We start from the raw sequence: 72,089 nt of genomic DNA, 5'->3' as shown, positions 1-72,089 counted from the left end.
CCCTCAGTGGAAGGACGAGAGTGCTATGACCGCAAGGCCCTCTGCAGGTACAATCCACTGAGTGCTGCTTCCCAGAAACTCACACACAGCCAGGTCGCAGCCACCTCAGTTTGTGACCCCCAACCCATCTCTCTCTCTCTTCCTTCCTGTACTCTGTTTCCTTCAGTACAGCCCTTCGGGTACAATTTCTGTAGTTACACAGGCATTATAAGCATATTCTGCCCTCAATTTCATGTAAAAAATAGTCATGAATCACCCGCACCAAATGTATAATAGTACTCAACACGAAGACCATAAGCTAAAGTATGAAAAAATACTAATGTGACTGACAATGTCGTTAAAGTGAGAGAGTGCCATGCCACCACTCAGAACTAAACCTCCACTAGTGATCCGAATCAGTCTCTGTGGTTAGCACACTGGACTCGCATTCGGGAGGACGATGGTTCAATCCCGTCTCCGGCCATCCTGATTTAGGTTTTCCGTGATTTCCCTAAATCGCTTTAGGCAAATGCCGGGATGGTTCCTTTGAAAGGGCACGGCCGATTTCCTTCCCCATCCTTCCCTCACCCGAGCTTGCGCTCCGTCTCTAATGACCTCGTTGTCGATGGGACGTTAAACACTAATCTCCTCCTCCTCCCTCAGTCTCTGTGACGTGTGAGGCTCGCGTTGATGCCGTTCATAGCTTGGCATCTTGTAATAGTGATAGTGGTGTGTCGTTTTCTTACTGTGTTCACTGCCGCCACCACGTTTGATCGCCTTGTCGCTCCGTGAGTGACAGCAGCAGCGCCTATCGATAGCGTATACTGAGGTACCATCTTTGGAGCACACTCTAGTATCTCCGGGTCGTGCGTCGAGTGAGGGGAGTTGGGACGGAGCAGCAGTGAGGTCTGGACAGCCAGTAGTCGCCCGACCACTGGCGACACACATGCACTGTCCGACAGAAGCACGTGGTCATGAGAGTGCACGACCATGTCAAGGACCAGATTCAGTGAGTTTTAATTGAATGGACCGTGATATTCGTGTAGTGCAATTTTCACCTGTGTGTGTGTGGGGGGGGGGGGTGGTCTTTGTGTGTGTCCGCCCGTCGAAGTGCCCTTATGACAATAATTTATCAGTCGACGACTTATACTGGGATCTTTCCCGTGCCTGACTTGAGTGGGGACGACCGTTGGTTGGTCGTTCGGTCGGTCTTCACAGCGGACGACGTTCATTTGGTCTTCCACCTGCTTCTCGCTTCTGTGTGTTTGTGCCGACTTACAAGCCATCCGTGTTGTTTCACAGTGACTGGTTTTAGTATTGTGAGTTGTTGGTGAAATTGTTTTCCCAGATCCTTGTGTATCTTGTGGTTTTGAATGATCAGTTATTTCAATGCTGTTTGCATACTGGAATTGGTAAGAGTGTCGAACACACATCTGTTCGGCTGGGGTGCAGCAGCGAGCAGTTCCGTGCAGCGTGAGGGAAAGCCAGGACCGCTGGCGGCGTGCCGCCACTACCGAATCGAGGAGGGCTAGGTGCGAGACGATGACTTTGTGGCATACCGAACCCTGGACGTTTAAGTTGAGAGAAGAGTTAACTGCTAATGCAACCTCGACTATTCTGAGATCTCGCCTTCGGTCGGCGGGTTGTGGCCCCCTAAGGACCGCAGATCCTGGCGGCAACGAGTGAAGTGTTTCGACGCAGTGAAATATTACAGCCATCTTTCACTGTGTGTTACGCATCATTGAATTTAGTATAATTCATATTAGTGAAGTGCCACCAGCGGTATTTTCTGCCTTGTGGCCGCTAACGCCCCAGTTACCTGCCCTGGAGGTTGGCGTACTTTTCCGGCAGTGTACCTTTCCTCGTCATGTTCATGCTGTCTTACATAGAGTGTAGTTCGAATGCCTCTTTTATTGTACTGGACATATATTTTCTGAGGTCTACCTTGGTTCTTGTGTTCCCTTTGTTCTTGATGTTTTCTGAAGACGTAGGGCTGTCTGTCTCTCCGCCATTGCCTAAAAAATATTCCAATATTTGTACCAGTGATCGGACTTTAGGGGCATTCGTTAGTTGGTCGACCGGTGCCTAAGCTGCCCCTAGTTTGGGTTGCCATCCTGATACGTGAATACAACTCTTGGTTGGCTGTCTCACCTTACCTTATGTTTGAGTTACCTTTCCATGCCGGACCTTGGAACACTTGCTGAAAACCATTTGTCCTGATTCCTTAGACTGCGATATTTGTTTTAAGGATATTTGTAATTTTCTAACTATCGTTAGTGTGGCCTTCAGCCGAGCAATAATTTCACTTCTTTCGTGATAAGGCCTTCAGTCATTTTACACTAAGTTTCTTAAGCAAACTTGTTTTAGAGATAAGGTATTTGAAGGTGTTGTTTGGAATTGTTTTCCTGACTTCTAATTCAGGCCTTCAACCGTTTGTTATTTGAAATTGTTTGTGGCCTTCAGCCGAGTAATAATTTCACTTCTTTTATAATAAGGATTTCAGCAGTGTTACAGTTTGTCGTAAAACGAAGTATTTATCTTAATATGTACTATTTGTAGTTGTTCTTCTGACTTCTAATTCAGACCTATCAGCCGTTTTTTGTTTGAGGTACTTTTGGTGGCCTTTGGCCCCAAAACTGTGGAATTTTTTTTCCCTGTGATAAGGCCTTCAGCCGTCACACAGTCAACTGTGTTTTTTTAAAGAGATTGTTTCAAAATTTTAATTTCTTTAAATAAAGTTTACGTATTTGTTGTGCAACCGAGAGTAACTGATTACGGCCCGGTCCACAATCGTAACCTTATCCCGCCCCATCCTGAGAACCCAGCTCCCACTCTTGGTTTCAGGAGTTTTCTGACAACTGGATGCCCAGAAAACCCCTAATTTCCCATTCTGACCAAGTCGCGCACGTACAAAGTGGTGTCAGTTGAAGTGGGTTCAGCTCATCATTACGATTAGCTAACACATTTCATTTGTGGATTGTTCCTGCTTATATCTCATGGATATGAGCTGGCAGAACCTATTGGCCAGGTAGTTAACTTGTCACATGCCCATTGGTACGTAACACTGTCGTCCTTTTGCACTTGGACCGCAACACTGTGCACTCGCCACTTGCTGTACATGCATTAGGTCATAGATTGCTGCGTGGGCGCGCTCTCCTGGACCACAGAATGCTCCTGTCGCAGTCTTCGCGTTGGTGCGTTCGCTATGTGACCCCACGCCGGCGACCATTCCATGCCACCGTGGCTGCGTCGTCTTTCCGTCGCGACACTGAGGGTCCATGCTGACCTGCTGCTGCCTCCAATGCTGCCTTCATCTTCTCAACGTTCAGTGCCACCCAACGCTGGTCCTTCGACGCCGCCATCTTCACCTCTGCTTGCGTCAACACGGGATGTTGATGTAAGTGTCGCTGCAGTACCTCCTCTTTTGCGTCCACCTTCTATTCTGCGAGCTTCTGCCACGGTAACTCGTGACTGCTCAATTTAGTATGGCTTACTGGTGTGATAGTTCCTTTGTAACGTTATTGGTCTACACAAAATTTGACTCTAATACTGTAACCTCACATAATATGCGTTCGCGTACATTACCAGAGTGGCCAGAAATAGCGTCTGTTTCGAATGATGAGGTACACTGCCTTGTGCTTCTGCCAGATGCGACTAATCAAAAGTCCCTTGAAACATTAGAGCTACATAGACACTTGACGAAGCTCTGTGTGTGCCCCACCGTGAAACATGGCAGGCGTCAATCCAGACAATTGGAAGCTCCTCCAGAGCCTCTGCAGTGGCCTCCACCAAGTACACACTTAACGTTGCCAGTACTCTCCGTGCAGTTACTTTTGTAGTTCTATTTGCTGGGCACCCACATTTCTCAAATATGTCCGTGATGTAGGACAAGAATGTTCTTGGCCCAACAGCTTTCTCCTGAATGTAACTAAATTAAAGCTTTCTGGGGATGCATGGAGATATATTGTCAGGTGATGTGTTCTGTGATGTAGTCGCTCTTGATGTCGTGGCGAAGGTGTTAGGGGAGATACTCCACCAAACAACGTGCCCTCTATTACGGAGATTAGTTATCGACATTCTGGAAGAAAAGCGTAGTGGACTTGGAGGCATTCACTGATCACATCAGAATAGTATCTTACCATACGTATGCTTTAATAGCGAATCAAACTCGCAATGAGGTACTAATTGAAGAGGCAGGAGCCAGAGCAATTCATGTGTTCATATGGGAAATCGATGCATAGATCGGAAGTGAATTAAAAATTCTTAAATGAAGTAAGAACAGCTTCCCTCACCTCTCTGCATGAGGCAGTTAGGCTAGTGTTATTACGCGAAGAACGAGGACAGTTCTCTCCCAGCCCTGTGGATAGTAAAGAATCGCATCGTGCTTTTGTCAATGATACCAACTATCAGTGGTGTGGAAAGCATAGCATTGTTGCCCTCCCTGTTACACAGAATGCTGTACGATGGCGTATAAAAGTGACAAGTGTCCGTAACACTACAGACGAAGTTTTCCACAAAGGGATCTCCACAAACTGATAGGAGAAATACAAGGTCCTACTGAAACAACACGCAATCGGGAAAAGAGCTTGGGGCAAGTCTCTCCATCCTCCCTCGCCCCAGCCAGAACTATGAACACATTTGACAGATATAGGAGCTAAAACTAGAGTTTCATTTGTGCTACAAAACAACATGTGCTAAAGCCGCAGCGATACTACATAAGTTGCTTAGGTGGGGAGACAATAATATCATCTAGAAATTGTTTTGTCGATTTGGAAATCGATAGCAAAAAGTAAGGGTTTGGCGTGGAAGAGGTGAGATAACGTAGAAGAGATTTTTGTGTAACTTTATGGAACGATTTCCTGCACCGTTTCCAGACAGTGATTGATAATAAGGTGTAAACTGTTCAATTCGGTGTGCCAACTCAGTGTTTTATAAATAAGTGTGCGCCTCACGTTTTTTGAACTTGTGGTGCTGGGGCCTCTTCCGCAAGCTCCAATAGAACGGTGTACATCTGCCATACAATTTACCACTCCTGCCATGATTGTGCCATAGGGGAATCGCTGCCGCCATTGATTCTATTTCTAGTCGGGGAAGCAATTTAGGTTGTTGTGGCATAGGTGTTTCCTCCTTGCTTTTCCTCTTCTGACCGCTATTTAAGCACGCCACTCCCAGCGATGTGAGTCTTGGTTTTCCGCTCCGGGGCGATAGAGGTCATGCTTGCCCGTAGCATGGGCGTAGGTTGTGTTGTGGGATCTCGCAATGACTGTTACGCTTGAACGTTGGTTGCTCGCTTCGCCGTTTATGAATTGAGAAGTGTGTCGGCGCCGGACTGGTGGTGATGGCCTCTAATGTACTACCAATAGTGTATACGACCTGATGCAGGACGCCTATGTACGCTATGTGGAGTCCCGTCGCTTGCCGCTACTAACTGTGGGAACGCGCTTTTTTCTTTCGAGTGGCATTGGCCATCAATCCGATCGTAATTTGTGTTCACAGCAGGAAACAGTGTTTGATTCTGATTATCCCCGCTGAGGCGGAAATAACGAATTCACTCTTGGTTCTGGTAGTTATATACTGCATAGTGGTGTTCAGAATATAAAACATTGCCCTATGACGAGAGTACTAAGCGCGAGTAGTGTGAAACGTGCGTGAGCCATTCTAGCCCAATGCGCAGGCCATGTTTTGTATTACGACAGTGAGTTTCTAATGTAGTTACGTAACTTGTGATTCATACTGTGGTCTCCGTTTGAAGCGGCCGTGACCTTCATGTCTAGTATTATAGTTTAAATATTCTTGGTTTGACAGGCCGTAACTTCTCCTAACTTTATGCTCGTTAATGAGGGGACTGCCTATAAGAAGTTTGTATTATGAACTGTAAGAAGTGAATAATATTCTTGTCATTAATTTCAGGTATTCTTTCTGTTAAGTGTGATAAATTTAAAGGTGGCATAACCTTGAAGTCATAGCATTTTGTGTTGCCTCTTTTGGTTTGGTTGTCTGTTCTTGTTTTGGTGGACACAGCCAGATCCGGATTGACCGATACAGGGGGCGTCGCCTTGGGCGAAATGTGTTCGGACGCCGTTAGCGTCCCGGCGGAGGTTCGAGTCCTCCCTCGGGCATGGGTATGTGTGTTTGTCCTTAGGATAATTTAGGTTAAGTAGTGTGTAAGCTTAGGGACTGGTGACCTTAGCAGTTAAGTCCCATAAGATTTCACACACATTTGAACATTTGAAAGCCGTTAGCTCGGTCAGCTACTTTTTGGTGAGGCTCCACGTTACTTGGCTGTATCGTGTCAATGTCGCTGCTCGCCCCATTAGTTAACAGAAATTGAATATTTGTCTCTCGCTGTTATTTCGGGGTGTTCCAGTTGCACCAAGGTGCGTCTTCTGTTCCTAGTAATTGGTTTCTCTTGCATTTGTATGGGTCATTCGCCGGGATATGCCAGCTGTTTCAAGGAATTTCAAGTGACTATTAAAATATCTGTTTTGCACATATTTGGTGGTATACATGGAAGCAATTCCACGAGTGAGTTCTGTGGAATACTCATTATATTATTAGTGGAATTTCGTTGATCTGTGTAACGGACTAAGCTTCCACTGCTGAAATTCCTCTTTAACAAGTTATTATTAAATTTTATATACTGTTGCTTAATGCAATTGTGGGGATTTTGTCCTGGTAAATTCCTGTTACCTTTGTGGGGAATTACGATTGTCATTCATACTCGCTGAGGTCAGTTTATTTGTTTAATTAGAAAGTAAGGATTTTTACATAAATTGTATCATTCTGTGTACTCATGTAAAGATTATATAAGGGATTTTATTATCCTTGTCATTGGTGACTACTGAAAAGCCGGTTTGTAAAAGATTTTGTATAGTATATATGTGTCATAAACCGTTTTGAAGTACCAGCCTGTGTTTGCGTTTTCTTGTGATTGCTCTTGGTGACTGTTGAAGAATTGTAAATTTCACTTCCAAGTGATCTTCAGAGGTGTGGGAAAAAGTTCTCTGGACTGATGTGAAAACTCGAATACGTCGACATCAGATTTTCTGGTCGATGCGCTGAACCCGAAATCCATGTTAAAACAACCATAAGAAGACAAGAACCCTTAGGAGGGAATCTTAGAATAGCTGTTTGTGTTTACAGCTTAGGTCAAAGAGAGTTCAAGACTGCATGTTGACAGGTAGAAACCAGATTACAGAAATAGAAATGCAATATGAGAAGCAGTTAAATCATAATAGGAGAAGGGAGTTGCCGTAAAAAGAGTTCACGCCACTTAGCCACTAGTGCGGAATCAGTTGCGGGAGAAGTTGGTACATTTGCCTAAGCCAAATCAGAATCGGTTGCATTCAGTTTTGGAAGACTATGTGTGGCTATTCGAAGAATGGCAGCATCAGCAAGCAACAGACGCACAGCACGAAAATCTATTGGCAGACGGTAGACCGATCGCACCATCTGTTGCTGAAGGTACTATTCAACAGCAAGTGGCTGCTGGGTAATTCAACCCTCTGCAAGACCATCGTTTTCACCAATAGTCATGGACCGAAATAAGATATTAAATGAAGAAAAATCCAATCATCTTTGTGTTGTCATGCATGTGGTCAGTATAATTACAATGCCTGATTCTTTTCCTCTGTCCTGTGTCGATGATGACAAGTTAGATAAGGAAATTGTAAGTACTTTACTGCCCTTGGCATGTGTTCTGGTTTCCAGCAAATCCCGATAACACTGCAGGATCGGCCCGAAACCAGCTTTTGAGGTTCAGTCCAGAATGTATTAGTTTTAATACGTGGCTTTTGGTTCCAGGAATTCACCTGCCATTATTGAAAGGTTCGCTGACTGACTGTTGAGAGGTAGGAAGAGGTTGAAAAATCAGCCAACCAGTTGCAAAAAAAGGTTTGTTAGTCCTTGACATAGGTTTCGATTTCTGAAAATATCTTCTTCAGAAGCAGATATTTTTCAGACATGAAAATCTCGATCAAGGGCTAATAAATCGTTATTTGCAACTGGTTGGCTGATCTTTCAAACTCTTCAGATTCACAAAGTTGCTGTTTCGCAACCATGTTTAAGATATGAGAGATATCTTCTGTATATGGAAGACATTATAATTTTTTGAAGGATAATTTAGGAACCCGCAGAGAGATTAAATAACTTGATGTACAGGTTACAAAGTGCACGCCTGAGTTTAAAGATAAAAAAAATGTTCATATGCTGAGACGTAGGTCCAGAACCTGGGCCATATTATTATTGCAGACAGGGTTGAGCGAGATCATGGCTGACAGAATCTGTACGCAATTTTCCAGTGCCTACAAATCTCAAAGAGATGCAATCGTTTTTGGTCCTAACAAATTGTTATCGCCTTTTTCTCAAGAATTATTCTATGATAGCCTTAGCCGTGAGGAAGTTGTTGAAGAAGGGTGTTGAATCTGAAGTGTGAGATGGCTGTGGGAGAAATTAAAGACGTTATGTGAGTTCAGTTTTGCTGATCTATTACGATTTTGGGAAACCATTTGTTCTTTTCAGGATGCATCCGATTATTCCGTGTGCTATGTTATTTCTCAAGAACAGAATGGTGTGGAAGGCCCGTAGTCTATACTTCTAGGGAAATGAATTCAGCTGAGATTAATTGCAGTATTACTGAGAAAGAGCCTTATCCGTTATGTTTGGAATTAATTACTTTAAAAGCTATCTGTATGAACGCAAGTTCACTGAGGTCACTGACCACGCCGCCCATCTATGGATATTAAGTTTAAAGAACCCAAATAGTCGTTTAACTCGGCGGACGTTGAGTTTAGCAGTACATGATTACCCAGCAGCACGTCACCAACCGGACTGTCTCCATTAAGATGCAGATGCATTGAGCCGCAAAATCAAAGTTGTTAGATAGATAACATTTCAATGGAAGAGCTAATGGAAGCACTAGAAAGAGTTGTCATCGGTATGCATCTCCCCCAGAGTTTGTCACTGAGGGAAGTACCCGATATCACAAGGCGTCCATGCCTAACAAAGTGGTAATATATTCCTTTACAGACCTTCCCAGAAGCTACAAAACATCTTCAGTCTGTCACTTTAGACAATGTTTGCCCTTTTCCATGCAGTACCCAAAATCGTATATCTTGTCTGTTCGAGACCACTCTTCCCGTTACTTAATGCTTGTACTTTTTGCAGACGTGACGGCTGAAACGGTCGCTTGCGCCTTCGTCGTCTCCCATTCAGAAGTCCTGATTTATATTAACTGATCAAGGATACAACTTAGTGTCTGCCCTGTCTGTACAAGTATGTCAACTTTTAAGAATCAAGGAATGGCGCACGACGCTCTCTCAACCTAAGTCTAATGACCACCTCTAAAGTGTCCATAAGACTATAGTTACGCTGTCTAATTATGAGGGGAAGTGCCATGCCAATTGGGATAGATATCTTACTTACGTGCCTTCGGCACGAATCAACTGGGTATCTTCCCTTTGAGATAGTTTAAGGAAGGTCCACGAATTCTGCAAATTCCCCATATGAATACAATAATTTTGCTCGTGGAGTAGAGATGAGTGGACTAAAGGGACTGGAACGATGCGTTAAATTAGTTTGGAAGCAGGTGAAGCAAAATAATGCTAAACTACCCAAACATATGATTCTTGAACTTTCCCTGGCTTACTGAATATTCAATGAGGTTTCGGAAGTGCTGCCGGATCATGTTGACTTCCTGCCACAATATTTTGGCTGGCAGTCATCCAGCCATCTTCAGGTGAGTGTCTGCCACTGCAGACTGCAAGTTTTTTTTTACTTTATTGTGATTTGATTCCCCTGCTCTATATGGGCAGGGGAGGGCTGACGGCGGCACAGTCCACTGCTCTTCAGCTGAGTGATACGTTTAATAAAATGATGAAAACAATGCAACAAAAGGTGATAACAAGGTGGACATACGAACATAATAAGGGGAGACACTGAGGGTTAAAATATACACTTACATGGAGACGTTCATGTGGAACAGTTAAAAAAAGTCCTCATAGAGAAAAAAAAATCACCGCTGACAATTAGTTGAGCACGTAAAATACACTGAAGTCACACGCACGGGTTAAAAGTTGGCCACAGTATTTAAACAAAGCAGAACGTCGACACTTTAAAACCACTGCACGAGACAGAAAACACACGAAAAAGAGTAAAAACTCCGGAGAGGGACCTGTGAAGGGAGGGGAGGCCTGAGAGGAGGAGAAAGAGGGGACAGTAGTTGGCAGTGGGGGCGGGGGGATGAGGCTGGAGAGGGTGGGAGACTGCAAGTTCCCGGCGTCAACTTTATAGCAATAATTGGCGCGGAAACGCATGCGCATTGGCAACCGTGTCAGGAGCGTCCTCTATCGTAGAGCACGCGGATCTCGATATACGACCCTCCTGTGACGGACGCCATAGCGAATGCGTTCCCGAACCAATTTTTGCTATGAAGCCGATGTCGGGAACTTGCAGTCTGTGAGATTCCGACCAGAGCTAACGATAGCCCTGTTGCGGCCACTAATGAAGTGTAGGTGTTGAACTGACCACTCGATAGGTGTCGACCATCGTAAACCACAAATGTTGGTACCTAATGTATATCCTAGTTACATTATCTGTTGCCCGCAACTTGAACTTCCATCGTCGAAGGCTGGTATGGGACTTCAAGTATCATCCCCACACCTTCAATGTGCACTCCAGTGATATCTTTGGAATGACATCATTGTAGAATGGAACGCTTTTACCAGCGGCCAAGACAGTAAGCTCGTGATCCAGCGGTGATGCTGTATTTCAAACTCCCCCTCACCCCCCCCCCCCAAAAAAAAACAAAAAAAAAAACAAGAAAAATCCCTCACCTGAATGTGGCTGGACGATTGCAAGCCGAAGTGTTGTGGCAAGAAGTCAACATGATCCGGCCGCAATATCGAAACCTCATCGAATACCCCCAAAGACATTTCTAGTGTATAGCAAAGGGGCTAAAATTTCCAAAGTGTAGATCTGGATAAAATGCATGTTTCACCATTAGACACTTTTATTTTAAACGCAAGTATCGACCGGTTTCAGTCATGGAACATCTTCACGGATAAAGGTTACAATGTTTTCAGCCTCAACGTTACATTTGTAATTACTTAAATAATTTGTCAAACATGTCATGAATATCAGTATACCAAACGGAACTTTTAGAAGCAGATTTAGTGACGTGAAGTGTACATAGAGCAATAGCCCTACACATGGTTTAAGTAATGCCAAATGTAAATGTTGTGACGTAAACCATTTTAACTGTTATCCTGAAGACGGTCCATGGCTGAAATCGGTCGATATTTTGGTTTGAAATGAAAGCAGCGGATGGTCAGACATGCATTTCATGCATTATAGGAAGGATGTTGATAGTCACCTCCCAAAAGCGTTTATAAAATGGTTAAAATGGCTCTGAGCACTATGGGACTTAACAGCTGTGGTCATCAGTCCCCTAGAACTTAGAACTACTTAAACCTAACTAACCTAAGGACATCACAGACATCCATACGCGAGGCAGGATTCGAACCTGCGACCGAAAAGCGTTTATAAACCTGGAGACATTGTGCTGCTCCGAAACCCAGGAGTAAAAATGGGAAGAACCAAAAGGCTCACTCTTTAGTATGAGGGCCCTTATCATGTTGTACGGAAGACCTGCCATGTAAAGGCACAGATTCAGTAGTCTGACCTTACAGTGTTACTACGCTATGCCCGGCTTTAGCCTATTACGACCCAGTTGTGCCACCGCCAGCTATACCACCTGGCCCTGCACCAACAATTACATTACCAAGCAAAGGTGATACTGCGAAGAAAGTAAAGAAAAAGAAAGACAACACACTGTATCGTGCCTTCGCTACACCTTAAGATATAGGCACCCATAAGCCCTAAGATCTAGGGACTAAGTTTATTCTGTAAACAATATAGGAGAATGCACTGTTAGATCTATGTTGGAGTGGAAAGAGTTAAGGAATGATATATGTGTAGGTACTAGGAAGTCTGAAATATCGGTTTACTTTGTCGTTTATATTGTACACGTGAAAATGCATCAGGCGGAAAGATTTAACTGCAAAAGCATAAACGATAGAAAAAGCTGCTAGTGCCAATTCATTACGTAGAAGTGCGCCATGCTACAGAATAAGATGCAGCGTTAACGATTAATAACCTGAGCAGTGGAAAATGAGAAGAGAGAGAGAAAACGTTCTAAATGGTGATACACTGATCAGTAGAAGCTGTTGCAATGTGGCGTTTGTGACAGTAGTCGAGGAAAAACTGTGAATGTACTAATAGGTCTAAGGGAACGCTAGCTATCAAGTGAAACGAAAAGCAAGTGTCAAGTAATTAATAATGTAGTAAAGCTTCGTACAAAGGAAGAGATTTGTTTGCAGGTTTCACTGCATTTTTCCGTTGGTTTTAATGAATTTGAACTTAACGGCTGAGCAGAACATGTGAAAACAGAATATAATTTTGTGGCAGACAAATACTAGATCTTGACGATCAGCTGAATATAAGTGAAACAGATAAATTGTTCAAATTTTACGCAGTGCCTCGGAAATGTGCATCAGCAATTAACTTCACAAAAACCCATACCTGCTATACAAGCCTCAGCCAAGGGCCAGTGTACACGCAATGAATATCAATTAGTTTTTGGTAGAGAGTCTACGAATTGTGTCTTTTCACAAAACTCTCAGTAACATTCAACGAACATATTACAGTGAGCTTGTTGAATGTGACTTATCTATAAAGATAAGGTACCGAGCTCTCACACACTACATCACAACACACTTCACTGTTCATTTTCAGTCAATTCACTGTACAGGTAAGGAATGATTTATTGGACACACAAAACTTCGAGGAAGTAAAATTACATTGATGAACTGATGGTTCAAATGGCTCTGAGCACTGTGGGACTTAACTGCTGTGGTCATCAGTCCCCTAGAACTTAGAACTACTTAAACCTAACTAACCTAAGGACATCCCAAGCATCCATGCCCGAGGCAAGAGTCGAACCTGCGACCGTAGCGGTCACGCGGTTCCAGACTGTAGCGCCTAGAACCGCTCGGCCACACCGGCCGGGTGATGAACTGAAACAGTTCATTAAATGAATATGAGGGCAGCCACACCCCTAAACGTCACTGTCAGTTAGAAACAAATACAATTAGTTTGAAGAACAACCACAGAAACATCTGATATTATGTAAAGTTAATGAACTTGTTCAAATCATTTAGGAAACCGATTCAGAAATAGGCAACATAATTGTCAACAATCTTACACTTCTTTAAGTAACTGTTTTGTAACAAATTAATCTTTATCAAATCTTTCACTCTCAGTAACCCATGTCTTCGTATTTCTTAACAGGAGAAGGAGGAGACTGGTGTTTAATGTCCCGTCGACAGCGAGGTCATTACTGACGGAGCACAGGCTCGATTTAGGACGGATGGAGGACAGCATCGGTGTCCATTCAAAGGGACCATCACGGCATTTGCCTTAAGCGATTTAGGGAAATCACAGGAAACCGAAATCAGAATGCGCAGATGCGGTTAGAACCGTCGTCCCCCCAAACGCAAGTCCACTGTTCTAACCATTGCGCTATCCCGCACTGTCATTTCTTAATACTGTACCATGACAGAAGTACAATTTTAGGCTCATTGCAGTTGGATCGTAGTGCTCTTTGAAACTAGCGAAAAATTTTAAAGATGAACTGCTTATTCATTTACATTAACTGCTGGCTGGCAGGGGTGGCCGAGCGGTTTTAGGCGCTACAGTCTGGAACGGTCGCAGGTTCAAATCCTGCCTCGGGCATGGATGTGTGTAATGTCCTTAGGTTAGTTAGGTTTAAGCAGTTCTAAGTTCTAGGGGACTGATGACCTCAGATGTTTAGTCCCATAGTCCTCAGAGCCATTTGAAGCATTTGAACCATTAACTGCTGACAAATAGGCTTCAGATTAATACCTTTTACTATTGCCGTTCATCGAATAACTTTTTGAGGGTGACGCTGTATTTGTCATCAGATGAGTCTGATATGTGCCCGATTGGAGACAGAACTGGTGATCGAACAGGCCAAGGCACCATGTCGACACTCTGTACAGCCCGTTAGGGTTACAACAGCAGTATAAAGGCGAGCATTATCTTGTCGGAAAACTACACCTGGAATGCTGTTCAGTATGGCTGCACAATAGATTGAATCAACAGACTGACCAACACTTTGCTTTTCTTGTCATACGAAATTGTACCCAGACATAACTCCAGATTTAGGTCCAGTGTGTCTAGCGTGGAGACAGGTAGGTAGCAGCCCTCAAGTGACCTCTTCCTAACCAGTACACGACCATCACTTGTACCGAGCCAGCTTTCATCAGAAAACACATCAGACCTACACCCTCCCCTCCAGTGAGCTCTCACTTGACTCCAATGAAGTCGCAAAAGGCTGTGGTTTGCGGTCAGTGGAATGCACGCTACAGGATACCTGGCTCGGAGCTGTCCTTGAAGTAATTGATCTGAAACAGTTCGTTGTGTCGCGCTGTGGTGCCAATTGCTGCTCAGATTGCTGCTGCAGATGCGCCAGAGCCATACACAGAGTACGGTGGTCGTCCATCTCGGTATGACCACGTGGCCGTCCAGAAATCGGTCTTCTTGCGACCCTATGTTCTCGTGACCACCGCTGCCAGCAATCAAGTATGGTGGATACATGCCTGCCAAGTCTTTCTGCAATATCGCAAAAGGAACATACAGCTTCTCGTGGCCCTATTACACGCCTCGTACAAACTTAGTGAGGTGTTGATAATGGCATCTTAAAGGGATTGTTGACTAACATCAACGTACCATGTCCATTTTCAAATGTAAGTAACACTTACGACCGTTGTAGCGCGTATGTAAAGCAAACCTTCCGTGAATCGTCATAGCGGCGCTGCCAGCGTCACTCTTACGCTACTGGCGCAATATTTGAATAATCATCTTTCAGATGTAGAAACACGCCTACCAATAGTCGTTTTTGTCACACAACTCTTTCATAGTGTTGCAAGTTTTTTATTCGCGTTAGTGTAGTTTCTGGGTTGGATCTGAAACAGAAGAAGCGCACACTGACGCGAGCTGCCACACTGTCTTTAAATTTGAGTTATGATAACAATTCTAATCAAGCACGAGGCAGAAATATGTTATTCCTTTAGGAACTGGCAGTAGTTAATTGTGACAGGAAATGTTTATGATGGCTGATCCCCTTAATAGCACCACAACAAGGCGCTAGAGGCATAGTTCGGTAAATAAAAACTTAATATGACGTCGTTTATTGACAATGACGCTAAATACTGAGGGAATGGTCAATTTTTTGCAACCCAGTTTTTACCAGTTGACATTCGAGTGAACGTTCGTTTGTTCCTGTAGTAGAGAGCTTAAACTGGAAAGAACTCTTGGTAAGGTGGTTCCTTAAGCTACTGATGGGAAACGGTGTATGTGCATCCGCTTTGCCAGTGATAGCCCGATGGCTGCCTGTAACTGCATGTCGCTGAAGTTATTTTGATCCAATCTCTGTATTTATTACTCCATTGTTAAGCTATCAACTCTGTTCTGCACTTCCTTCTCCTGTCGAGCAGAGGTCAGCCCAGATTAATCATAACTGAGTCGCTCCGACAGTATCAAACCTATGTCATCGTTGCCATCCAAAAAGAACTAGATATTGTTCCTCCCTTACCACAGTATTCCATATTTTGTTTTATGCTCGTCTGCCATGTGATTTAGATGGCGTATGAGACTGCTAACCAAGCAAAGAACCGATGTTTTGAAGAACGAAACAACATATCTATGGTTAATCAGTAAGTGTTTGGGCAATTCTATGAAGAACGTCCTTTCATCTTCATCAACACCGTGTTTCCGATACAGTTTTTCCTATCCTCCGTTCCCCGTAATTACACATGAACATCTTTCATATATCTCTGCTTTGCCCATTGGTCATTTTTATTTTGAGGGAAACTGAGTGACCCACTCATTTGTTATGGCTCGAGCAATGAGTAACGAGTGACAGTCTTCTGCTCGATTACTTACGCATGAAATTTTACATTCTAACCCTCGAGGGGTGTGTTTTGGCGTGGTGTGACCAGCAACCGCAGAGACCCTAAGTTGTTCGCAGCATTTCCTTATTTTTCGTCTTCCTTCTTCATACTGTAATCTATCTATCCACTGACACCTATCTATTCACACGGAATCACACACGCCCTCTGTGTATAATGAGTGCTGCACTACTAGTAGGCCATAGTGACTTCACTTATATCCAACACAAATATGAGCACCATACGTCTATTGTAAAACAAGACTCTCAGTAGCACATGTTGCCTAGCCGGTCACCCAGAAATACATCCTCTGGCACATGCGGAACGTCTGATCCTTAGTAAAGATCGTCAAGCACATGTGGCAAAAACCCTTAACGTTTTTCAGTCTTTTATACACACAAACTATAACATGTGACCTAAGCTATGACTTAATACTGGAATAAGGAACTCTGAAATCGCAATGTTCTTGGATGAGAATAAAACAACTCTTTGCCCTCGTACCCTCCTTGCGCTACACGAATCTTGGCTCATCCCTGTGAGAAATAGATTTTAAACTGTGTGTCACAACTTCTCTCAGTCAATTTGATTTGCTATCAGTATATGCTCAAGTGTCATCGTGTCGTCATGGCCAACACTGGACTCTTGTTTAAAATTTCTTCTTGCAACATAGTTACACGCACTGTTAAGCTCTGTGATCATTTAACCTACTCCCACAATACTAGTCTTAAGCGTTTTATGTTATACCTGCTTTAAGTACCCACAACATAAACACACCCAGACTGCCTGCCAGTGTCAGGTAATAACTCAATGACTAGAGACTCTATTAACAGGTTATTAGCTACAAAACACGGACAAATTACTCTTGATCGCATATCATTGAATGGAACGCCAAACATAACATGCACTGAGTGATTATTCCCAGCACTACATCTGTCTCTGTAATTATTGTTTCCCATATACTCATAGCTATCGTAACTGTTTTAAGCCACAATCGCACGCAATACCCGAGCAACAGCCATCGGCCGAATATCAAGCCCACCTTTATGTTAATATGCAGGATTAGTGGTTTGTATCACTGCATTCATGTTCCTTTTCAATGGTGAGATTTTGTGTTTCGTCACGGGGTCAGGTAAAGTCATTGTAGTGGATAACTGTGTATCAAGAATTATTTGTACGTGATCTTTAAAGTCCTGTAAATCAGATACAAAAGTTAGTTTGTAACTTTTGTTAAGATACATAAATGATATTTTTTAAATCACAGTTGTGTATGTTTCCCAGTTGTCTTTAACTGCTGAACAAGGCCAATTATGTGGCTTTTATGTTAATAACAATTGTGCTAGTGTTACGTGTAAACGGCTCTTGTGTATTGACGTCCTCTGTGAGCACCCCAACCCCACCTACCCTGCATCCGTGAGTATTACAGTCGTTGGAAATCTACGAGGTCCACTAACCAAGCCTGCTAATTACTCTACAGTAGCATCAACTCTGTCGGTTTTGACTGCGGTTCTGTGTCGAGGCGCCCAAGACCTGCCGTGTACTCGCTCAGCAGCTGTCCGCCTGACGCTGCGAACGTGCCCACATATCACCCACTGGCTTCTAGCACAGTCATCTTCCAGACATCATTCTCACTCTCCATCAGCAAGTCTACATAAAGACCAAATTCTCTGGGCCACTTCTCTTTAAGGTTGCTTAATTTTGTTCAGGTTTTTAATAAGCTGTACAAGGCCATTCTACATCTGTACAACATAAGAAATGTCAAAGCCCAGTTAATTAATGTGAACAGCTATTACAAACGATTTGGAAACCATGTCTCTTTTCACACTATCTGCCGTGTTTCAACCCCTCTCCCCCCCTCCAATATTTCTGAGGCCCCAAAGTATTATAAATGTTACAGGACTTTCTGCTAGACTCCTTTAAATTTGCATTCAGATTTATGATTTTTAACTCACGTTTACCGGAAGGGAGGGGGGGGGGGGGAGGAAATTTACAAGCTGAGCAGTTTTATTGAGAGGAAAAATGGTTTTTGAAAATTTTTTCGATGGGTTTCATTTCTAATTGTCTTTCATATAACCTATGGTAATGGCCATTTGGTGAGACAGTTGCTGCACCTGGGACGGCATACAAACAGATGATTTGCGTAGCACCCAAGCTCATTCCACATGATCAGTGTCCACATGAGCAAGGAACGCTGTGTTTCAATACTGATGATGGAGGTAAGCCTACTGAAGCACCCTCTGCCCGCCATTGGGAGGACTTGGAGCAGTCACCTGGGTCACTCGAGGTGAGCTGATGAGAGTGTGCCGCCATTCAGGTTGCTCTCTTCCTGCCAGTCCAATCCGCGACGTATGTCCACCATTTCCTCTCTGACAGCACAATGCCTCTCTCTGACAGCACAATGCCTCCCTAGTTAACAGTCGCAGCCTCCCATTGCTCTAGCAGATTTGAATTTGTTGTATCCAGTATGTGTCGGCCTCTGGAGAAATAAAATCTCCACTAGCGCCTGGAATCCGTCTCTTTCTTTCAATAATTTTCTCCTAACACAATCGGACGCTCCATTTCCCGCTCATTTCCCATCCTGACCAAGTCACGCACATACATTACTGTACCTCATCTTTAGGGCTTTATGTGGATATAACATCTTTCTAAATTCTCTCCTTTTGACCCTCTAGTGCACCATTCTCTAATCTCTTTCTTTACATTTCTGAGCTTCGTCCATGGAGTGGGGCAAACTAATGAACAGTAGATTTTGTGTTGAAGTATTTTCATATTGTATAGGTAACACTTAATGATCCTGGGTTTTTCAAGAAATTCATCTATGTATTTGATTAATAGCTTGGCCTGTTCAGCTTGCTGTGTACAATCGAGGCTTCACGACTGTGCTACTCTGGTCTGAATGTGGCCCATATTACATTCCACGTCCCTGTTACCAGTGCATGACTTCGATTTAACGGAACAGTGGCACTGCACTTTATTGATATACAATAATTCTTTCTGAATGGTCTTTACCCTGGTCGCATCTGCTATGATGTGCTTTCCTTGTCAATAGTTACACAATGACTTCCCCACCTTCCGCTGTCAAAGTCCATTTACTACATGAAAGGGCAATGACACTGTTCCTTTCATGCATAAATTATCCACGGATAAGGTGGGTATACTAAGTGTCCCATCGATTTTATAGAAAAAGTTACTAGCCATAACATTTATTGATACACCTGTGTCCATCACAACAATACTGGGAACGCTTTCCACTATCACACCAACAGCAGTCTAGACCAAATCTTCTGTCTGTTCCTTGCATGCTTCAGTATCATTACATAACTCATCAGGAATGTCCAAGTCATCGTTGCATCTTAACATAAGTATGCTGGATCGTATGTACTGTCCTCACTCCATCATGTGACATGCACCTGAGCTCTGATTGCAGTCATGTATAGTTTGTTGACAGCGTGATTAGCTGGCACCTACACTATTCTGACCACTGTTTTTGTAGGGGTGGCCAATTTTGGTTGCCTGGTTGCGACGAGTTTGTGTTGTTAGGCCTCCACCTGTCTCCTGTATCTGCATTGTTTACATGGGGGAGTCCCATACCACTAATGCTGTGATGCCCCAATGTGTTACTGTGCCTAATCATATATTTCAAACACTAATTTCCGTGTGGAAATTTATTGTACCCTGGTTTAAGCCAGTGATCATTCCTCCTCTTTTTATTATAACGTCGAGTACTGTTTTCGTTAGGGAATCTGTATAAATCCTCAGAATCGTTCTGTGTAGCTGAGGGCCGGCCGGAGGGGCCGTGTCGTTCTAGGCGCTACAGTCTAGAGCCGAGCGACCGCTACGGTCGCAGGTTCGAATCCTGCCTCGGGCATGGATGTGTGTGATGTCCTTAGGTTAGTTAGGTTTAATTGGTTCTAAGTTCTAGGCGACTGATGACCTCAGAAGTTAAGTCGCATAGTGCTCAGAGCCATTTTTTTGTAGCTGAGGGCAGTTGCCACTCAACCTACCACTCCCACTATGGTTGTTGTGGCCATTGCTGTCTGGTTCCTTCTAACCAGCACCTTTGCAGAATTGCCGTTTGAATCTTCATGTACACTATGTTATCAAAAGTATCCGGACAGCTGGCTGAAAATGACTTACAAGTTCGCGGCGCACTCCATCATTAGTGCTGGAATTCATTGTGGTGTTGGCTCACCCTTAGCCTTGATGACAGCTTCCACTCTTTTGTGCCGGAAGGTTTCTTGGGGAATGGCAGCTCATTCTTCACGGAGTACTACACAGAGGAGAGGTATCAATGTCTATCATGGAGGCCTGGCACAAAGTCGGCGTTCCAAAACAACCCAAAGGTTTTCTGTAGGATTCAGATCAGGACTCTGTGCAGGCCAGTCTATTACAAGGATGTTATTTTAGTGTAACCACACACTACAGGCAGTGCATTATGAACAGGTGCTCGATCCTGTTGAAAGATGCAATCGCCATCCATGAATTGCCTTCAACAGTGGAAAGCAAGAAGGTGCCTCAAACATCAATGTAGGCCTGTGCTGTGATAGTGCCACGCAAAACAATAAGGGATGGAAGCCCCCCCCCCCCCCCCCCATGAAAAACACGACCACACCGTAACACCATCGCCTCCGAATTTTACTGTTGGCGCTACACACGCTGGAAGATGACGTACATAGGGCATTCGCCATACCCACACCCTATCATTGGATCGCTACATTGTGTACCATGATTCGTCACTCCACACAACTTTTTTCCACTGTTGAATCGTCCAGTGTTTACACTCCTTACACCAAGCGAGTCGTCGTTTGGCATTTACCAGCGTGATGTGTGGCTTATGAGTAGCCACTCGACCATGAAATCTAAGTTTTCTCACCTCACGGCTAATTGTCATAGTACTTGCAGTGGATCCTGAAGCAGTTTCGACTTCCTGTGCGATGGTCTCGATAGATATCTGCGTATTACACATTACGATCCTTGTAGCCCGTGAGTTCCTCGGAGCGCCTCATTCTGCTCTCTCACGATGTCTAATAACTACTGAGGTTGCTAATATGGAGCACGTGGCAGTAGGTGGCAGTACAATGCACCTAATATCACAAACGTATGTTTTTGGGGGTGTCCCCATACTTTTTATCACATAGTGTATAACATCCAGGGAATCATAAATAGACATGAGATGTAACTTTTTACACCTGGGATTCACAGTCATGTGTCGGAATCTTCCGAAAACCCACGACAACGGATTGTGTTATAGATGCTGACTCCAGCCATCCAAAACAACAGAAGCTAGGCTACTTTGATTGTATGACACATAGATTATGTACCCTACTTCTTGACGAGAATGAAATACACAAAGAACTAATGATGCTACAAAAAGTGGCTATTAACAACGGGTTTTAAGCCACAATAGGTAAGGACCAACATGAACGCAAAGTTAAAAAAGGAAATACCGGCCTAAATAGCGAAATTATGTTAGAAAGAGAGCACAATTCGCGCAAAAACACAAGTATGCTACCTTTCCATACATAGGCTCAATATCAGATAACATTTCCAGGCTTTTAAGAAAACCCCTATTAATGTCAGCTTCCATACCAATGACACCCTAGCTAACAGATTAATACGCAATTACAATAACGCCAACCAGTTTACAAAATCTGGCGTTTACAAAATAAAGTGTGACACTTGCGAGAAATGCTACATCGGACAAACAGGGAGAACATTTACAGAAGGTAATCAAAATATCCACGGGTGTACTGCCGGTCTACAGTGTCCAACGGCAGTGCCCGTTGGATATTTAGATTATCAAATACGACGGGAGAAACTCAAGAATCACATTTACAGAAGGGTTTAAAGAACACGTAAGACAAACAGAAAATAGCACCTCTACGTTTAACAAACACTTAAGTGAAAATAAACATACTGTTAGGAACATCGATACAGCCCTGACAATACTACACGAAATACCCAAAGGAAGAGTCATGAGCGTCCTTGAAGATATGAAAATATACAATCATTTCAAAAATGATCCTAACATCCTTTTAAACGACCAAACTGACTTGAGAAACAAACGATACCTAGACAATTTTTAGTCCATCTTAAGACTCATACACAAATAGTAGCTCAGGCATAGGCTCAGATTAATGTATTAAATCATGTGTTTATGAATTTTGTAAAACGACGTAATCTCGCCAAAATGACTTTATACAACCTTTTATGATTAACAATTTTTTATTTTTCGATGACATTAACACTATTCTATACAACTGACACAGATAATATTGTTACATTGTAATATCATGTTAGTATACTATGTCGACGATCAATTCGTATGCTCAAAATTTATATAACGTTGGCGAAATGTGACGCCAGCTGTGTTTTAATTGAATGAGGCCGGTTCTGTAGGAGCGTGTTTCCAATTTGGAAAGTGCACGAGGTTGTGTGTGACATGAGACTGCCTCTGTGATTTCGGTTATGCTAAGCTAATAAAATAGACCATGACGAAATAAATAACCTATACAAATTTAACAGTAAGAGTGGGCAACAAAAAAATACCTACAAATATATATAACGATGTATATCCTTTATGTATTTAGAACGATGAATAGCGAGGTATATCCTTTATATAAGTAAAAGGTGACCAATCTCCATGTATTTTATGCACGATGTATTAAAAATAGGTTATGTAAAATATTATGGCGTTCCAATGAGAGCACATTCTATGTTTCCTGCCGGCTGGAGTGGCCGAGTGGTTCTAGGCGCTATAGTCTGGAACCGTGCGACCGGTATGGTCGCAGGTCCGAATCCTACCTTGGGCATGGATGTGTGTGAAGTCCTTAAGTTAGTTAGGTTTAAGTAGTTCTAAGTTCTAGGGGACTGATGACCACAGCAGTTAAGTCCCATAGTGCTCAGAGCCATTTGAACCCTTTTTTCTACGCTTCCTAGTACAATCGCTGGACGGCAATGGCGCTCCACACAGAGCAAAACAATATCTGTAATCCGTTTACGCGCCAAAACGGCTACCAGTAGCATGTAAACAGTAACCTGTCGCTGCAGTTTAGTCCATAAGTGACTAGTGATGGGCTAACGAACATGTGTGTCTACAGACTATGTTGCTTTATGACATATGGATTGGAGTGCTCACAATATGTAACAGCATCACAAATGTAATTCATAGTAATGACAACGACATATAAAGTTCTATAAGACTTGATTCCCTTCCCACAGCTTCTCCTTTTCCTCGAATGGATATGGATCCTTTATACTTCCCGCAAGTTCGATCCTCTACACCTGCTTGTCTCTTCCATCCTTGCCCATCACAGCCCATTGCCACACCTGTATTCCTGCATTTCACCTGCTCTCCATCTTCACACCCTCCATATCCTTGCACAAGGTGTTTTCTGCCAACTCCCACTCCCTGATGATGTCCTTGTTTCGTCCATCTACCCCTCCTACAAGCTCTGACTCTCCCCTCCCATTCCCCCTTTTCCCCCAGGGCTCCCTCTCTCCCTCCTCACCTTCCTTCCCCCCCCTCGTCTCTCTCATATCTCCTGCTTCCACCCCCCCTCCCTGGGCTTCCAATCCCTCCCCTCTCCCCACCCCCCACTCTCACTTCTTTCTCCCACTGGCTCCACCCCCCTCCTTCCCACCTTCCTACCTCTCCCACCTGGAGGCAGGCCCCTCCTGTTCATCAGTGTATTTGTGAGTCCTTCGCCGATGATTGTCACTAGTGTTTCTGTGCATCAGTGTTTCGCCATTGTGTGCTACAGTGTTTTCATAGGTGTTCTCCTTTGTTTGAGTCTCCAACTAGATGTCTTCGTCTGTTCAGCTGGCGACACCCTTTGTGTACAGTTCCTTCCATCGAACGACTTCTAATATATTGTGTAATGTTCATCATGTATTACCATGCTTTATGTTTTTCTGCCTTCTATGTCTATATGTTGTGTTTATTGGCCAAAGAGCGGCGTATGTAGGCCGCTGCCGGCCCGCCTCATGCGATGCATGAAATAACAAAAAGGAAAAAAAAAGGACATATAATGTGTCAGCTCATTTTAAGTTGACATGGCGTAAAGCCACAAAAATCTAAATAACATGCTTACGCAGTTACATCTTTCATTCTGTGTAATCGGCCGAATATCAAGATACACAACGATTTTGTTAAAAAAATTATAAGCATTTTGTATTTTTCTGTTGCACTTGATAATGGCCTATGGCCGAAAGCGCAATCGTGAAATAAAGCGTTATAGTCACTAGCGTAAATATGATGTCTTTTATAAAGACATGAGATGCTCTAGACCAACTTCTTTTGCATGGATTAATTTTTCTTTTATATACGCTGGCAACTTCAGTTTGAGCAGTTTAATGTCATTTTGTTGAGACATGGATTTGTGCCAGTATCTCATCTTGTTTAGACATCGCTGAAAACACTTTCTCAAACTGTCCTGTTTTTTAACATACGTCTTTGGATCGTACACTCTCTTCTGTAGTCTTTCCTGTATAGACAGAAATCAGTATTTATTAAAGGGAGTTTCATAACTTTGACTTTTTTGATTGTTTCATTACCCCAAAGGCTGGTATCCCCTTTTATACTGGCTGTGATTTGCCTAATTTCTTGTTGGGTAATTTATTTAAGGGAGTTTCATAACTTTGACTCGTTTTGGCTGTTTCATTACCCCAAAGGGTGGCATCCTCTTATATACTGACTGTGATTTGCCTATTTCTTGTTAGGTCATTACACTTTTGAGGTAACTCGTATGAATACGACCGAATGTGGAGACTTTTCTCTGGAAATCCCCATAAAATGACCTATTTTTTAGTAAGCTCTCTCAAAATACACTCCTGGAAATGGAAAAAAGAACACATTGACACCGGTGTGTCAGACCCACCATACTTGCTCCGGACACTGCGAGAGGGCTGTACAAGCAATGATCACACGCACGGCACAGCGGACACACGAGGAACCGCGGTGTTGGCCGTCGAATGGCGCTAGCTGCGCAGCATTTGTGCACCGCCGCCGTCAGTGTCAGCCAGTTTGCCGTGGCATACGGAGCTCCATCGCAGTCTTTAACACTGGTAGCATGCCGCGACAGCGTGGACGTGAACCGTGTGTGCAATTGACGGACTTTGAGCGAGGGCGTATAGTGGGCATGCGGGAGGCCGGGTGGACGTACCGCCGAATTGCTCAACACGTGGGGCGTGAGGTCTCCACAGTACATCGATGTTGTCGCCAGTGGTCGGCGGAAGGTGCACGTGCCCGTCGACCTGGGACCGGACCGCAGCGACGCACGGATGCACGCCAAGACCGTAGGATCCTACGCAGTGCCGTAGGGGACCGCACCGCCACTTCCCAGCAAATTAGGGACACTGTAGCTCCTGGGGTATCGGCGAGGACCATTCGCAACCGTCTCCATGAAGCTGGGCTACGGTCCCGCACACCGTTAGGCCGTCTTCCGCTCACGCCCCAACATCGTGCAGCCCGCCTCCAGTGGTGTCGCGACAGGCGTGAATGGAGGGACGAATGGAGACGTGTCGTCTTCAGCGATGAGAGTCGCTTCTGCCTTGGTGCCAATGATGGTCATATGCGTGTTTGGCGCCGTGCAGGTGAGCGCCACAATCAGGACTGCATACGACCGAGGCACACAGGGCCAACACCCGGCATATGGTGTGGGGAGCGATCTCCTACACTGGCCGTACACCACTGGTGATCGTCGAGGGGACACTGAATAGTGCACGGTACATCCAAACTGTCATCGAACCCATCGTTCTACCATTCCTAGACCGGCAAGGGAACTTGCTGTTCCAACAGGACAATGCACGTCCGCATGTATCCCGTGCCACCCAACGTGCTCTAGAAGGTGTAAGTCAACTACCCTGGCCAGCAAGATCTCCGGATCTGTCCCCCATTGAGCATGTTTGGGACTGGATGAAGCGTCGTCTCACGCGGTCTGCACGTCCAGCACGAACGCTGGTCCAACTGAGGCGCCAGGTGGAAATGGCATGGCAAGCCGTTCCACAGGACTACATCCAGCATCTCTACGATCGTCTCCATGGGAGAATAGCAGCCTGCATTGCTGCGAAAGGTGGATATACACAGTACTAGTGCCGACATTGTGCATGCTCTGTTGCCTGTGTCTATGTGCCTGTCGTTCTGTCAGTGTGATCATGTGATGTATCTGACCCCAGGAATGTGTCAATAAAGTTTCCCCTTCCTGGGACAATGAATTCACGGTGTTCTTATTTCAATTTCCAGGAGTGTAGAATAGCGAAAATGTCGGTCCTGCATCTAGTTGATCAAATGGACTAATCTTACAGGGACTAAGCAGTCGCATCTCATCTTGGTACTGTCGGTCACACAAATGTGAATTTCCAATAAATCGAGTGTGCATGTGCTTATCGGTGATGGTTCATATAGAGTGCCTTTTACTGCTGCTATTTCTTGTCACAGACTACTGATCGTTTGCTTCCTCACACCATTGTCGTATTTTCTGCTCCTACTAACTTTGGATTTGTGCTGATTCATTACTACATCATTAGATGTTGTGCAGTTGTATACTATCTTCCGGGCTTACAGTTTGTGCAATAGCATCTAAATCTGTTCTTAGCAGTTCACTAATGCGTGTCTCTTGCATCCATAACCACAATGGAAAGTCATTTGCATATTATACGTTGCCTGTCAATACTCTTTTATCTTTGCTTATTGCTCTACAGCTAAATCCTGGAGCTCAGCTGGGAACTGTTCCAACGTAGTTTCTTTTGCGGTCTGCACCATCTTTAACATGCTCTCGCCATTTGTTAGGTAATGCATCACATCCGCTTTATCTGGTGACACACCTTTAAGTACTTTTACCTTGGAATCTGTTCCCATCGAATTCACATCGATCTGATTTTGCCGTTGACTCGCAATCTGAAGAAGGGGTTTTCTAATTTGTTCTGATTGCTGTTTGCTAACTTTATTAACATACTCCTTCATCAGTGCATTTAAACATAGCGCCAAATTTTCCTCTACCAGTTCACAGTTCCTTTCTTCTGTTTTTACATTGGAAACTGAATTTCATTTAATTTACCTAGAATTGTTCTTAGCACATTATACTGCTCTGGTTTTCTTTTAACTTGTATTTGGATGAAGTCCTTATTTACATTTGGTGCCTCCCCCACCTCTTCAATAAAGGCTTTTTCACTGTTCTTCATTTTTGAAATGTCTGAAAAACACACATACACTAAAGGTTGAATATTTTAAATTTCGTATATATTTATCTGGTCTCGTCTTTTGAAGTCGAGTATAATGACCTGTTATGGCGTCCATTGTCATATGGTCATATTATGTTTTACACATGTTCACTAGCCCCAGAAGGCACGTCTATTAGTGAATCTTTCCCGCATAAGACTCATTAATGTCAAAGTAACTGGACCTTATGTCAAAGTATATATCTGAAAAACAGAGATTATATTAAATCTTCAGCCAAAAAAAAAAAAAAAATCTTCATATCCTAGATGAGTTCCCATGTGTGAAGTACCCCTCAACTCTGAGACAAAATATATTAATCCACATTGATTCCCTATTAGCGTCTACTACCACTACACGATTTTAGCAGTAAATAATTAAGATTACTATATAACGATTTGAAAATAGTACGTAGCTTTTAGCTGGTGTCAGTGTGCAGGGATTGCGACTTGTAAATAACTTTCTTAAAAAGAGACAGGTCTAGCATTTTTTTTTAAAAAAGTATAGGCTTCAGTATTTGTGGTCGATTTCCACATATCTGCCGTTTATTTCCACTTCCTCTTTGTTCAACACGCACAAAGTGACTAGCGCTTTGTTTTATCCAGTAAGTTCACAATCTTGTTACGAGACATGGTGTATAGTTGTTCATTGATAACTAGCATAGATATTTGTGTATTGTTCATCAGCACTGTTGGACTACAGGTAGTGAACTAACTATTTTGGCGCCAAATCTACAAGGTTTATCAACTATGCTTTGTTTAAGAAGCTTCTAAAACAATCGATGACAAATTAACAATTCATGGACTTCCCTTCCCTGGTATTTGACGTGATTCCAAAACAGTCGAAGTTTATTACAACCTTTAAATGTTCTCAATTATTATTAAAGTGAAGGATATTTATGAAAGTAACAAAATTAATTACTCGTTTTTCAAAATTACGGATTTTATGCGATGACATGAAGGTAATATAATGTTGATTGGTAATCTAATTAACCAAATTGTTAATACCTCCGTGAAGTAACGGGCGAGTTGTGGCCCCCTGGAAATATTCTAAGTTCAGAGTTGGCAGCCACCGCTCGGGCCGCTCGGCAAGCCGCAGCTCGTAGGCAACCGCGAGATGTACAACGGGCGGACCACCTCGTCCAGCCGACCGCGTGGCTGAGAGTTCCATGGTGACGCTGTATACGAGTAGATGAGGGAGACATATCGGGAGTGCCAAAGATGGCGGACTTTGTGAAACCTTAATGGCAGACATTTCACAGTTCATATAGGAGTTAATAGTAGCCAGATGAACCATGATATCTCAAAAATAAACATGTACATTACCATTATTTGCACGACTATTCTGATGGTTTAATCAATTTTCAATATCTTCATTAGCTTAAAGTTTAGTATCTGACGATAAATTATACAGGTAACAACCAGCAACGAATTTACAAAATCTAAACGGTTCATCCAATTTTGTCGATCGACGTGTCTTCAGAAAGCTATTAGTGTAAACCTAAATTGATATTAATTACAGGCATGTAACTTCAATAGTACATGAGTTATTGGAGGTTAAAGTGGCCGATTACTATCGATCGCGTCAGGCTGTAAGTATTCCACAATGACACGAAAAAACGGTGGCAGCATGCTTATAAATATATTTATTCGTCTATGTCTTTGTTTATACCTGATATATCCTATTCATGAAGGAATTGGTTAAATTTTTACTGTGTTTTAGAAAGCAGAGAGCATTCGGCTTCTGGCCTACCTTTTGCTTCTTTTCCTTTCATATATATAGTTATTTCATTTGCTTATGTATTTAATAATGTGTGTTAGAACGTGTTTATGGTCCAGCCGTAGAAATATTTATTTAATTTTAAATTATTTAAATGTAAACCCTGCATTTCTAATGTGTTCGTTATGTTTGTGAGCGTGCATTGGCTTCGAGACAGGACGGGAGCACTCTAGCCAGTCACAGCGATCGTTCCTTAAAGGAAACGCGGAGAGACTGTATGGAAGTGGGCGAGGAGCATCGGTACCGGAGAGGACACGAGAGAGTCCTGGACAGGACAGCACAAGACACGGGAGGTGCTGCACCAGGAGCAGCGATGGGGAGTCCCTGGGAAGACTTGGAGAGTGGAGCAGTTTTGTGCATGGTCGCGGGAAATAGAAATATTTCTTAGTGTCGACCTGTGCACTTGTGAGATTTCCGTGGCTTCTGCAGTAAAGACATAGTATGCATTTCGAGGTGAATATCTCACAAGCTATGTTGTTGTTCATAACTAATTACGTGAAGTACGAATCTGTTGTTTCCCTGTTATTCAACTTATGTTTCATTTCATTATTAGACCATCGATAGAAATAAGTGCTTGCAGTAATAAACGGCATTCTTAAAGGTACCTCTGCTATCGTACTCATCATTTAAAGTTGTTAAAAATAGTACCTGCAGATTTTATTTAATTGCAGTCTTTCATTTATAAAGTTCTACATTATATTCAAAATTCGCAATTGTCGAGTGATAGGAACCTTCGACCATTCAGTTCAAGTGTATATTCATATTATATGCTATAGAATCAGCAGTATTGGGCTTGTAATGCGGCAATTACGTAACCCAGCCCCTAGACAACGAAACCAGCCAAAACTTTTAATATTTGAACTCCGAGTCTTAGGGTACGTAGTTGAGGGCCACCACATCATTTCATTTTTAGTTTTGACAGCCCGGATCTCTCTCGAGTGACGTTAAAATGATTTTACGAAATAGAAATAATGGGATTGTGTTTCAGAGCGTTTAGTGACATTTGCAGGAAAAATAATTTTCATGGCATACCCAAGTAGCGTATGAAACTTTCGATAGGTAATCGGTAAAATATGCACTACTGTTTGTGAAACTGTGAGAATTTGCGCGGCAAGAAGGGTACATATGATTACAATGAAATTTATTCCACTCGTTAGGGATGTAACAATACACAAATGTACAGAACTGGACACACACTTTGACTGTGAGAATTCCGCACGATGGGGAAGCTACCCCATGCTGCAATGAGTGCCTCTAGCTGTCACGTATGGAATCAAGGAAGGTCTGGATATTCTGTGGTTTGTGGCTATGTCCACAAATCATTAGACAGGCAGCAGAAAGACCAGAACAAACAAATTGCCGACTGATCACATCTCAGGCATGTTCGATAGTCGACGTATCTGAACGTGGAAATGCTTGCCGGGTGGGCTGTGCCTTGGGCTTGGAAGCCGCACTGATGCAGTGGTTACCGTTCAGATTATACTCAATGCGTAGGATGCGACGCCACATGTTGTTGCCATTGAGTCCCCTAACCAACATATTTGACTTTTGTCCACTATGGAATTCAGCAATACATGTTGCTTGACTCCACACACCACTGCAGAGACTAACATGGGTGCGGTCATCTCTGCCGGATTATCTGAAATGGGACTCTCCTGTAAACTCTAAACTCTGCCACTCTGTGCGCCAGTATTGCCATTCACGTGCCCATTACTGTTTGAGCTAATGCTACTGCATACGTCCAGTCCTCAACAGAAGGTATACACCTATCGACACTGATTTGTCCACGTCCATTGCAGTATTACATCGAGACTGTTTTGTCAGTTGGGGTCGTGTGGACAAGATGGCAGTCACTCTGCACTGTAGTCACACTGTGTGATCCAGCACACATTCGTCACTGTGTATGACCCTCTTGTATTCACATCAACGTTGTAGCTGTACGTCCTATATGAGGCGCAGTGTCATAGAATGATAATCTCTTTTCCTGGGGATAAATCATTCTGCCCCATTCAACCTCACTCACATGCTGGTAGCTACTGAGCCTCTTAACGTAGACGAGCCACACCAGCGCTTGCTTGTACATTTCCGTTACGTTTGACGGTTGAACAAAGACTGAACGTGGCGTAACTCTGACCTATCGCGTCAAACAAAACAGAGTGTAGCTGGGCATACGTGGACGACATTTCTCTGCAGACTTAATAGGTTATTAATGGTTCGACTGTTCTACACATTCCCCAGTTTTGAAATGATGCAGATCATTCTTCCTGAGTATTGCAGTTATCGCAAACAGTAGTGCATATGTGGGCCAAAGCTTCGCCAGAGGGTAATTAAACTGCGTAAATATCCAGAAACACGAATCAGGGTTTTTATAGCTGAAAACAGAAGTAAATATTTCAAAAATCAAGTGGTACCGTGGACGCCAGTAATGGAGAGAAGTTGTATAAGGTACTGACTGATTACAGAGCCTGTCGAAAACCAGAAACAGATGATTTGAGTTGGGGAAATCTATGGAGAACGTGTTGGCCTGAGCAATAGTCAAATACCCTTTGTAGTCAGGTAGATGAGGAAAGCACGAGACACAGGTGGTATTACCTTATCTTGTTGAATGGTATACTAACAGATGTACAAAGACAGGAACAGCCGCTCGCCTTAAGATATCAGCAACTTAACGACTGCTGTCCAGATTACCGGCTATGAGAACCAGAGGTGATTTTATTTGGTACGCTATGCCACCCTGTACCAGGATATGGATTACAAATGATTCTGATAACATCTATGTGGAGTCATATACCATACATACCTAAGGCGAGACGGCCAATGTTAGCTTCAGCGCAGATGAGGCTCGAACTCTTATAGGAATCGGTGAAATGCCGCAAGTAACGAGAATAATAGACAAGGGGCACTACATTAGTAGTGTTTGGAGAACTGAAATATTTAGGTCTCACAGGAAGCGTACTAGGCTTAGTGGTCACGCAACTGCCTATTAAGCGGGAGACCCAGTTCGAATCCCAGTTCCGCACAAATTTTCGGCTTCCCCCATTGATTTCAGTCAATGCCCAGTCGCACTCAATATCTGTAATTCTTTGTATCTTGAATCAGATAACGTTCGTTCTCCTCGGAGGCCTCTTGTAAGGATACACGGAACGTGAAGCTCTATGCAGAACCAGGAGGCATTTAAAAGGACGATATGGTGCAACTAAGGCGAACAGTGTATCGTTGGGTTCCCCAACGTTGGCGCATTGTGTTAAGTGACCCGATACAATAGTACCTCTGTTGACAGTCAGCAATGTTCCAGCCCCGGGACAGTAATCTACCGCTGACGCTGACCAGCGCTAGCAGCACTACGGTAGAATGGTAAGCTGCAGTCGCCACAGGCGAATAATCACACTTACTGGTAGACATTTCTCTATCTTAGAGTATGCGTAACAAGATCTTCTCACAAAAGACAACAATCAAATGTGATTTCCGAAAAAGAAACCAGGCAATAAACCTTCCTCACATACAGAATACTGAGTGCGTTGTTGTTGTTGTTGTGTCAGTCCTGAGACTGGTTTGATGCAGCTCTCCATGCTACTCTATCCTGTGCAAGCTTCTTCATCTCCCAGTACTTACTGCAACCTACATCCTTCTGAATCTGCTTAGTGTATTCATTTCTTGGCCTCCCTCTACGATTTTTACCCTCCACGCTAACCTCCAATGCTAAATTTGTGATCCCTTGATGCCTCAGAACATGTCCTACCAACCGGTCACTTCTTCTTGTCAAGTTGTGCCACAAAATCCTCTTCTCCCCAATTCTATTCAATACCACCTCATTAGTTACGTGATCTACCCATCTAATCTTCAGCATTCTTCTGTAGCACCACATTTCGAAAACTTCTATTTTCTTCTTGTCCAAACTATTTATCGTGCATGTTTCATTTCCATACATGGCTACACTCCATACAAATACTTTCAGAAACGACTTCCTGACACTTAAATCTATACTCGATGTTAACAAATCTCTCTTCTTCAGAAACGCTTTCCTTGCCATTGCCAGTCTACGTTTTATATCCTCTCTACTTCGACCATCATCAGTTATTTTTCTCCCCAAATTACAAAACTCCTTTACTACTTTAAGTGTCTGATTTCCTAATCTAATTCCCTCAGCATCACCTGACTTAATTCTACTACATTCCATTATCCTCGTTTTGCTTTTGTTGATGTTCATCTTATATCCTCCTTTCAAGACACTCTCCATTCCGTTCAACTGCTCTTCGAAGTCCTTTGCTGTCTCTGACAGAATTACAATGTCATTTGCGAACCTCAAAGTTTTTATTTCTTCTCAATGGATTTTAATTCCTACTCCGAAATTTTCTTTTGTTTCCTTCACTGCTTGCTCAATATACATATTGAATAACATCGGGGAGAGGCTAAAATCCTGTCTCACTCCCTTCCCAACCGCTGCTTCCCTTTCATGCCCCTCGACTCTTATAACTGCCATCTGGTTTCTGTACAAATTGTAAATAGCCCTTCGATCCCTGTGCGTTAGTCTTTTTAAAATGTACGATTGCTCTGAAATGCCAATCATGTGGATATCCAGGCCTGTAGTAGCCTACATTTTCTACCAGTTTGTTTCACGCAATCTTCATGATGTACAACTTTCATGCCCAGTAAAGTATGTTGTGTATGATATGGAGTATGATGTGGATTTTCTGCCACATACGGCTTGTTACCATGGGTGTGATCAGAATAGTGCCGAGGAGAATAGAGAGGAAGAATATAGGAGAAGATCATTCCGGCTTTAAAAGGTATCTGGATCCATCAGACCATGTAAAGGTCTGCCGCTGCGCCAGAGTCCAGTGCCGTTGGTCAAATGCTCATTTCAGTCGTAGTTGCAGATGCCGTGGTGTTAACACTGGCACGTGCGTGGGACGTCGGCTGCGGAGTCCCATCGTTAGGAGTGTCCGGTTCAGAGTGTGTTCAGAAAAACCTGTACTTTTCCCAGCATTAAATTCTGATGTCAGTTCCGCCACAGTTCGAAACCTGTCCGGTTTTACCGCTATGTCCAGCCTACGATTACAGACACCTGTAATGAGAGGTGGCCGGCCAATCCCACAACGTCTGGACGTGCTTTCACCTCGGGTTCGCTACGTGTTGAAGACACACTGCAACACGGCTCGACCACTTTACAAGTCGTGCAGTGTCGGAAATGCGAGTGCCGAGCTTCCAGGACATCAAAATCTGCCCTCCGTTAAACTCACATAGACCGCGCTATTTCCACGTTCTACAAACGCCAGATGGACGGGGCGCTCGCTTATGGTACAAGCACGTGGGTGTGTCTGACTAGCAGTCATTCCTAGGCCAGGTGACGCCACTATAGCAAGGGCGGATTTGTATCTATAGTAGGTCGGTAGTATAATGTTCTGGCTGTTCTGTCTATACATCGATAAACTAATCAATACGGCACTGGAATAATCAGAAGTCCTTGTACTGGGAGCAGGAAGAATGAAAACCGCCGGTAATGTGACTGTGCTATCGGAAACGGAGGACGAGCTCCAGGTAATGACGGAAAATGCTGTAAGTATGGATACGGTTTGGAATGAAACTCAACGCTGGGAAGACAGAAGTTTTAAGAACCAGATGAGAAGACGAGACGACGAATATTGACCCGATGGAATTGTGTTAGAACCCCTGTATTTGGGAAGCTTGATAACTTCCAGCGGAAGTTGTGCAGAGGAAGCAAGACGCAGAATCTCAGTGGGAAAGAGTGAAACGTTTGGTGATAGCCAGAAGCATCCCCTTTACACTTACGAGTAGGTTTGACAAATCTTATGTGTGGATTGTGGTGACTTATGGTTCTGAAACATGGACAGTCAGACTGAAGGAACAAAAACATTTAAGAAGCTTTGAAATATTGTTATGGAGAATGTTAGTGAAATGTATCGACAGAATGAGAAATGTGGAGGTGCTGAGCAGAGTAGAAGAGAAAATGAACTTCGTAGGGATGATACACAAAGGGGACCACATGTTACTTAGAAATTGTTTACTATAGAGAATCATGGAGGTCCACTGAAAGAAGAAGAAGAAGAAGAGGAAGAAGAACTGGTTAGAAGTATTTACTGCCTGATAACTTCGGTCAAACTGTTCCGCAGAGTACACTGCATCTTGGGTTAAGCGAAGCAGACCAACTCCCACTACTCTTAAGTGCAAATGAATGCCGGGGGAGGGGGTTCGTCATATACATTGACAGGAGATGCTGGGATTGTAGTTTTTACAAATGTTATTCCAATTTCTGGTCGGGTGATTGTAGGGTAACATGAACAGCAGCAGAGAATGGTATAATGGGAGATGTATTCATTATGAATAGGAAGGTAGGACTGGGACTGAGTTGCTCTGAACAGTTTAGTGATACAATTCCTTTTTTTAGAACTGGCAGTAAACCCGCATCAACAACTACAGTTCAGCTATACATACTGGCGTCGCAAGTCGAAGAAAAAGAGATAGATAAAGTATGTGAGAATACTGAACGGGTAATTCAGTACGTAAAGAGAGATGAAAATTTAATAGTCCCGGGAGATTGGAATGCGGTTTTAGGGGAAGGAGGAGAAGAAAGGGTTATAAAAGAATGTGGACTTGGTACCAGGAATGAGAGAAGAGGAAGAGTAATTCAGTTCTGCAATAATTTTCAACTAGCACTAGCGAATGCTCTGTTGAAGTGTCACAAGAGGAGGCGGTATACTTAGAAAAGGCCGCGAGATATGGAAAGTTTTCGGTTAGATTATGTCACAGTCAGGCAGAGATTTGGAAATCAGATGTTGAGTTGAAAGGCGTACCCAGGTGCAGATATAGACTCACATCACAATTTAGTAGTGATTAACAGTAGGCTGAAGTTTAAGAGACTAGTCAGGAAGTATTAATGCTCAAAGATCACATTTTAGTAGTGATGGAGAGTAGGCTGAAGTTTAAGGGACTAGTCAAGAAGTATGAATACTCAAAGAAGCGAGAAAGGCAAAGACAAAGGAATGAAGAGATTAAATAGAAGTTCTAAGGCTATAGATATTCTGATAATGAATAGCTCAGTGGGCAGTAAAGTTGAGGAGGACTGGACATCTCTAAAAAGAGAAATTACAGTAGTTGGAAAGAAAAACAAAGAAGGTAACTACAAAGGAACTGTGGCAAAACTAGTGAGGGGAAGGGCTAGGATGAAGGGGATGTTACATTCTTTTGAGCAACTTCTGTTTATTACAATTTTAAACACGGCAAACAATTTAAAACCCCAAAATCACCCTAAAAAGAAATAGTTAATGTATTGGCGCAGTAAATGATAATAATATTAACATTGACACACAATTTCAAACAATTAATTCCAATGACTTAGGTCGATTGAAGGTATAATTGAATGAGCTGAAAACCCCAACCAGTACACACATAAATGGTTTTGAGAATACACCATCTTAATTCACGAAATATTTAACATTCCATCCATGAACAAGACTGCCACAATAGTTCTATACTCAAGGCAGCCCAAACTAAGTGTCTGTTTACTAATAGAACAAGTGAGCTTGCATCAAATATCAGAGGTACAATAGCCAAACCCAGTTCACGCTAAAATACATCGGCTAAGTGTTTCAGCAGCGCACGGCAAGTTCGAATACCAGCAGGATGCCATTATTAACCACTTACAAAAACATAACAAAGTTCATTGGCAGCTGCACCGACATCGATACCGATCAGAAGGTTAACGCGCCGTTGGGGCGAGACGCGTGCTGCAGGAAGGTAAGCCGACTCATCGACCCTTGCAGACGGACGGCTGGGTCACAAGAAGCTCGCGATGTGGCTGGCAGGGACCGGCTGCAAGCAGACGGCGCCACACTCGCATCGCGCGCGGCGCCGTGCCACAGCAAGTCTCCCGACGAGGCGGCACGGGGATTCAAGTCGCAGCAACTCGAGACAACTTACTGTGGGCGCAGAAACCATGAGCAACAGAAGAAATGCCTTACGTTACCGATAAAAGAAGCGTGTCTAAAAAAATTCAAGGAAAGTTAGGAGTACAGAAATACAAGCCCCTTAGGAATGACATGAACAGGAAGTGCACTGAAAGTGAGGCAGATGGTTGAGTGAAACATGTGAAGAAATTGGAAAAGAAATGATTGTCGGATGGACTGACTCAGCGTAAAGGAAACTCAAAGCATCGTTCAGTGAAGTTAAAGGCAATGGCCGTAACATTAAGAGTGTAACTGGAATTTCACGGATAGGTGTAAAAACTACATTGAAGGCCCCTATGAGAGGGGAGACTTGGCTGATGACGTGGTAGAAGAAGAAACGAGTCGATATAGAAGACATGGATGATGCAGTATTATAATGAGAATCAAAAGAGATCTGGGAGGCTTATGATCGAATGACGTTGGTGTGTAGAATGTATAGCACTGGCAATATACCATCCGACATTCGGAAAAATATCATCCACAGAATTCCGAAGACAGCAAGAGTGGACTAGTGCGAGAATTACCGCACAATCAGCTTAACAGCTCATGCATCCAAGTTTCTGACAAGAATATTATATAGAAGATTTTTTAGATGACGATCAGTTTGGCTTTAAGAAAGGTAAAGACACCAGAGAGGCAATTCTGACGTTGTGGCTGATGATAGAAGCAAGAATAAAGAAAAGTCAAGACACGTTCTTAGGATTTGTCGACCTGGAAAAGGCGTTAGACAATGTCAGACGGTGCAAGACGTTCGAAATTCTGAGAAAAGTAGGGATAAATTATAGAGAACGGCGGGTAGTATACAGGATGTACTTGAGCCAATGATGAACAGTAAGAGTGGAAGAACCAAGAAAGAAGTGCTCGGGTTAAATTGTGTGGGTAAGACAGGGATGTAGTCTTTTGCCTCTACTGTTCAATCTGTACATGGAACAAGAAAGGTGCAAGAGTGCAATTAAAATTCAGTGTGAAAGGATATCAGTGGTAAGATTCGCTGATGTCATGGCTATCCTCCATGAAAGTGAGGAACTACAGGATACGCTGATAGGAATGAACAGTCAAATGGGCGCTGAGTGTGGATTGAGAGTAAATCGAAGGAACACGAAAGTAATTAGCAGCAGCAGAAATGACAACAGCGAGGAAGTAAACATCAGGACTGATGGTCACATAGTAGATGAAGTTAAAGAATTCTGCTACCTAGGCAGTATGATAATGCATGATGGACGCAGAGCCGGCCGGGGTGGCCGAGCGTTTCTAGGCGCTACAGTCTGGAACCGCGCGACCGCTACGGTCGCAGGTTCGAAACCTGCCTTGGGCATGGATGTGTGTGATGTCCTTATGTTTGTTAGTTTTAAGTAGTTCTAAGTTCTAGGGGACTGATGAACACAGCAGTTAAGTCCCATAGTGCTCAGAGCCATCTGAACCATTTGAACCATGGACGCAAAATGGAGGACATAAAATGCAGACTATCGCTGGAGAAAAGGATGTTTCTCGCCAAAAGAAGTCTATTGGTATCAAACATAGGTCTTAATTTGAGGAAGAAATTTGTGGGAACGTGCGTTAGGAGCACAGCGTTTTCTGACAGTGAAACATGGGTTGGGGCGAAACCGGAACAGAAGATAATCGAAGGATTTCAGTTGTAGTGCTACCGAATAAATTTGAAAATTACGTGGACTGATAAGATATGCAATGATGAGGTTCTCCGTAGAATTGGCAAGCTAAAGAATGTATGGAAAACACTGACAAGAATAAGGGACATGATGATAGGTCATCTGTCAAGACATCAAGGAATAGCTTTCAGCGTGCTAGAGAGAGCTGTAGAGGGTAAAAATTGTAGAGGAAGACAAAGATCGTAATACGTCCAGCAAATAATTGAGGACATCTGGGATGAAGGGGTTTACAGGAGAGGAATTCGTGGCGGCCAGCATCAAACTGGTGAGAAGACTGATGGATTGATGACTCAAGGAAAAAAAAAAGAATAATAATTTCTTGCCACGTTCCTACAGAGTGTATGTTATTGCTCCATCTCCAGTGGCGTCTACAATTACGTACGGTACTGTATGCTTACTCTTGCTCTATTTCACACCCGAACTGTACCTGAAAGCCTCAACTGGTGATCCTGTTTGTGCATTTTTGGTCTGCTTTTCAACATAAAATTTTCTCCCCGTTACACGTAAGTAAATGGGACAGGTTATATATTTTATATGCATGTGTTTATAATCAAGTTTAGAAGAATTATGTCCGCCGCTCGTGGTCTCGCGGTAGCGTTCTCGCTTCCCGAGCACGGGGTCCCGGGTTCGATTCCCGGCGGGGTCAGGGATTTTCATCTGCCTCGAGATGACTGGGTGTTTGTGTTGTCCTCATCATTTCATCATCATCCAGGAAAGTGGCGAAATTGGACTGAGCAAAGATTGGGAAATTGTACGGGCGCTGATAACCACGCAGTTGAGCGCCCCACAAACCAAACATCATCATCATCATAGAAGAATTATTTAAAAGTCATGTGCTGTGTACAAAAAAATAATTATATGCTTGCTTTGGATATGTTTCTCTATATTCATCTCGACGAGCCGTTAACGACCAAAGATAAAGGTAAGGAATGATACTGTAGGGCCAGAGATCTTCTAGATGAGAGTAAGATAACACCATTCATTTCTAAGAACTGTTTGAGAGAAGTCTGACCTAGAGTGACTATGTACGTCGTATGTGTCTTGTATTTTTTCCTATTTGAACCCCGGCTGTCATCTATATTACACCCCCCCCCCTCCCCACCTCTCCCAAACATGCTTCTACTGTGTTCCTTTACAAAGTACATTTCTGTTAGCGCCACAAAGATTCATCCGCACATGGAGTATTCCTTGTAAAATCTGTAGCGATAGTTCCCGAACATTTCACTCAGCCGACGAAGAGATTACAGAGCTCCAGGCCCCCAGCTCTGCGTAGAAGACCCTCTGGCTGCTAGCCCAACAAAGAACGCCCTGAAGATTTATAGCTCTACGTGCGACTTGGTTGGTGAGAAGAAGTGGCTCACTCCACGAAACGATGCTACCGAGACACTCCTGTACTGCAGACAAATGGCGAGAGCCTGCTAACGGAGATGCCGTCTTGCTAGTTCGCATTTCTTGCTCTACAATTCGTTATGTATACTCTCTGCCTCAGTACAACTGTTGTTACTGTGAAGAATGAGGAAATTCTTGTATATCGATATGTGTTATTTACTTATGACTGCCTACATGCATTACGCAGCAACATTTGTGATTTGAGGAATGTGTTGCAAAGACTCATCTCCGAGTACAATCTAAATTTAATTTGATTCCCGGCAACATAGTAGACACAACAAAAGGTAGAGTACATCATATGATTACCGAGTAGTAAATGTCCATGCATCATGTGCTGCACTTGTCTACCGAGCTAACGTCAGCGACGTTCAAGAATCGACATGCTAGACATTTGTCAGTAAACACTAATGCTCGTCCAATTGAGGGACTTCACTCTCCTGAGCACTTTTAGTCCATCTAAGATTACTGTTGTTTACTTGATGGTAGTCGAAACACTAGGTTGCTTTCCCGTCCTGCCTTTAAATTTGTGATGAAGAAGGAAGACAGTAAGATTAGAGTTTCGATTTCCCGTCGATAACGAGGTCATTAGAGACGAGTGACTTGATAAAAAATATGACAAACTAGACGGTTGTGTGATTAATTGAACTGTCTGCCCTGATTCTATTTTATATTGAATAACTGGTCCCTCCGTCCAGTCTTCGCTTGTCTCCACCAATGTAGCACTGGACTCAGTCTCACCTAGCAGGCGTTCCAGTTAGCTCAATAAATCTTTTGTTATTTGGCAAGAAGGGAATGTTATAGCCCAGAAGACACTGCAAGACGTCTGCAGAGCTAACGAGCTTTTGGCTGCTATAATAATCTGTTCCTGTTGCGCTGTCCAAGAGACAGGTCGCTCCTCCTGAGAAACTCTCACTCCAACTGCAGCGGTGCAAGGCTGACGCACTTTCACTCTCACCATGGGAGAAGAAAAAACTTTCGCAATAATCTGATCCTTGATGCCGACTTTTCCGTGATAAAGCAGGACTGAATATCTCTTGACCAGCCTGGAACCCACCAGTTATCTGGGAAAAGTGTTATAGGTGAAAACTTCTTCTTTGAGGAAAGAGGTGGACTTATTTATTGCCCACTGGCCGAATGCGCGACACGTTTACCGGAATTTTTGTACAGAGTCCCATATCGTACATCTTTCATCGCACGTGCCCCACTGGTCCAATGGAAAACAGTGCAGGACCTGTAAACCCCTAGCTGGTGGTCGCTGACCAAGTCGTCGTCACCTGCTCCAGAGAGCCTAATCCGTAGAGAACTTTATAGAGATAACTGCTTAAGTCTGTTAGATATTTCAACCAAAGCGTCTTGAGCCCTAAGCTGTACAAGTGCAACATTTGTTTTGTAAATAAAAGCCACCTTCTTTTGCTGCACTATAATTTATTTCTCCCAGACGCCTTTCGCCTTTTTTTTACTCTAAGCAATCTTCAGTGGCATCTGCATTTCCTGTCATCTGGCCTGGAGGTCCCACTACCACTTCATTTCCGAAACATAAGCTCATTTTTATATTCTTTACTCTATCCTTACATTGTTCACCTTATTTTTGTGGTACACTATTACTCTCGTGCCACTAGTTATAGATATTTGTTCGAAAACTATGAACTCACCTCTTTAAAAGCACAATTTTTGAACAAATATCTGTAACTAGATGCAAAAAAGTAATAGTTTAACACAAAAATAAATGTGAAGGGAAAATTTCGGAATACACGAATGTGCTTAGGTTTCGGAAATGAAGTGGCAGTGAGATCTGCAGACCAGCTGAGAGAAAACGCAGACGCCAACAAACTATGCCGCTGAAGATGCCTTAGAGTAAAAAAAAGGCGAAACGTGTCTTGTAGAAGTAAATTACACTGCAGCAGGAGAAGACGGCTTTTATTTACAAGACAAATATTTGCGTGCTTGCTGCGGAGGATGGCCACGCAAAGAAATTTGTTAAATGCAACATTATTTCTCAACCGTTTTCACTTATTACCAGCATCATAGCTGGAAGACTGTAAGTATATGTAGTATACTCCGTCATATAAATGTTTTTCACAGTAACAGTTATTGAACTATATGAAATAAACGTAGGTACAAACTACAGTATGCACATACTTTATTCAATATGTAAACGTCACTACAGATATTCGAATTTAGATTATGACATGTTCGTTATACCTGACATCAAACACTCTTCTGCTTCGATGGGATCGAGCTGAGCCTTGTGCAAACCACATCTTGTCGAAATCAGGGTCACGTTTGATAATGCGGATGAAGTCATGTTCCAATATCTTCACGTACCGTACTGTCAAGGAATATCTCACCGATTATTCCGTGACTGCACATCGCACAGTCACCCGTTGAGGGTGAAGAGACTTTTGATCGTGAAATGCGGATTCTCAGTCTCCAAAATTGCGCAAATTTCCCTTCTTGACGAACCCATCCAAATGAAAGTGAGCTTCAACAAGGCGTGTGCGCATTCGCATACTGATCCCCATCAGCCACCGCGTCCAACCGTGCAGTTTGAAAGTCCTAACGCAAACCGTTCTGAAATTATGACGATTTTATTTCATATAGTTCAATAACTTTCACCCTGTATGTGTGAAGAAAGAATCACCAACAGTACTTACAAAGCTGTACAGTGGAAACCAAATAGGGTGTAATTGAACATTCACGTGACAGAAGTTACGGGATGGTGACATGCACGTATGCAGATAGCGGTAATATTGCGTAAATGAGGTATAAAGGCGTCGGGCACTGGCGGAGCTCTCTTTGTACTCACGTGATTCATGTGTAAAGATTTCGTAAGTGCTTATGGCCTCACGACGTGAATTAACAAAATGGGGGGAGGGGGGGGGGGGTAGTTAGAGCTCTACGCGTGAGACAATCTCGCTACTGAAATCAGTACTCCGACATGACAGTGTCAAGAGTGCACCAAATTTCAGGCAATAGCTGTCATCACGGGCAAGGCAGTGGCACTAAGGCCTTCACTTAGAGCAGCGTTTGCGTAGTCGGTATTAACAGATAAGCAACAGTACGTGAAATAATCCCAAAAATCTGTATGCGACATACGAGGAACGTATCTGTTAGGACAGTTCGACGAAATTTGGCGTTAATGGGCTATGGCAGTAGACGACGGAGGCGAGTGCCTTTGCTAAATGTGGGACATCGCCTTGAGAACCTCTCCTGGACTTTTGACCATATCGATTGAATCCTAGCTGACTTGAAAATGGTGGCCTGCTCAGATGAGCCTGATTTCAGTAGCTAAAGGCTGATGGTAGGGTTCGTTTATGGCGCAGACCCCACGAAGCCGTGGGTCCGAGTTGTCAACAAGGGACTGTCTTTACATGGAATCTACTGGGTTCTCTAGTGAAACAGAACCGACCACTGACGGGAAATGATTATGTTCGGCTAGCTGGAGACCATCTACAGCCGTTCATTGACTTCGTGTTCTCAGAGAATAGTGGAATTTATATCGATGACAGTGCGCCATGTCATCGTGTCACAGTTCGCGACTGGTTTGAAGACCATTCTGGACAATTCGAGTGACTGATTTGGCCATCCAGATCGACTTACATGAATTCCATTAAAGATTTATGAAAAATAATGAAGAGGTCAGTTCGTACAGAAAATCCTGCGCCGGCATCATTTAGCAATTACGTACGGCTCTAGAGGAAGCATGCCTCAATATTTCTGCAGGGGACATCTAACGACTTGTTGAGTCCATCTAATGTCGGCAGCAGGAGGTACGACACGATATTTGGAGGTACTCCACGACTTTTATCACCTCATTGTATGTCACATACAGATACACTACTGGCCATTAAAATTGCTACACCAAGAAGAAATGCAGATGATAAACGGGTATTCATTGGACAAATATACTAGAACTTACATGTGATTACATTTTCACGCAGTTTTGGTGCATTGATCCTGAGAAATCAGTACCCAGAACAACCACCTCTGGCAGTAATAACGGCCTTGATACGCCTGGGCTTTGAGTCAAACAGAGCTTGGATGGCGTGTACAGGTACAGCTGGCCATGCAGCTTCAACACGATACCACAGGTCATCAAGAGTAGTGACTGGCGTATTGTGACGAGCCAGTTGCTCGGCCACCATTGACCAGACCTTTACAATTGGTGAGAGATTTGGAGAATGTGCTGGCCAGGGCAACAGCCGAACAATTTCTGTATCCAGAAAGGCCCGTACAGGACCTGCAACAAGCGGTCGTGCATTATCCTGCTGAAATGTAGGGTTTCACAGTGATCGAATGAAGGGTAGAGCCGCGGGTCGTAACACATCTGAAATGTAACGTCCACTGTTCAAAGAGCTGTCGGTGCGAACAAGAGGTGACCGAGACGTGTAACCAATGGCACCCCATACCATCACGCCGGGTGATACGCCAATATGGTGATGACGAATACACGCTTCGAATGTGCGTTCACCGCGATGAGGTCAAATACGGATGAGACTATCATGACGTTGTAAACAGAACCTGGATTGCTCCGAAAAAATGACATTTTGCCATTCGTGCACCTAGGTTCATCGTTGAGTACACCATCGCAGGCGCTGCTGTCTGTGATGCAGCGTCTAGGGTAACCGCAGCCATAGTTTCCGAGCTGATAGTCCATGCTGCTGTAAACGTCGTCGAAATGTTCGTGCAAATGATTGGTATCTTGCAAACGTCCCGATCTGTTGACTCAGAGATCGAGAAGTGCCTGCACGATCCGTTACAGCCATGCGGATAAGATGCCTGTCATCTCGACTGCTAGTGATACGAGGCCGTTGGGATCCAGCACGTCATTCCGTATTACCCTCCTTAACCCAATGATTCCATATTCTGCTAACAGTCATTGGATCTCGACCAACGCGAGCAGCAACGTCGCGATAGGATGAACCGTAATCGCGATAGGCTACAATCCGACCTTTATCAAAGTCGGAAATGTGATGGTACGCATTTCTCCTCCTTACACGAGGCATCACAATAACGTTTCACCAGGCAACGCCGGTCAACTGCTGTTTGTGTATGAGAAATCGGTTGGAAACTTTCCTCATGTCAGCACGCTGTAGGTGTCGCCACCGGCGCCAACATAGTGTGAATGTTCTGAAAACCTAATCATTTGCGTATCACAGCATTTTCTTCCCGTCGGTTAAATGTCGCGTTTGTTGCACGTCATCTTCGTATTGTAGCAATTTTAATGGCCAGTAGTGTAAAAGTAATCACGAAGTGCATACAAACACTAAAACTGACTTCAGTCCGAGTCATACATGTAGTAGCAAGAAGATACAGATACATACTCTCAATATAGTACCAAAGAGGCTTAATGAAAAATATCAAAACCAACGTATGTCATCAAAACCAAATTATGTCATCACAGACGAACGATCCTATTATCACGTCACAGGTTGGCAGCAGTTATAAATAACATGAAAAATGGCATTATTCGATACCACTAAGATTAGGTTAAGTATTGTTTGGACGCCAACACACATCGATGTAGTTATATCTGACTGCTGCCTTACTTTGACGAGATAGTATGTCCGTTGTTCTGTGATGACGTTTGAACCTTTTGTTTTGAAATTCTTTCACTATACCATCTTCTGCAGTATACTGACAAACATACCTGTACCTTATCTTCTACTCATGACACTACCTGTGTAAATGGCACTGAAGTCAGTTTTAGTGTCTGTATGCACTTCATTACTACATTTATGTACATAGAACACACGATTACGCCCTGTTTTTATGTTGACATAGTTTTAATTTTTCATGGTACATCTTCGTAGATACCGTAGGGGATTCTCGCTTCACACATACAACGTGTTATGGTGACTGTGTGTACCACATTATTTTTCGTTTTATTTTACTTATAGCCCTCCAGTGGTGATGCTTATAATAAGTGAAACGAGTTGAGAAATAAAGTTGCACATGTACAGCTGAAGGCTTAAGACGCTTTACTTCAAATAATCTGTAGAGCTTGGCCATTCTTCCCCGGGAGCTCCAGGGGCTAGTCGCCAGTGGCTTTTCGACCCCTTCTACCATGTGCCCCATTAAGCCTCTATTAGTTTCTCGCAACACGTCAATTAAGGACAAGCAATCAACCACACAGAGAAAATTTAATAACTATGTTACTGGGCTGATCTTTGCTGTCAATGATATCACCAATATTAATAGCATGAGTCAGTTCACAAACTGGTCGGAATATGGTAAACATTAAAATAAGTTGAATCGATGCCAATGACGCAAGAGGCGTGTCAGCCCAGCACTTGAGTGGTGCATTTAAACAGGCATGGTAAACAGTCATATATATTGACCCCAAACACGTAATGGGGCGTAGCCTGTTACATTCTATTTGAAGTAACCCACAAACAATTTGAGCAGAAACTTGGCACGAAAGAGCCTTTCTAAAGGTCAAGAAAAAAATACTAGAAATAGTCACTACATGAGATTAAGTGTGCGTAACTCATCCAGCTCCTTTTTCGGGAGAGAGTCCTAACTGATAGTTGCTTTAAAAATTGGTAATAGCCAAGACACGTGCACTGGCAGAAGCTCAGGCTGGGACAGCACAAACTATTTACTGCAGAAGCATGGATAGCTTCGTCATGCCTATCGCTGGAGATGCTAACGGAAACATCATTAAGAAATCACGAGAAAAATAAACGCAAGTGTCTTACTGGACGAAGGCAGTAGCAACATGAGGGGCTATCAAGTACAAAGAGCATGAACGCAGACATATAAACTGTGGCGAATCCCGCGCTAGTGCCGTGAGTGTTTCTAACCAATGGGGGTTGTAAGAGCATCTGTCGTCAGTTTTATGAATGCGAACGACACAACATTACGCATCTTCCGGCAGAAAGAAGATCCCTAACCAACTTAACAAGTGTGGCGGTTACGATGTTTTCCAGCCGGCAACTGTCTGGCCTCCCTGTTCAAAGTGGGGGGGGGGGGGGGCGGGGGGAGGACTGAAATAGCGCCAGTTCAATGAAGGAGGGTAGGTATGGTATCACTATGGCTCGAGGTAGCTGTGGCTTGAAATTTAAAGCAATGTCGAGGCAGACTCTGCAGAATTTCACAATTTAGCAAATTATCAGGATTAATTAACTCATGGTCTCCAAAATAACTCGCCCCATAAGACATTTGTTTTCTGTTTAGATAAACAGCTCTGGGCAATAGATGTCATATCATTAAATTAGTAGAATCTGCAACGAAAATGTAAATTAAATCTGTAATAATTTCACATGAAAACTTCATATGTGTGTATACCTAAAAACAGTGCGTATCCATCATCCATACAGTGTGTAACCTGGGATGTCGTAGTCTGGAGGGCAGTTTGTAACATGTCCCGGTACCGGTTACAGTCCAGACCCCCCACCCCGTTTCCAACTAGTTCAAAAAATGAACATAACCTATCGCATGAGTGTAAACGGATCGAAAACTCAGGCAATAGGTTTGATGTTGTTGTTGTTGTGGTCTTCAGTCCCGAGACTGGTCTGATGCAGCTCTCCATGCTACTCTATCCTGTCCAAGCTTCTTCATCTCGCAGTACCTACTGCAACCTACATCCTTCTGAATCTGCTTAGTGTATTCGTCTCTTGGTCTCCCTCTACGATTTTTACCCTCCACGCTGCTCTCCAATACTAAATTGATGATCCCCTGATGCCTCAGAACATGTCCTACCAACCGATCCCTTCTTCTAGTCAAGTTGTGCCACAAACTTCACATCTCCCCAATACTATTCAACACCTCCTCATTAGTTATGTGATCTACCTATCTAATCTTCAGCATTCTTCTGTAGCACCACATTTCGAAAGCTTCTATTCCCTTCTTGTCCAAAATATTTATCGTCCATGTTTCACTTCCATACATGGCTACACTCCATACAAATACTTTCAGAAACGACTTCCTGACACTTAAATCTATACTCGAAGTTAACAAATTTCTCTTCTTAAGAAATGCTTTCCTTGCCATTGTCAGTCTACATTTTATATACTCTCTACTTCGACCATCATCAGTTACGTTGCTCCCCAAATAGCAAAACTCCTTTACTACTTTAAGTGTCTCATTTCCTAATCTAATTCCCTCAGCATCACCCGACTTAATTCGACTACATTATCCTCGTTTTGCTTTTGTTGATGTTCATCTTATATCCTCCTTTCAAGACACTATCCATTCAGTTCAACTGCTCTTCCAAGTCCTTTGCTGTCTCTGACAGAATTACAATGTCATCGGCGAACCTCGAAGTTTTTATTTCGTCTCCATGGATTTTAATACCTACTCCGAATTTTTCTTTTGTTTCCTTCACTGCTTGCTCAGTATAGAGATTGAATAACATCGGGGATGGGTTACAACCCTGTCTCACTCCTTTCTCACCCACTGCTTCCCTTTGATGTCCCTCGACTCTTATAACTGCCATCTGGTTTCGGTACAAATTGTAAATAGCTTTTCACTCCCTGTATTTTACCCATGCCACCTTCAGAATTTGAAAGAGAGTATTCCAGTCAACACTGTCAAAAGCTTTCTCTAAGTCTACAAATGCTAGAAACGTAGGTTTGTCTTTTATTAATCTAGCTTCTAAGATAAGTCGTAGGGTCAGTATTGCCTCACGTGTTCCAATATTTCTACGGAATCCAAACTGATCTTCCCAGAGGTCGGCTTCTACTAGTTTTTCCATTCGTCTGTAAAGAATTCGCGTTAGTATTTTGCAGCCGTGACTTATTAAACTGATAATTCTGTAATTTTCACATCTGTCAACACCTGCTTTCTTTGGGATTGGAATTATTATATTCTTCATGAAGTCTGATGGTATTTCGCCTGGCTCATACATCTTGGTCACCAGATGGTAGAGTTATAATGGAATGTTGTCTACTCCCGGGGCTTTGTTTCGACTCAGGTCTTTCAGAGCTCTGTCGAACTCTTCACGCAGTATCATATCTCCCATTTCATCTTCATCTACATCCTCTTCCATTTCCATAATATTGTCCTCAAGTACATCGCCCTTGTATAGACCTTCTATATACTCCTTCCACCTTTCTGCTTTCCCTTCTTTGCTTAGAACTGGATTTCCATCTGAGCTCTTGATATTCATACAAGTGGTTCTCTTTTCTCCAAAGGTCTCTTTAATTTTCCTGTAGGCAGTATCTATCTTACCCCTAGTAAGAAAAGCATCTACATCCTTACATTTGTCCTCTAGCCATCCCTGCTTAGCCATTTTGCGCTTCCTGTCGATCTCATTTTTGAGACGTTTGTATTCTTTTTTACTTGCTTCATTTACTGCATTTTTATATTATCCCCATTTCATCAATTAAATTCAATATTTATTCTGTTATCCAAGGATTTCTACGAGCCCTCGTCTTTTTACCTACTTGATCCTCTGCTGCCTTCACTACTTCATCCCTCAAAGCTACCCATTCTTCTTCTACTGTATTTCTTTCCCCCATTCTTGTCAATTGTTCCCTTATGCTCTCCCTGAAACTCTCTACAGCCTCTGGTTCTTTCAGTTTATCCAGGTCCCCTCTCCTGAAATTCCCAAGTTTTTGCAGTTTCTTCAGTTTTAATCTACAGTTCATAACCAATAGATTGTGGTCAGAGTTCACATCTGCCCCTGGAAAGTCTTACAATTTAAAACCTGTTTCCTAAATGTCTGTCTTACCATTATATATCTATCTGAAACCTGTCAGTATCTTCAGGCTTCTTCCATGTATACAGTCTTCTTTTATGATTCTTGAACCAAGTGTTGGCTATGACTAAGTAGTGCTCTGTGCAAAACTCTACCAGGCGGCATCCTCTTTCTCTTCTTACCCCCCATCCATTTTCACCTACTACGTTTCCTTCTCTCCCTTTTCCTACTGAAGAATTCCAGTCACCCATGACTATTAAATTTTCGTCTCCATTCACTATCTCAATAATTTCTTTTATTTCATCATATATTTCTTCAATTTCATCGTCATCTGCAGAGCTAGTTGGCATATAAACTTGTACTACTGTGGTAGGTGTGGGCTTCGTATCTATCTTGGCCACAATAATGCGTTCACTATGCTGTTTGTAGTAGCTTACCCGCATTCCTATTTTCCTATTCATTATTAAACCTACTCCTGCATTTCTCCCATTTGATTTTTTGTTTATAGCCCTGTAGTCACCTGACCAGAAGTCTTGTTTCTCCTGCCACCGAACTTCACTAATTCCCACTATATCTAACTTTAACCTATCCATTTCCCTTTTTAAATTTTCTAACCTACCTGCCCGATTAAGGGATCTGACATTCCACGCACCGATCCGTAGAACGCCAGTTTTCTCTCTCCTGATAGCGACATCCTCTTGAGTAGTCCCCGCCCGGAGATCCGAATGGGGGACTATTTTACCTCCGGAATATTTTATCCAAGAGGACGCCATCATCATTTAACCAAACAGTAAAGCTGCATGCCCTCGGGAAAAATTACGGCTGTAGTTTCCCCTTGCTTTCAGCCGTTCGCAGTACCAGCACAGCAAGGCCGTTTTGGTTAGTGTTACAAGGCCAGATCAGTCAATCATCCAGACTGTTGCCCCTGCAACTACTGAAAAGGCTGCCGCCCCTCTTCAGGAACCACACGTTTGTCTGGCCTCTCAACAGATACCCCTCCGTTGTGGTTGCACCTGCGGTACGGCTATCTGTATCGCTGATGCACGCAAGCCTCCCCACCAACGGCAAGGTCCATGGTTCATGGAGGTACGTTTGATAAGTGGGGAAAATTAATCCTACAAATAACTTATTCCACTCTGTTCTTAGGTAAATGTAGCGGAAATCGCACACAATTAAGACAGTGAAAATTACCACGAAATATTCAATAACGCACATAAAATCAAAGAAATAATTTGTAAATAAGATAACTAGTCCAGTTGGACAATTTCTGTTAATTAACTACTTATGAGAACAGAAAATTGTTCTGTACCTTATCCATATAATAGGGTGCTGTCGAAATAGCGTGCACATCACACCAACAGAATCACTGTATGAGGTAACAAAGCGAAGAGTTTACTATGGTTTTAAATTACCTTAGAATAATACGAGGGTTGGAACTTTAATAGTGGCAATTATTTATTTACATCTCGCACAAAATAGATACGTGTTTCAAAGTTTTACTGACCTTCAAAGTAGTCACCGGCATTGTGTATAACCCGTTGCCAGCGATGTGGATGTCTTAGGACACTCTTAGCAGTGCCAGTTGTGTTGACAGTTCGAGCGGCGCGTTCTGTTGCCTGACTAATTTGTAGCAGTTCTGAATAGAATGCCGTTAAGTTTTTTCTTCAGTTTATAAATCTATCTGAATTTAGAGGGGTCAAGTCAGGGGAGTGCGGTAGCTGGTATAGCACTTAGCAGCTCCATCAGTCAAACAAATAAGTAACAGCTTGCACTGTACGTGCTTGAGTATTATCCTGCAAAATGATGGTCAGGTCATACAGAAAGTGTCTTCACTTCCGTCTCTATGCTGTTCATTTTAGGAACGCAACCTACGAACTCAGTGCAGTATGTTCAACATCAAAGCTTAATCTTTACGTTTGAACTCAACAAGTCGCAAGCGCTATTAAAAAATTATCCACGCAAAAAGCATCAAGAGCACACCAGTTATGGTTTTATGAACAATGAAGGTGAAATGATTAAATAATTTACAGCAAACCTCCACTAATATGAAATACAAGGCAGTCCAGTAACCGACACACACTACTGAGACAGCTGGCCCTTCTTGAGCCCCCACTAGGTGTCTCTATACAAACGGGCCGTCGCCCCACAGAACGAGCGCGTAACGAGAAGAAAATTCGTGTTCTAAGACAGAGAATCTCAATTATGTTTCCAAGACTGATAACAGTCTTAAAGACACTAGGCTAAAACACATACATATTGCCCCCACAGCCTTGTCTTTTAACCTACAACTGTAGTTAATATAGTCGAGTGCACAGTGAAAATTACTGCACAGTTACGTGCCGACATTTTGCCTCTGCCTTGAAAGAGAATATTAATTACAAGAGCGCAACTAGTGAGATCACTAAAAGCAATACTATTCAGTCAGTTTTGCTAGCGGCGAGTCTCTAGAAAACATGAGAGCTGGTTACTCCCCCAAAAAACACAGTCATTCACTGCACAAAAGGTACGACGTAATTGCATACCTGTAAACAAACTGCTTGGCAAATACTATTAAACTCCTTCGAGAAAAATCAAAACAGTATTCAGTAACCTGGTAGACGAGCTGCATCTTTAAAATCTTAAGGAACAATGCCAATGAATGGACATCAGGAAAGTAGCAGCTTTAGAAGCCTAAACCGTTAATAAGCAGCATTAGTTCGTAAATCTAGATTGCTATGACGATAAGGTAATTTAGCATGGTAGCTCACCGCTACACACCCATTTCGACCAGCTACAACACTGTCAAGAAATGCGAAGCACAATTTAACCGTGATCCTCGCCATTTCTAGAACTGTAGACCATACATGTTGGGGCACCCGCAGGTGAACAACAGGGGCCGCGCGGGATTAGCCGAGCGGTCTCAGGCACTGCAATCATGGATTGTGCGGCTGGTCCCGGCGGACGTTCGAGTCCTCCCTCGGGCATGCGTATGTGTGTTTGTCCTTAGGATAACTTAGGTTAAGTAGTGTGTAAGCTTAGGGACTGATGACCTTCGCAGTTAAGTCCCTTAAGATTTGACACACATTTGAACATTTTTGAACAACAGGGAATGAACAGGCGCACTCACATTTGCTCGATGGCCCCCAGACACACCGTCGTCGGTGGCAATCCTCCTGTTCCTCTAGAACGCTTTCTCCATATGCCCAACAGCAACCCGCGCTTCACACTCGTCCCCGTCCTGCCCTCGGACTTTGCATATAGTCACGCCACTAGCGTCTGGTTCGTGGCAGCACACTCCCCATCCAGCGTATGCGCTGACCCTTTAATTTCTTCACTCGTGTATAAGGTGCACTCCCGTCACGGAAACTGGAGCTCAGTGCTGCGTGGAAACATATTCTAAGCGCAAGTATCGATAGAGCAAAATCACTAATTAATAAGAATTGTGGTGATATAATGTATGTATGGTAGTCATTTGAGTATCGTCATGCTGCAAGGCCACGGTGAATAAAGTTGTCAATTTGACTCGGCTCTTGCACTTGTACCGTGTAATATTTTTATAAAATACGTGGTTTTCCTACGCATGAAATTGTATGATGTAAAATAATAATGAAAGTAAACAAAAAAGTATGTTACTTATGCTTGAATTTAATTTTAAATGTATGAAATTTTAAAAGGGGCGGTCAAGCTTAAAATAGCTACAATTAGTTAGGCACGTGACGAAGTTTTCAAAGAGCAACATTCGTGGTCTTTCGTCTTTATTGTTTGTCTGGTAAGATCGGTTCAAAAAATGGTTCAAATGGCTCTGAGCACTATGGGACTTAACATCTATGGTCATGAGTCCCCTAGAACTTAGAACTACTTAAACCTAACTAACCTAAGGACAGCACACAACACCCAGCCATCACGAGGCAGAGAAAATCCCTGACCCCGCCGGGAATCGAACCCGGGAACCCGGGCGTGGGAAGCGAGAACGCTACCGCACGACCACGAGATGCGGGCAGGTAAGATCGGTTTTTGGTGAGTTTGTGAGGCCAGAGAGCCGCTGGGCTTTAGTGTAACCCGCGATTAAGAGCTATTTCGATGTGCTGCAGTTTATGACTTAGAAATATTTTGTGTGCATCAGCTCGGGGCTGAGGAATTCTGTGAGACTCCGATCACTATTGGGAATAGACTCTTAGTCGCGCGATTCGTCAGTGATCATTCCTGATCGTCATTGATCGAACAGTTTTTTCTTTCGTAGTTCAATTGAGTTCACTTACTACCTACGTGAAGCCATCACTGACAATAGATTTTGTGTGTACCGAATAAACGCATGGTTGATACCAATCTTTTGGTTCTGGGCCACATTACTACCCTTCAGGATCACATTCGAAATGTGCGCTCTTGTGAAGTTCACAGTTATTTATTAATTTGTTTATACATTCACTAATATTTCTAGGCAAAATGAAGTTACCTCATGAGTAATCATGATTATAAGAGCTTAAAGAAACTCGACCGATCCTCTTTTTGTACAGATGTGCCACTTTCAGTTGTAAGGTCGTGTACAATGAGTTAATGCTGACCACGATTAATTTCTCATATTTAATTTTCTACCGAACACCGTTCTAGTTGCATGATCTCTCTCTATTGCACACAGACTAGTACTGGATCTAAGCTACGTTTACCTACATAGACAAAACTCATCAGCTTCGCAAATAAAAGCATAGAATTTCTGTGTTGCGTGGGATAATAATAACAGAAACGCAACGCCGTCTGCAACGCCAGAATGCAGTACATGAAGCAATCACCAGAAACACTTTCACAAAATCTCCCATGAAATGAAAAATGTTAAAAAGTGTAGTTTTAACCTGCCAGTATTACTGTATGTCAATTATTGTACTATTAATTTAATAGCGCTTCCATTCTAATTATTATCTTACATCTTTTCGTATGAAACAAAAATGACGTTATTTTGAAGTGTAGTCTTTCTTTAATTGGGGTATTAGGTATTTATCAACAACTCTCCGTTCTATTACTACAGGAACGGTGCACCTGTACACTAACATAGTTCAGAATCAGTGAATGAAGTTAGAGATATGAGCGAGCATTGTTACTTACGAGTTCTCAATGAAATTAACTGTGTATGTGTTATAAAGGTTATAAGCTAATAGATGCGAGAAGTGCTGGGAATATAGTGTCGGCGTTTACGACGGAGGTCTAGTCGTTACCAGAACAATATGGTTGATTGCAGACGATTTCGGCACAGATCTATTCGTCATCTGAGACTTAAGTCTTCTGCTGACGTACGTCACTAGCACTCTGTCTCGTAAAATATGTTTGGCCTCATGCTGGTCAACTTCTCGTCTTGAAAGGTATCCACAACCACTCGATTTCGTGGCGTTGTTACCACCATAATTTACTCTCTGAGAAAGATATAAAAACACATAGCTTTCCCAGGCATATGGCCATCTATTAACAGTTTCCACGAATTTACAAAAGTCATTAAAGGTTGTTTTAAAAAATGCATAACGTATTCGAAAAAATATTTTCTTTTACTCAGCAGTGATATTTCAGAGTTATAGAAAACACTAGTTTGCTATACTTTACAACTTGATGTGATAATCACGCTACATTACAATTTGTAGGACTTAGTAAAAGGTGCCTATTAACGCCGATATACAAACTTCAGCAGCCAGTGTAACGTAACGGACCAGTAATGTGGAATTCGTGTCACAAAATTGTGAGGCTCGTCGAATGTTCGATTTTACTGCGGTCCGCCTGTTCTATGTGGACGTGTAACGACGGGCTTGCTAGCAGACGGCTTAATACTGGAAACTTGCCAATTCAGTTCGCTAATGGAACGATGGAGAAATGAGCGTCTATATTCCAACGTGCCTTAACTTCCAATCTTTTCTACTTTTGTCCTCAAGGAATACACGGTGAGAGTAGTTTAACTGTATATCAAATACTCGGGTTTCACCACACGAGGGCCGTATTTCTCCATCATTTTCTGCTTAAGATTCCGTGCGCGTCGTGCAAGGCACCATTTGGAATTCTATGTTCCCCGAATATATTGATCTGTAATTACTTAAAGGATTTGTTTCCCCTCATGAATAGCTTTGTGGCCTCCCTGTAGACAAATAGTAAGCTGCATTGAAATTGAATAGTATAGCGTTGAATTTATTGCCAAAGCCGTAAAAATAATTCAGTAAATGTTTCTTCGATGGTTTTATGCAAAGTTAAACTAATTCATTACGGATTTTTATGTCTAATGAATGATTTGAACCAAATTTAAAACCACCTCATGCATCGGAAATCCATCTTAAGTGTATCTTGGCTGAATTAGTTTTAAATTTATTATCCGGTGGCAGTTATCTGACAAATTTCTGACAATATATCTGTTGAGTTACCAGCATAGTGTAGTTATGGAAAGGCAAAAAGACATATCTCATCTTAAACGATCCTCGATACGAGCATTGATGGTCTTGTGTTCATTATCTACTTAATGAAATTTATTAAGAGTTGAAAAGCCTAAAATTGAGAATTCGGTTGATTAGATCTTTGGATGTCCCCTGACGAATGTGTTAACGGCAGTTTCCTTCTTTTGTCGTGTGAACTTCGGTATATGGCAATGGTGAAGCATAAAAACGCGGAGGAATTAAATTATCGTATTTGAAGGAAAAATAAATGTTAGGACAGTATCGAACCGGTCGAACATTATTGAGTATATAACCTAAATAATATGTAATATAATAACAAAGGAATCACAATTATTGCTTATTAAGCAACAAACTCAGTTAGTAACTAAAATCATCAAAATTTTGAGAGGAAGCTGCTGCAAATTGTATTTTAGGATATACGAAGACCAGTTGACCAAAATTGTGCAGTGAAACTTACCCTGTAAAAGAAGTATTTGTATTTAATGTTCTTTAAATTCGAAGAATAATATAATTAATCTGTAAGGGAACCATGTCTTAAAATATGTATGTAAGTCAGAAACTACATAATGAATGTTGATTGGAATTCAAAGATTAGGTATACGAAAAATTTAAAGAATACATGCAAATCCCACTCTGTTTCTTTGTCAAATGAAAGATTTTGAAGCGAGAACTTCCACTTCTGGTAACTCACTTCAAATGTTACCTATGAATCGTTAGTAGATATGTTTGACTGAATGTAATTTGTCTCATTTATTGAATAATAATTGTCTTTCGACAGAAAATGTGTTTGCATTCGTTGTAGAACACTCTTTGTCGTGACATATTAATTTTATTGCGTCAGTTTCATGCTGCAGATGATTGTGTCAGGATACGTGCAGACGTTGTTGAAGGCAGAACGGCCGATAGCTTATTGCATCATGCCGTTTAAATACACGTCAAGCGAACAGGAATGTGAAATTTTCTAAGTCTGAACTGAACGGTGTTGCTCAGTCACACAAAATTATCAACACCAGTCATCCACTGGGTGTAATTATTTCGACAAGGTTAGTCGGTCACCAAGAGTGCAGCATCAACACTTCCATGTGTGAGTGCGAGCGAGCTCAGCGAAAATGGTTTAGACCAGTGCAGACCAACCTGACTTTGTCACTCTCGTAACATTAGGTAAGAAACTCTAAGACCAGGGGTTTGACAAAGCATCTAAGACACTGTAAGACAAACTGGCTAAACAAATGTTGCATAATGGTAGACTCCTGACAGCTTGTAAACAACTTCACACTTTTCTTTATTCAGGGTGAATTGCCACTAATCGCAACACAGAGATATCTTATCTAAATCATTTTGCAATTCGTTTTGGTCATCTGGTGCATTTACAAGACAGTACATGAAAGCATCATCTGCGATAATCTGAAAGGGCTACTCAGATTATCTCGTTAATATAGGTCAGGAACAATAGAGGGCCTATAACACTTCCTTGTGGAAAGCCGGATATTACTTCTGTTTTACTCGATGTCTTTTCGTCTATTACTACAAACTGTTACTTTTCTGAAAGGAAGTCACGAATCTAGTCGCACAACTGAGATGATATGCCAAACGTACACAGTTTGGTTAGAAGACGCTTGTGAGGAACTGTGTCGAAAGCCTTCAGAAAAACTAAAAATATGGCGTCTATTTGACATCCCCTGTCCATAGCACTCATTACTTCATGCGTATAAAGAGCTAGTTGTGTTCCGCAACAACAATGTTTTCTATCGTTTCTTTCGAGTTACTTCATAATCTTGGAATACAGTATATGTTCCAAAACGCTACTGCAAATCGACGTTAGTGATATCGGCTTGTAATTCAACGGATTACTCTTATGTCCTTTTTTGGGTATTAGTGTGACTTGAGCAACTTTCCAGTCTTTAGGTAAGGAACGTTCTATGAGCGAGCGGTTGTATATAATTGCTAAAAATGCAGCTATTCCATCTGCACACTCTGAAAGGAACCTGACTGGTATACCATCTGGACCGGAAGCCTTGCCTTTATAAAGTGATTTAAGCTGCTTTTCAACATCGAACATATCTACTTCTATGTTTCTCATCTTCGCATTTGTTCTTGATTGGATTTCGGGAATATTTACTTCGTCTTCTTTGGTGAAGGATCGGAAAACCGTGTTTAATAATTCTGCTTTGGTGGTACTGTCATCATTGACGTCATCGTTGTTATCGTGCAGTGAAGGTATTGATTGCGTCTTACCTCTGATGTGCTTTATGTATGACCAGAATCTCTTTGGATTTTCTGTCAGATTCCGAGACAGAGTTTCGTTGTGCAAATTATTAAAAGCATCTCGAAATGAAGTACGCGCTATATTTCGAAGTTCTGCAAAACTATGCCAATTTTCGGGATTTCGCTTTCTTTTACATTTGGCATGCTTTTTTCGTTGCTTCTGCAACAGCGAGCTGACCCATTTTGTGTACCATGGGGTATCAGTAACATCACTTATTAATTTATGTGGTATGTATCTCTCAAATGCCGTCGACACTATCTCTTTGAAATCATTCCACATCTTTTCTACATCAAATCGTAAGGAGTGGAGACTGACTTAAAAATGCGTTAAGAGAATGTTTATTAGCTTTTTTAAATGGAAGTACTTTGCCTTTCATTTTGATAATCTCTGTATTCGTCATGATACTACCTATTTGTCCAGGATTATTTGTTGCTAAAAGGTCAAGTATGCTTTCCCAACTATTTACGCTTCGAGGAGGCTCATGAACTAATTGTTCAAAATAATTTTCTCAGAAAGCATTAAGTACAATTTCGGATGACGTTTTATGACTGCCGCCGGCATATCGAGGGTAGATTGAAGTCGCCACCGACTATAATTGTATGAGTTGGGTACCTATTTGAAATGAGACTCAAGTTCTCTTTGAACTATTCAGCAACTATATCTTCTGAGTCAGGGGGGGGGGGCGGGAGACGATGAAACGAAGCCATTAATAGTTTAGTCCGATTGACAAGTATAACCTCTACCCATAGTATTTCGCAGGAACTATCTACCTCAATTTCAGTACAAGGCAAACTACTTCTGACTGCAATAAATACTCCACCACCAACTGTATTTCATCTATCCTTTCTGAACAGTGTTAGATCGTTTGAAAAAATTTCCGCTGAATTTATTTCCTGCTTTAGGCAGATTTCTGTACCTATAACTATTGGAGCTTCAGTGCTTTCTATTAGGACTTGGAGCTGTGGTTCTTTCCCAACACAGCTACGACAATGTACAACTACGATACCCATCGTTTCTACAACTACCTTACTGTATTTTACCTCTACCCTTTTTGTGCGGACGCCGTTTCTGTGGTTTTCTGAGATCTTCTAACCTAAGAAACCGTCCAGTTTCTTCCACACAGCCCCCGTTACCCTGGTAGCCGTTTCCTGTGTTTGGTGTACTCCTGACCTCTTAATCGGAACCTGGAAAGCCTCCACCCGATGGCGAAAGTCAAGGAATCTGCAGCCTACACGGTCACAGAACCGCCTGAGCGTCTGATTCAGACCCTCCACTCGGCCTTGCACCAAAGGACAACAGTCGGTTTGTTGACGATGCTGCAGATCTGAATCTCGGAAGCAAGACTGGCAGTCTTTACTATTGCCGCTAGCCATCCGAAACCAGACAGAATCTTCTCCGATAGAAAGCGACACACGTCATTGATACTGACATGGGCCACCACCTGCAGTTGACTGCACCCTCTACTCTTCATGGCATCTGGAAGCACCCTTTCCACATCCGGAATGACTCCCCACGGTATGCACATGGGGTGCCCACTGGCTTCCTGCCCCTCCTTGGCAGCCATGTTCCCAAGAGGCCCCATTACGAATCTAACGCTGGAGCTCCCAACTACCAGCAAACCCACCCTCTGGGAATGCCCAGGCCTTGTGGGCCGAGAAGCTTCCTCTTTAACAAGGTGGAAGACTGCATCCAACTGAGAGTCTGAGCCAGCCGCTGGAATCATCAGATTCCTCTCCTGAATGCTAAGCCAGCAGACGCTGCCAAAGATACACAACGAGATGTTCCTAGAGAAATAAACGAAGTAATATTTAATCTCGTTTTATTGCATCTGGTGAACCCACACAGGTTCTCCGGCCTTCATCCTGTCAAATAGTAGGGATTTGATGCCCATAATTGAGTTAACCCTACAAGTTGGAAGTCAGAAGTTCTGCAGTCCAACGCCAATGGAAGCTGGAGAATTACAATTTCGGAACCACTTGCGATCAATGACGGTTGCATATGCTGAGTCAGAAGAAGAAATTTTATTTGTTACCATGTCCAGGAAAGGACCTGAAAACAGCAAAATTACTTTCTACAGGTCTAGTCAGCCTTCTCATTTATCTCTTGTTAAGGTTAATCGTAGGTAAGAGTATCTCGTTCTGAACTCTGTAAAATTAGGAATTTTAATGTTCATTGTGCACCATGCGATAAATTCATACCTACTACATGTGCTATATTTAGAAGTAACGGGTATATAACGAATGATTTGCTCAGAATTTTGGTGGACAATGATTAGGCAAGAGACTGTTTTGATTCGCAAATGTACTTGCTGAGTTAGGGTTTATGCAAGTGATCCTTATTTGGAAATGTAAATAAGAGGGAAACGTAAATTGCAGGAACATGCCTAGTTAGTACTAATTATAAAATGACCGCTCTTATGGATCAAGTTTCGAAATTGTTAGAGGATAGTGAACAACAGAAAGCACTTGATGAACAGCTAAGTCAGAAGTGATATGCTTTATTGGCAGAACAGCAGCCATAATCAAGTTTGAATGAAGTTAAAACTGTAATGAATGTTTCATACGTTGATCGTTCAGCCGCCAATTTCATAACACTCTTCTCCAGGAATAAATCAGCGGACGTTACTGTGTTTATAAATGATGAGTGAGCCACGGCTGACTTTAGTACTGGTCAGACTAAATATGTTTGATGCTGGCTAAGTAACGTGCTGGCGCCTACATCTCGTATCATGAATTTCTTAATAAGGCAGCCACATTTGGAGAATTAGCGGAAGGTTTACGTCAATAGTATAGAGTACAAAACAGAACGGTTTTCGGTGAGAAACTAAACAGCTTAACACAAAAAGCGAAATAAACAGCCGTGTCATGTCCTGGCAGGATACGCAAGCTAGATGCAGACACATAGGAGCTGACACAGAAACCGGATGTGGATAAGGTCATGGTCAGAGAAACAGAGAATACAGCATTAGACATTTTTCTAAAAGGGATTCCCCAGGTTGTTTACTGAAGGTGTAATTTGAAACCCTGAAGTCTTAGCCACAGCACTTCATGTTGCCACACTTTTAAAATAGACAGATAGTGTAACTGAAATTCGTAGTGAGCGAAAGACATTTACGTCTGGTAATGAATGTTACCGATGTGGCCAACGGGGGTATGTGAAGGCACAATTGCCAACGCTTTAGGCATAAGGCTCGGGATTGTAATACAATGGGGGAAGGCATTCCTGGTAAACTGCAGTACTGTAAAAACGTACACAGAGTCGGGTAATTGCTTAATGGTCTGAGTGCGTGAAAAGACGTTCAGCATGTAGTGAATTCTGGGGCACACATTTCGGCTGTGTCTGGACGTTGTGGGCAAGAGGAGACTGGAAACTCTGAAATGGTGTTTGCTTCAGATGGGTACAACGATTGCAAATGTTACTATGTCACAAGGTACAACCATTGCTAAAGTAATATCACGTAAACAAGGGAATTAATAGTTGTCTTGTATGACAGAGTACCACCAGGTGCAGGAAAGCTAATTGGGTTGCAGTGAATCTCGATATTCAACAGCAAACTTCCTGTCCCATAGAACAATTGTTTGGTCATGACATTTTGGATGAACAGTATTGTTTTATACAAAGAAGTGTAGCACATATTAAGAACATAAATGGTCAGGTTTTGGTGCCAGTAAGCTTGGATAATTTCAGAATGGATATAGTTAGTCTTCCAGAGAGGCTGATAAAGGCTACAGTAAAAGTACTCAGTGAAGAAGATATTGTAGGTCAGTGTCAGAGAATTGTGTGGAGCAAACCATCAGCACAGGTCAGTCATTTAGAAGGAACGATTATTGATCAGGAAGTCACCCCTAATCAACTACAAAGATTTACTTAAATTGGAATGTCCATTATGAGCCACATCCATTACACAGCGTCAGATTCTAACAGGCAATCAGTGTACCAAAACTAATACAGGTACCAAAGCACCTCCAGTCTCTGATAGAATAGTTCGTAGATTAGCAGCCTGAGGAAGGCATTATATGTAGTACATAACGATATTCCTTGGTCAGCAAGTATAGCAATTGTATCGAAAAAGTCACTTGAAAGAAAATATAAATATGGAGTTTGTTGTGATTATTGATCTTAGATAAACATATGGCAACTGATGCGACTCCGATTCCTAATATAACGAAAAGACTGGATACCGTGACCCAGTGGTAATTCCACGATAGATTTAAGGTGTGGTTATAACCAAATTGAAGTATTCCAGACATTAGGCCTTAGACAGCATTTACAGCACCATCCAGTCACCACCAATATCGCAACCACTGAGCTGATTAATAAAAAAGGGATTTCATTTCTCTGGGAATGAACGTCTGACAACATTTAAAAATTTAAAAGAAGTTTATCTTCAGATACTGTATTAATTATTTTTCTGATTTTAACAAGAACTGATACTGTCATGTGACGCAAGCAGTACTGTTTAGCTACCCTTTTAGATCAAAATTTAGATCTTCAGGATCATCCAGTAGCTATAACACCACAACTCTGTGGATGATCATACATTTTCTACGTTCTTTACGAAGTTTGTTTTATTAGCTGTACTGATTATTATTCTTGTAAATATGTTGTCAAGTTACAAATGCTATATGTTGTTTAAGAAAGAGTATACCCGTGGAATGTTAACATTTTGGAAGTAGATACGCCGCCCTAGTCTGGGAATAGTTGTTGCCAAAGAGTATAATAAGTTTGTAAATGCATTATCGCTGGGAGTGCGACCACACCAAAAAAGTAGTTCAGCGTCGTGAGGAGACTGTTGTCGTCGTTGGTTGTGTGTGTTCGCCGGTGTGGCTACGCAAAAGTGCAGTGATAAAAAGTCTGTTTCCGAAGTGCGGAGGAGTGAAATCTGGAATGGTTGTTTTGGCGGATGTTTAATGTGGGCAAGCTATGTGTATGGCATTTACTGGACACAGTACAAATGCAGTAAGTGTAATTCACATAACATCAAGAGTACTGTGTGCCCTTGTTATTAGTTATGGTATTGCAAGATCAACCTGTGCTCTGTTTAACCGCTGAATGAAGCCGCTCGACAAACCATTGGCATCATAAACTGAAGTAAGATATAGACATTTTATAACTAGAAATGCAGCAGGCTGATCAGCGTAGCTGGAAATTTATTCCTTAAATAACATTGTTTCCGTGCATACTGTCACGTAAATAATTTTCATAAGTCGTTCGTTATCCAAGTAGTATCCATCCTATCCATTTGTACGCACTAAAGTTGAAGTGACATTAATTTAGTAGATTACCAAAAAATAATTTTTCCAACTTTTGGACAATTGCGTAATAATGAAAACTCTGGCTGTAGCACGAATAATGTCAGAAGTAGACTGATGCAAAAACCAGTATTAATTCATTTGCTAAAAGTAGAGTAACTTTGATAATATAAAGTTAGTAGTTAAATTTTTACATAATTTGGACACTGAATTTCGCTGTCGAAGCATGATTTCTACTTTATAGCTTGTGGTATAATTTATAACTTTTATTACAAGGAAATATGAGAGTATTTTGGTGAGTAACGTAACAAGAAGTTTCTGTCCACAGCCAGTTAACAATCTTACTTTAATCGATATTTGAAAATTAATATGATATGTTGTATGTGTTTACTAGTCATTATTATCTGACTACTGTCACAAGTGTGGTGTGAGATACTTGAAAGTGTGTGTTAGGTATTGTTACTACATCATGACACCAATAACTCTTCTTATGTAAGATTGCTTACGAGTGTAAAGTTCAGTTTCAATTTAATTATTCTTGCTCCAGTGAGGAACTGGTGACTGTTGGTTATTTTGATTAACGAAATGTTTCGAAAATTTTTTTGCAAATATTCCACTAACTACTGTTAATTAAAAATTAGTTTACATTAAAAATGTATAAAGTGAATGGAATTTTGTTTCTAATTGTCATTGCTAAGGTACTGAGCAGTGGGGATTCGGTTATAACTTCATCTACTTCTCTGGGTTTTACATAATTTTTCGGTGTAGATGCCTTTTCCCCACAGATTAGGGAGTTTAGGTACACAGCCATACAAAAAAGGCTAACTATCCAGAGAGGTAGGAGAGTTATAACACATCTCGCCAGCTGAATAAAACTGAGTGCAAGGAACATTACTTTTCATGTACGATATTTCGTATTTCCTTTGTTATGCACATGGTTGTAAATTTCAGGTACTCACAGATCATACGTCCTTGAAATGCCTCTTGGGACTAAAAGAAATTTCAAGTCGACTAGTAAGAAGTGAATTTCAATGTGAAGTAGTTCACAAGCGTATTGTTAAACATCTACATACATAGTCCACAATCCACTATACGGTGCGTGGCGGAGGGTATCTCGTACCACAACTAGCATCTTCTCTCCCTGTTTCACTCCCAAACAGAACGAGGGAAAAATGACTGCCTATATGCCTCTGTACGAGCACTAATCTCTGTTATCTTATCTTTGTGGTCTTTCCGCGAAATATAAGTTGGCGGCAGTAAAATTGTACTGCAGTCAGCCTCAAATGCTGGTTCTCTAAATTTCCTCAGTAGCGATTCACGAAAAGAACGCTTCCTTTCCTCCAGAGGCTCCCACCCGAGTTTCTGAAGCATTTCCGTAACACTCGCGTGATGATCAAATCTACCAGTAACAAATGTAGCAGCCCGCGTCTGAATTGCTTCTATGTCCTCTCTCAATCCGACCTGATAGGGATCCCAAACGCTCAAGCAGTACTCAAGAATAGGTCATATTAGTGTTTTATAAGCGGTCTCCTTTATAGATGAACTACATCTTCCCAAAATTCTACCAATGAACCGAAGACGACTATCTGCATTCCCCACAAGTGCCATTACATTCTTGTCCCACTTCATACCGCTCTGCAATGTTACGCCCAAATATTTAATCGACGTGACTGTGTCAAGCGCAACACTACTAATGCAGTATTCAAACATTACAGGATTCTTTTTCCTATTCATTTTCATTAATTCACATTTATCTATATTTAGAGTTAGCTGCCATTCTTTACACCAGTTACAAATCATGTCCAAGTCATCTTGTATCCTCCTACAGCCACTCAACGACGACACCTTCCCGTACACCACAGCTTCATCAGCAAACAGCCGCACATTGCTATCCACCCTGTCCAAAAGATCATGTAGATAGATAACAACAGCGGACCCACCACACTTCCCTGGGGCACTCCAGATGATACCCTCACCTCCGATGAACACTCACTCACCATCGAGGACAAGATACTGGGTTCTATTACTTAAATGTGGAGGCGGTTAATAGGAAAATTGTGGTATTTCTGGTATCTGGGTTACGTTTTACAGGTTTGAAGAAGAACAAGCAGCTGATAAGGAATAGTAATTGTACAGCAGACAACCACAGTTCCCTATGCATGAACGTTTATTTTGTTGGTCGAGAAAAAATGGAACATTTGACATTCCTGCAGCATTCCAAGCTGAAGTCTTAATACCAAGCACAAGGCCATGAATTTTTGGGAGATGAAGCTGAAAGAAGAACTGAAAGACAGACTGTATCTAGATTTTGGTGGAGAATACAATGTGATGTGGAACAATACATTAGAAACTGCTATCCATGTCCTCAAAGAACAGGTGGAAGTCACCAGGTATTACCATAATCAGAAAAACCTTTTCAGATGGTAGGAATTGATGTTTTAGGACCATGTAACAGAAGTTTCACAGGGAATAAATATGTACTGACTATCATCGATCATTTATCGAAATTTGCAATTCAATGGCTGTGGCTTTACTCGTGCCTAGTACTGATACTGGTACCAGATAAAAAAGTAAGCACTGTAGCTCAGGCCTAGGTTAACAAAATGGAACTTAAACTTGGAGTAATTGAAACTATAGTCACAGATCAAGGAACTAATTTTCTATCTTAGCTCACGAAACAGTTATGCTACATACTGAATACGAAGAAATTGCATACATGTCCATTCCACTCATAAGCATACGGTCACATGGAGCGAGTCCACCATAATATAGCAAAAATGATAAGATGCTATGTGAAACACCAGCATTTAGATTTTGATGTATATTTATTTTATGTGGTGAGTGTGTACAACTTTAAAATTCAGACAAGAACAGATCTTTCACCTTACGAAGTGGTGTGTGGGCAAGTAACGGAAGAGTCTCTTGAATCACCTATGTCAGCTCCTGCCAAACATTATTTGCTGCATTTCATTTTCAGAGCATCAGATTCTATGGTTTGTTACTTGCAGAATTTCAAAACATTATGAGACATTTGTAGGGCTGCACTTTTTTTTACGTCTTTGAATCTATAGGGTTACATTTGTTACATAACAAGAGATGGCTACAGATTTGTTTGTATTGAGTATGATGATGATTCAATATCATGGAGAAATTCTTATGACCTCTTCACTTCTTCATTTGGTGTGTAGTATTGAAGTATGCTTTTGTTAGCTTCACTCTGAGGAACAATATTATTGGTTTATGTCCTTTGAAACGTTATTTAATGATAGCAGTGCTAGTCTACTGGAGGTAAAACAACAATGATAAAATTCATGAAGTTGGAAACAAGTTATGTGATAGTAAACAACTAATTGTTGTACATAATTTGTGTCGCTGAGGATACCATGATTTGCCATCGAGGGTTATTGTTTCAAACTTACTACGTCCACCACTCATTCAAATTAGCATTTGCTTACTTTTTTCGCCTAGCACTAAATGCATTTCATAATGTTGACCGCTGAACTGTTCATAATGTTCATAATGTTGACCGCTGAACTGGAATTAGATTCACTTTACGTTTTCTAGCAGCTAATATATCACAATAAGCCTTTGACAATGCAGTCACTTGTTACCCAGTATCAAGATATTGCGGATACAGTCAACTTTGACGTTGCAGTTATTTTGGTACCTTCAATGGATTCATCAACATTCACTTCTGTCTTAAGGAATGGCAATGATAAAAGTCCATGATAGATATATGAAAAGTATTCGCAGTTGCAAATACGAACAACCACCGGCTGTGTAATGAAATTATCACAATGAAAATTTGTGCCTGACCGGGACTCGAAAACGGATATCTCATTACCGGCGAGCAGTCACTTTAGCCACTTCAGTTGTCCATGCTCGACTCCCATATTAGTACGAAAGGACCATATGATTGAAATATTTTTTATTATATTGATTAATATTTAATTAGATTACTATTTTGACAGATTAATGCATACACATTATGTCATTCACATACAGGTTAGAGGGCGGCATTTTAACTGAAATTCGCTGCCTGGTGTCGGGGGATGATCATGATCTTCCGATGTAAGTGATGGTAGGAACTATGATGCAATGTTTGATCGAACATGCACGCATGTGAACTAGATAAGATCTTCACTAGCGACATTCCGACTAAGTCATAGTCATTACAAACGCTACTAAGGAGGCACTGGGGTCAGTACTGATGGAGCTCGTTGCTGCTGCCGGTGTGATGAGTTACTGGGACATTTCTCCTTAGCAAGAAGTCATGTATTGGCTGAACATTTAACCTGGTACTTTCTGTAGTAAGCTTTTCCAAAATGGTGATCCACAGAGGGGCCAGATGCTATTATCTTAGTCTTTAGTCTTTAATTTGAACAAGCACCTGTTGTTATTAAATAGATGTAACATCTTATACGAGCCATGATGTTGTCTTGCAGGTCTGAAAGTTAAGTGGATCTCATATTGCTACTTCTTTTATGTGGTTATCTTTTTCCATGTCAGGTAGATCTGAGCTAGAAGTGGGGGGGGGGGGGGGGAAATGTGTTGTTTAAAGCCATAGTCTCTTGCACATGCTAATAATGTTTTGAAGTACTTTTTGGTTCTTCACTAGCATGTCTTTCCAAAAATCTCTGAGCCTGGAGTATATTTTTAAGATATGGACTATTTTAATTATGTGGTTTGAAGGAATCTTAATTTCATTCATTATTGTCGATGTTTTTGAAAAAACTTCAAATGTTCATTCGTGATTTAAATAATTAAATGCTGGCACAGTTACGTATTTATTCGTGCCTAGCCCAAAGTATTTAGAGAATTTATTTTCATTTTAAGGAGTAATGATTTACATGATTATGTGTCACAAAGTAAATAATGTAAAAACCTGCCCAGGATTTATTTCCGGTTTACTGATTGCAGTATAACCTCAAAAGACGACTATGGTGCGGGAGGGACGGAAAAACAAACATGAAAACATCATAAATAATTATCATGAATATATTTGCAATTGACAATGAGCAGAACTTCTCGGGACACATTTTGCAAGGCATAAAAAGAAGCCAAACTGGCACACAGTATCACCATTTAAATGTAGATGAAATTTTTGTCTTACATCTGCGAATGTTTAGTGAATCTGTGGATTATAGCTTTTGTCTTGGCCAAACTATGATGTGATCTACTTTGCAGATAATTGTAGTATTCGCATTGACACCGTTCACGGTCCCACTAAGGACTTGTTATACAAAGCCTTGCCAATGACAGTCAGTTTGGATGCGAAGCAACTGATAATTTCATTTCCAACCAAATCGTGTGATGACTTAACATCTGCAATGAAGTATCTCTCAGAAGTTCATTGCTCACAATGGCACACACATTGATCAGGCAGAGCATTATGACTACCTGCCTAATAACCGGTACGTCAACCTTCGGCTAGGATAACAGCAGCGATGCGTCGTGACATGGAAACAGTGAGGCCTTGGTAGGTCGCTGGAGAGAGTTGTCACCACATCTGCATTCAGAAGTCGGCTAATTCACGTAAATTCCGGGAATGGGGGTGATGAGTTCTTATGCCACGTACAATCACATGCCAGATGTGTACGATGGAGTTCAGATCTGGCGAGTTGGGGAGACAGAACATTAATTGTAAATTGCCACTGTGTTCCTCGAACCACTTTAATCACACTCCTGACCTTGTGACTTGGTGCATTATTTTGCTGAAAAATGCCACTGCCGTCGGGAAAGATGATGGTCATGAAGATGTTGTGCGTGGTCTGGAACCAGTGTACGATACTCCTTGGCCATTATGGTTCCTTCCATCAGCCCCACTGGATCCATGGATGCTCACGTGAATCTTCACAGGAGTATAATGGAGACACTGCCAGCTTGTCCCAGTTGGACAGCAAAGGTGTCACGGAAGTGTTCCCCTGAAAGACGACGCATCCGCATCCTCCCATCGACATCATGGAGAAAGTATCGGGATTCATCAGACCTTGCAATGCTCTGCCACTGCGCCAACGTGCAGTGCCCATGGTCATCTACCCAATTCAGTCGTGGCTGGCGATGTTGTGGCGTCAACATTGGCACATGCATGTGTCGTCGGCGGCGCAGTCCCATCTAAAGATGGGGAGCGTACGGTGCACTACTTTTGCAGACGTACTTGTACTCTGCCCAGCGTTAGAGTGATGTTAACTGCACCACAGCTCGCAACCTTTGCTATTTTACGACGTCCGACATCTGTAATGAGGAGTCCCGCCAAACCCGACGTTGTTTCACCTTGGTTTCGCTACATCGCAACATTCCTCGAACACCCGAAAAGTCGTGCAGTTTCCGAAATGTTCGTGCCCTCGTTCAAACTCAGATAGATCGCCCACCGTCTCCATTCCAAGAACGGACTGCATCTCACAAGTACTACATGCACCGTGCATGTGTCTGACTGGCAATCGTTACTGGCCAGTTGACGCTGCTATCTCCTGGACGGGTTTATATCGACAGTAAGTCAGTGGTCATAATGATCTGGCTGATCATTGTAGAACAAGAACAGAGAAACTGGGCAGTAGCTGACTCCTGGCATGTTTTTGGCACGCCGATTGTAGCTCTTTCCACGTATCAAATGATGCGAGGTACAGAATGTACCGACGGCGCAGTGAAACGATTAACCCGCTGTGGGAGCCCAGATTAAATTAAGCCTGAGGTGATTCTATTATACGTTTTCTCGTTCCATGACTAGGGCAGACTTATTCAGGTTTGCTTGGAGATGAACCACAAAGCATATTTCAACGTTTTCGGTGAAGAGAACTTGCGTTTTTCTACATCCTCATGATGAGTACGCTGTGGACACTGCCATCTTCCGAATCGACAACACATACAGTCATACGGTGTACTTATATGTTTCTGGCTTGGTGAACAATAAAATCTCGACTGGTTTACTAAATCATCCCGTCTAAATCCCACAGAAAATGACTGTGAACATTTAGCATAACCTGTGAAGCGTAACAATCAAAGTCCCTGCATTCTGTAAGCTCTACCGAATCTAACCATCAATGATTGGTTTCAGATGCATATAGCATATCTAAAAAAATTCACCACATTCAGACCACTATCAAATCTAGAGGTGGTATTACACAATATAAGCATGATGTCTGATGTGGAAGATCAATTTATTTTCCGGTGTGCTTACGTTTTAACAGCAATTGGTAAAACATGGAAATGTACCTATTGTGAAGTAAAACATGCTGAAGTTCTGAAAATATGTCCCTTAAAACTGTGGGATGTCGGATGAAAATATATCAAAAATTCGAGTCACAACGCACTTTCATGCTAATTCTTCTGCATAAAATGTCATTAAAATATTTTATAGCATCATGTCTCTATTCTTATCTTAATTATGATTTTCATATGTCAGCAAAATTACGGACTTAAGTAAAAAAATAGTTACTGTATGACCTCAGAAATGAAAAGCTACGAGGATTAGACATTTAGGAAAAATATCAACTCTTTTTTGAGTTACCAGGTCACGCTTATTTGCTTATTACCACCTGTGTTCAAGTTACAGTATATTTCCCGTATAACTAAATCTACGTAGCACACTAAAGCGTCAGAGGCTTTAGCGCCACTCATAAAACAGATAATTACCTGTGATCACATCATGAAAGCTTCGTTCCTAACATGATATACCAGAATAAACAGTAACTAGGTTACGAATACAATTTCCAAACCGTGATGCATAATATGAAAGCTGCACAATATGAAAGCTTTCGTCAGGAAAATTTTGGCACATTTTTTAATCTCTGCGCCAATGAAATTTGAAGAGTAAATTGAACTATACACATAATATCATTTATACTTTGGAATCTTGAAACAAGATAGTATTTGAAATTCCTCTACTACTTTTTACTGTAACCTGGGAGTCAATTGACTATAGACTCGATTTTTTAATATCCTCAGACTTTAACTGTTTACGTTCGATGTTTCCATCATGTGGATAAAAGCGATCAAACTTATTTTTTTTGTTTAGAAATGCTAAAAATTTTCGCAAAGTACAACTGAATAATTAAAGGGGAGTTTAACAAGAGTTAAACGAAAACAGAACTGGAACTGCTGCTAACAGACCGAATATGGTGGATCAGTGGTTAACATACGGGAGTCGCATTCGGGAGGACGACGGTTCAAACCCGCGACCGGAAATCCTGGTTTAGGTTTTCCGTGACTTCCCTAAATTGCTTCAGGCAAATTCCAGGATGATTCCTTTAAAGGAACAAGGCAGATTTTTTCCTCCATCCTTCCCTCATCCGATGGGACCGATGACCTCTCTGTTTCATACCCTCCCCCAAATCAACCACCCAACTGCTACCAATTATGCAACTGTAAGAATTAAATCTTTTAGCTACTATTCCTACCATGTTTTTGCTCTCTGCGTCCTGTAACATATGTAAACCGAAAGAACATGAGCTAGTGCGACAGCAGAAATTTTCCGTCTCTGCAAATCGCAACACGAACTTGCCTGCATGTTTGG

This window comes from Schistocerca cancellata, chromosome 6 (assembly GCF_023864275.1).
Source record: "Schistocerca cancellata isolate TAMUIC-IGC-003103 chromosome 6, iqSchCanc2.1, whole genome shotgun sequence".
Lineage (NCBI taxonomy): Eukaryota > Metazoa > Arthropoda > Insecta > Orthoptera > Acrididae > Schistocerca > Schistocerca cancellata.
This window is presented reverse-complemented; position numbering follows the sequence as displayed.